This window comes from Phaseolus vulgaris, chromosome 11, assembly GCF_000499845.2.
Source record: "Phaseolus vulgaris cultivar G19833 chromosome 11, P. vulgaris v2.0, whole genome shotgun sequence".
Lineage (NCBI taxonomy): Eukaryota > Viridiplantae > Streptophyta > Magnoliopsida > Fabales > Fabaceae > Phaseolus > Phaseolus vulgaris.
The window spans coordinates 7,132,816-7,204,712 of NC_023749.2; the positions used below are offsets into that span (position 1 = coordinate 7,132,816).

Here is a 71,897-nt window from a genome sequence, read left to right on the forward strand (position 1 = left end):
TGTGAGTAATTATAATAATTCCTGAATGATCATAATTTTTTTTTCAAAGTAAATTCAGTTTTTATTCTAAAGTTTTTCTGTCTTGTCTTTCTATAGTTATATTATTTGAATGTTTTAAAGTTTACATGTTCCATAAACAAGATGAGAAAGTTACTATTTCAACTTATTCAACTTCTGATAAGTGTTTTTGTTGATTAGGTGATATCTTCTTATATTTATGGAGTTTCTTTTATGTACTTTTAACTTTAATTTTATTTATTATTGCTTGATGGACAAACAATCTTTAGATGAGGGCAATTAATCCAAAATTACTTGTTTATTTAAAATTGAGTTGTTGTGATTTAGGTTGTATGAAGATGGTTGTGTATTATTTCTTGAGTATGATTTTAGATTTGTTAAACTAAGAAGTATTAGATAATTATATATATATATATATATATATATCGAGTCATATTAATAAATGTTATCGTGATAAGAATCTATCAAATTTTTTTGACATAAACAAGTTAAATGTAAAATGTAATCTAGTATAAAAAAGATGTGGGGAAGAAAGTGATTAGCAACAGTGAAAAAAACTAGTAATTAACATTAAAATATATTTTATTAAATAAAATAAATTTTAATGAAGCATGATGAAATTATATTAATAAAATAATACATAATATTATTAAATATTTTTTTGATGTAAAGATAAACATATGATTAATATGTTAAAAATAAGACAATATATTATTTTGCCAAAATAGATTTATAATATTATTATACCAGTAATTTAAATGTAATAAAAATATTATAATACCAAAAACATGCTAATCAACATTTAATATTTGTTTATAAATGAATGGCATTTTTTAAAGTGCAATGGATAATAATCCTAAGTAAAATAATGTTTAAAAGCATTGAACATGGTCAACAAGATTGTGATCTTCAATTGGCTAACTGGCCTTAATCGGGTTTTTCTCTGTCTTTGTGCCACACATCAAGCACTTCAGACAAAAAAATAGATTAATATTTTAAAAATTCTGAATATATAGATAACAAAAAACCAAAAAGTGAAATAATTAATATTTAATGGAGGTGAATCTGATTACCCCATTGTAATGACACAATTATCGTAATTTATTGTAAGAAAATAATTTAATTTTGTTAAGTTATGGGAAAAATGCTTAAAAATAAACACTTATTTCACTCAAAATAATACCAACCAATATATAGGAATTAAATTTAGCAAATTACATTGATAAAAAATAATAGCAAATTGCAATTTAATTAGATGCCAAAATCCGACACCAGTACAGCTATTATACAAAAATAAGTGTGGAAAATCAAGATATATTATTATTTATATTAAAGATTCAATAATGACAAAATAAACTCACGAGTCACGAATTTTGGAAATTATTTAATAATAATAATTATATGTTTGAATTATTTTACTTTGTTTTATGCAGACATACTGTTACTTCGATAGTCTAAATTAGAAATGTGATTACCAATGCCATTCATTTTTTAACGCTATTGATTATTATGTGAATTTGTTTTTTTTATTTTTATCATTTATATATATAATTATGTTTAATATTAAAAATTAAATAAAAGGTGTTAATTAAATTAAAATAACGTTTGTGTATTTATATTTTATTATTATTTATATAATTATATTTAATATTAAAAATTAAATAAAAAATATTAATTAAATTAAATAATAAGATAAAAAATTTAATTTTTAAGAGAGATGTGATATGAAAAAAAAAAAAATGTTTTCAAGTTGTAAGAACTGTTTCACGTCTAATAAATAGTCTTAATAAACGGTGTTGTTGTTTCACTTTTGACAACAAACTACTTTACAATTAAAATTTAAAACAGTATATTTGTTTTTTCTAAAAACAGTTTTAATTAATTATAAGAATATTTAGTTATTTAGTAAATATTTAACAAATAAAAAATGACTGAAATATTTAAAAAAATTCTACATCTCTCTTTCAATTCAAAACTATTCTTCCACATATATTAAATATTAAAAAAAAAATAGAAAATGACACAATGTTATGATAATGAAATAAAATCATCAAATATTAATATAAGAATAAAATAAAATAAAAAAATTATTAAAGAAAAAAATTCCCTTTATATATAAATATAAATTATAAAAAATATTAATGTTTATTTTGGATGGACTTTTTTAAGGATTTTTAAGAAAAGAATTTGATTTTTTTCCATAAATTAAAATTAGTTTATATAAAACTAATTGGTTTATATAATTTTATAAAAATTTAAATTTAAATTTATAATAAATTAATTTTAGCTTCTTAATTATTTTTCTCTCTCTTTGGGACTTTCTATAAATAAAATAATAATCCAAATATATTTATAACTAGAAATGTTTCTCTATGTGACAAATTCTCCTATTTTTTAGAGTAGAAAGATGGATTCTCACTTCTATATAGCTTTATTATATAATATTTTATTCTGATTTAAAAATATAGATTGATTTAATTTCATATAAAATAAACTTACTTAAAATAATGAGAAAATAAATTAAATATATAAATATATTTCAATTAACAGTAATGTGCGTATAGCACGTGAGAAAAATAAAATAAAATATATTTAAAATATATTAGTAATATTGATTTTATATCTTTATTAAATATATATAAAAAATAATACATCACCAGCTTAATTGTAAGAAAATAAAAAAAGTAACTTTTTATTAAAATAAAATAATTTAAAAAATGTATTATACTACCTCATAGTTATAAACTAATACATTTCAATATCTAGTCATTCAATATTTTTTAATTGATAAGAGTGTTGTTATATTTACAAATCTACAAGAGATTACGATATATATAAATAAATTTAAAAATATGCATATAATAATAAGTATTATTATATTGCCATATGAATAAAATAAACGGTTGTGATGTGACCGTGTACTACGTTACTGTCGTGCGACATTCCCTTTCATATTTAATCGCAAAATTTATTTTTGAGTTGTTTATGTTATTTTTTGTGAGCCATTTGTTATACATTTATTTTCTATTTGTTTTTACAATTTTTTGTTATACAAATTGTGAGCTTTTTCTTTACCAAAATGTTTTGAGAAAAATAAATTATTCACAACCAAGTCATATTTTCAATGTAAAATTTAAATAAAATCTAAATTTTTATTCTCAGAATCTAGTTAAGGACGTGCAATGGAGATGCCAAAACATGATGTCATCATTACAGTGGCTGACGCAAGATGAAAAATACCACGCGCAACAACTCTCATACTATTTTCATAATAAATAAACGTAAATTTTAACAAAATTTTATTATTAAATTAATTTTAACCACGTCTTGATGAAAAATTAAGTTATACTTTTGCAGTAGAAAATAATTTCGTATTTTCCAATCGATTTGTTTGAAACCATAATTATGTGATAATCTAAGTTTATTTGCTTTTGCTGTCATGATAATCTCTGAGTGATGGTCTTAATTGATTTAATAATTTAAAATCGGTCGTAATGAAAACAAGGTGCTTCAGTTATGGTTCATGATGAAGTTAACACAGTACAAATCCAAACAGAAACGAAGACATGCTAAAACCAAAAGCTGCGGCAGAGTGAGCTCAGAAGCAGAGAACATTACCTGAAGAAGATGATCACGACATTGACAATTAAATACTATAATACTATTTGCATGCGTGTCGTGCCCTTCAATGCCTGCAATAAATACAACCCATTAACAAAGTTGTTCTTCACTTTTTTTCTCCCATGTAACTTGATTCTCTTCCCACCCTCCAAGTTTATCAAATTTCAAAGTCATAACTTCCTCTAACTCTCACTCTTGTCTCTTCACAAAACGGCCAAGCAACAACGTCTTGCACTCACACGCATGCATGTGGAAAAAGGACATAAGAAAGAAACTGTGATACATGAAGTGCTTCAAGAGTGCAAGTTTGATTTGCTTGTCTTAGAAAGCCAACCCCATTTAAGTTTTCTCTCTCTCTTTTTAACTATATCCTAAAGCCAGATTTAGTATTTGCTTCAAGACAAATTTTTTAAGAAAGCCTGTGTCTTTAAATATATAAGAAGTGAAAACAAAGAGGGTATCTTTCCCTTGTTGTTTTGTTGGTTCTTTTCCCAAAAGGCAATGAGAGCGACACGTGTTCTGTTTGTTTTTCTTTGGTTCTTCTGCGTTTATTCCCCTGCTGCGTTTTGCGCAAATGTCACGTATGACCATAGAGCATTGGTCATTGACGGCAAGCGCCGAGTGTTGGTCTCTGGTTCTATTCATTATCCTCGTAGCACTCCAGAGGTTCTGCTCATTACCCTCTTTATGTGTCTGTTCAATGTTACACGTTCGCCTTTTTTTGCATGTGTCCTTGAAGTCTGGACTTAAAAGGGATGATTTTTGCTGTTGCAGATGTGGCCAGACCTCATTCAGAAAGCCAAAGATGGAGGACTTGATGTGATTGAGACTTATGTTTTCTGGAACTTACACGAACCAGTTCGAGGCCAGGTTCTGTTCTGTTAATGTTACTATTACCATTTTTGTGTTGTTTCAGTCCTTCACTGTGTCTTGCATTCTATTGAGTTTGTGGATGTGTTTTCTTATTTTTCAAGCTAGTAAAAAGTGTATAGAGGGTCCAAATCAAAACCAAAAGTAAAATTCTGCAGCTTAGGAAAATAAATTATCATTGTTTGAAAATATTTTTTTACTGTTCATAAAAGCTTGAATTTGGGTGGAGAATTCTTCAGTGTCAATTAAAAACAACTTATAAAGTTGGGGTCTTGTGATCTACTCAATGATGGATTGTATACTTTGGCTTGGCAGTATAATTTTGAAGGTAGGGCAGATTTGGTTAAATTTGTGAAGGCTGTAGCAGCAGCAGGTCTATACGTGCATCTCCGGATTGGTCCATACGCATGTGCTGAATGGAACTACGGGTAAAATATGATCTTTATATGTTTCTTTTTACAAGGGCTTTCTTATCTGATCATGACCAAACTTTTCTGAGCAGTGGTTTCCCTCTTTGGCTACATTTTATTCCGGGAGTTCAGTTCCGAACTGATAACAAACCGTTCGAGGTAATTATTCCTTTTCTTTCTCCGTGTCTCATCTTGCTGCATCTGCTTCCTTCAATCATGAGAAATTGATTTGTGTTCAGGCCGAAATGAAGCGGTTCACCGCTAAGATTGTGGATATGATGAAGCAAGAAAACCTCTATGCATCACAGGGAGGACCTATTATTTTGTCTCAGGTTTTTCTTAAACTTCATTAAATACATGTCTATTTTCTTTTATAAGAAATTGTGGCATCCACTGGTGGAAGAGTAGTATAGACAGAGAGTCTCGAATTCTAAATGGCCTACTGCATATTTTTTTATATGAAAAAGTTATGTAATACTAGTATGTATACTTTCTAATGCCAGGTCGAAAATGAGTATGGAAACATTGATGCGGCCTATGGTCCTGCTGCTAAATCTTACATCAAATGGGCAGCATCAATGGCAACATCTCTTGATACAGGGGTTCCTTGGGTAATGTGCCAACAGGCAGATGCTCCTGACCCAATTGTAAGTTTTCTCCTTTTAGCCATCAACATAAACTGTCATGTAGTTCATTTGCTACATTGTCTATTTCCCTGATTCCTGAATAGAGCAATCTTACTATGCTGCTGTCTACAATTATCCTACTTGATTGTTTATTTCATAATTTGTAATCTTAACTACACTCAGATTAACGCATGCAATGGATTTTACTGCGATCAATTCAATCCAAACTCTAACTCAAAACCAAAAATTTGGACTGAGAACTGGACTGGATGGTTAGTTCCTTTTCTATATAAATCATTTAGTTATTTGAATGTCATACTCAAAATATGATCTGATTGTTTGTGTATCACCTTTCTCATTCAACTGCACTTTTCTTTTTGTTGTAACCTTTTGAATTCTGTGAAACTGCAGGTTTCTTTCATTTGGCGGTGCTGTGCCTTACAGACCAGTGGAAGATATTGCTTTTGCTGTGGCACGCTTTTACCAGCGAGGTGGAACTTTTCAGAATTACTATATGGTAATGCAACTTAATATTGTTTAAGGATTTAAACTATTCAAGATAGGAAAAGAGCTGATGCTACAACTTTTTCTGTTCCTTGCTGGGAAACAGTACCATGGAGGGACTAATTTTGGCCGAAGCTCTGGTGGACCTTTCATTTCTACTAGTTATGATTATGATGCTCCAATTGACGAGTATGGTATGGAGTCTTTCAACCTTTGTATCTCATATTAATTGTTGATTCTGTAGAATTATATAAACTGGTCAAGTTTGATTCTATATGAAGTCAAGAAGATACGCAAACATTATCACAGTGAAAATATATGTTTTCTTTTTTAAACTGTCTGAAGTGCATGATGCAGGAATTGTTAGGCAGCCTAAGTGGGGCCACCTTAAAGATGTGCATAAGGCCATAAAGCTTTGTGAAGAAGCACTGATAGCGACTGATCCAACCATTACAACTCCTGGACCAAATATAGAGGTGATAAGCGGGCAGGATCTCTGGATTATCTTTTGGAACCTTAAATGTTTCATATTTTCAAATTTTAATCTGAAATATCCCTTGAAAAGTGTGAAGATCCATGGATCTTTGTCATTTTGTCATAGATTTCTCTGATTACTGTCGCCTTCCCAACTTTGTGAGTGGTACCTTCTATTGATTGCAGAAAATTGTCTGCTAGTGCTAATCTATTATTTTCTGGGTATAGTTGTTTTATATGCTTTATAAAGGTTTAGTCTCTTTTCTGTATAATGTATGCTGTTTTGTGAACCATCCCATGAGCTTAAATGCTGGAGAAAGGAACATAAATGGTTGGTGCCTTAGCGGCAACAAACTAAGAGTTAAATCTAATTATCCCAAAGGCTTAAGCTGTTGAGTGAGATGAGATGTGATGAATTGTTTAGTTACCTCCTTTAACATTTACTTTTCAAATCCAGGCTGCAGTTTACAAGACAGGATCTGCATGTGCAGCCTTCCTTGCCAACATTGCCACATCTGATGCAACAGTGACCTTTAATGGAAATTCATATCACTTGCCTGCATGGTCTGTGAGCATCTTACCAGACTGCAAGAATGTAGTGCTTAATACTGCAAAGGTTTGCCTCATCAACTTTCCAATAAAAATAGATGGTTAAATTGAATCAACTTACTTTCAATATGCTGTGCTTAATCTATCTACACTTTAGATATTTTCTAGTTCAAGAAATAGTATAACCTACAGTTATATTCCGGTATGGCAGATTAATTCTGCATCTATGATTTCAAGCTTCAGAACTGAGTCCTTAAAAGAAGAGGTTGGTTCTGGCTCAGGATGGAATTGGATTAGTGAACCCGTCGGTATTTCGAAGGCAGATTCATTCTCAAAATTTGGATTACTGGAGCAAATAAATACAACTGCTGATAAAAGTGATTATTTGTGGTACTCGTCAAGGTATATAGTGTGCCTTCAAGGTTGAGGAATCATTCTTCAGACTTGCCTTTCACTACCCCACGTAACACTTCAATATTTTTCTGCAGTATTGATCTTGAAGATGATGCTGATTCTCAAACTGTCCTTCACATTGAGTCCCTTGGTCATGCCCTTCATGCTTTCATAAATGGGAAGCTTGCAGGTAAAATAAAATTAAAAGCAACGACATCTGATGATAATGTTTGGTTTAGTGCCTCCATGCCTTTTTTAAATTACTTGGCTATATTTTAAGGCCTGACACTGGTGGGGAAACACTATGCCACAGTCAGAAGATAAATAACAAAGGTATACCGTGTCTCTATCTTCCAACTATGCTTGGCCACAGGCCACACATGATAGATCCTTAGCCTGATTATCAAGAACACAATATTCTTGGCTGCAGATCCAAAAGCTTTCAAGCTAGTTTGCAATCTTAAATATTTAAACGTATAATATATAGATCATATAACTAACATCAAGCAAAAATCTTAGTACTTACCAGTTTTATCAGGAGCAATGTAAAATATGTTACCAAATCCTAGGTACATTAAATGCATAAAAGAGGAATTATGAACATAATTTTAATTTTGTGCATCCTTGGCAACAAAAATTTAGAGTAATGATGCATATACTTTTTACATTCTATCTCCATTCGTATCTCACACTTCTGTCTTTTTTAGTCCCATGTCATGTCTCTCTTCAAATTGTAAACTTCATTGTATAAATTGATGTATGAGTAACATCATCCCAAAATTTAATCCCTTTAAAGATGTAGTGAAATAAAAACAAGATTAACAGAGTAAGATCAGCTGTTTGTCCTTGTTTCTTCCTAAAATGTTCAACCTTTTCTTTATTTCTACGGAATATTCTGCGATTTATCCAATAATACTTATCTGCGACATTATGTACAACTTTTTCAGGGAGTGGAACGGGAAACAGTAACAAAGCTAAGGTCGAAGTAGACATCCCCATCAAACTAGTGGCTGGGAAGAACATGATTGATCTCCTGAGTTTAACCGTGGGACTTCAGGTTTGTCTTTACTTCTTATGTTGTATATAAGAATGTAAGGCTGAGGCAATTTTGGTTTATATATGCATTGGCTTTCCCTCCTAATATCCTTTCACTTTATCATCAAACCTGTTCTCTTACTACATCAACTAATGCAAACCTTACGTGCTTCAGAACTATGGAGCTTTTTTTGACACATGGGGTGCGGGGATCACTGGTCCAGTGATATTGAAAGGTTTGAAGAATGGAAGCACTGTTGATCTCTCCTCCCAACAGTGGACATATCAGGTTAGTCTCAGCTTAACTAAAGCCAGTTATTTTTTTCCCATTTTGAGTATTGTTTACTCATTTAACTGGACAGATACAACTGAACTAGTAAATTGGATTTCGGTTGTCCTCTTTTTATTGAAGTCATGCACAGACAGAATACACCATCTGTATTTTTGTAAATTCAGGTTGGCCTTAAAGGTGAAGATTTAGGTCCATCAAGTGGAAGCTCTGGACAGTGGAACTCTCAATCTGATTTACCTACAAATCAACCCTTGACTTGGTACAAGGTAATCTTTATACGAATATAGCGTCCATTGAAATTTTCGAGTTTTTCTAAATTATTCTCATTGTTATAACTGCATAATAGAGTATCGTTGAACCTATTTGGTTTCCTTGGTTTATGTACTGTCCAAAGCCATGGTTATTCAACCATGTTTTTGCATCTGATATCTTCACAATCACACATACTTTAAAGAAAACTAAGGGAATGGTACTATTAAGACAGATGATTTTACTGCTAACTAATGGTAATACATGTTGTATTAGACAAACTTTGTTGCTCCCTCGGGAAGTAACCCAGTTGCTATTGACTTCACGGGGATGGGAAAAGGTGAGGCTTGGGTGAATGGACAGAGCATTGGGCGATACTGGCCTACATATGTCTCTCCAAATGGCGGTTGTGCTGACTCCTGCAATTATAGAGGGGCCTATAGTTCATCCAAATGTCTCAAGAACTGTGGGAAACCATCACAGACATTGTAAGTAGTTAAATATTTTGCATTAGAGAAGTTGAAACTTGAAATTAATCCTGAATTGTTTGAAGGAAGTGAAGGCAATCCTGTTAGGTACTAATTGAGTAACTAATCATGCAGATACCACGTACCACGATCATGGTTACAACCAGATAGCAATACACTTGTATTGTTTGAGGAAAGTGGAGGTGACCCTACGCAAATCTCTTTTGCTACAAAACAGATAGGAAGCGTGTGTTCACATGTATCTGAATCTCACCCTCCACCTGTAGACTTGTGGAATTCAGATACAAAAGCAGGGCCTGTACTGTCACTGGAGTGTCCTTATCCTAATCAGGCGATCTCTTCCATTCAATTTGCAAGTTTTGGAACGCCTTATGGAACTTGTGGGAACTTCAAACATGGACGGTGCAGAAGTAATAAGGCTCTATCCATTGTTCAGAAGGTGTTGTCCCGAGTCCTCTTGAAAAGTTCATATATGCCTTTTGTGTAGTCAATTTTACTTTTTTTTCACTTGGATTATACTGACTCGTATTAATTAACAGGCCTGCATTGGATCAAACAGTTGTAGCGTTGGACTATCACTTGATACATTTGGAGATCCATGTAAAGGAGTAGCAAAGAGTTTAGCAGTTGAAGCTTCTTGTGCATAGATATTTCGCTTCAAACCTTCCCACTTCCTAGCTCAGACACAGCAGAAAAGCATTCCGCACTCCAAGTGTCTTGTACTCTTTATTGAAGATGATCTTGGATAAGCCAATGTGTAAAATGCAATTCTGGTAGTAAACCGGGAAAACAGTGTATATTTACTTAATATAGAAGGAAGGCCTTGCTCATGCATGATGTGTGATAGTGGTATATTTTACTTGAAACTTGAAAGGAAGGTTTCTAACAAGCCATACAAGAAATTGATCTCTTGATGAACAGTACGGCTATTTTCTGATAAGATAAGTTAGATTAATAAATCATATACGCAGTACATATAATCACTGTTTCATTACGAACATGTTTGGCCTTTATTTGTCAGTAATTGGTTCGGGAAACTTTATCATGAATATTGAGGATATCAACACTCACCATGTTCTTCGTTAGTAGTAAACCTCTGTATCAAAACTAGAGCATTACTAGACTCTGCCAAAACCCTTTTTTTCAATTAGAAGAGGCAAGCTGGTGCAAAGGAGAGCCCGAAGGGGACCCAACTAGATTTGCATCCCCTACGATACTCTGCAGGGACAGCAAGCCAAGAAATATCATTAAACCAAAATGAGTGACAACAAAAAGGCAAGGGGAGGAGAAACCAAACCCCAACACAAACAAATATCTACTCCTATTAGTAGCTATGAACTGAGGGAGAGAATTCCACCAACAAAACCCATTTACGGAGTGAACTGCACAAGTATTACTCTGGTATATATGACCGACAAGTTTCATGCTCTTGGTTATATCAATACACTTAACACCTACTTCTAAGTCTCCAGGGACCAAGTTTGAGTTCTTGAAAAATGGTTCCATCCTTTCTGCTTTGTTACAATGGCTATAATAAATTCATTAAGCTTTGCAAAAAAGCATGCAGAGACACCCAAGTTAAGCTAGAAGCCCCCAAGATACTCGCCCTGTGATTGCCACGGGATGAACCATTCGTCTTGCACTTAGTTTAACCATGCAAAGGAGGGTTCCAAAAGACCGATAAAGTACAATTAGCCTTCCTTGGGATGTCTCTGATTTTTAAGTTGCTTCCCAATTTAAAAGAAAGTTTTAAAGATGAGTGTTCCCAAACTAATTCGTCATTAGTTAGTTGTATGGGGATGACCATGTTTTTAACATCATGAAGGATAAACGGGAACCAATCTCTTAAAAATTCCGACAGTTAAAATCACCTATGAAACTCCAAGGGCCAGCATGATTCTGTTGAATGAAGAAGCTTTTGTTCTTCCCGGAAGTTGTTGGGGCTAGAATCCTTGCCCCATTGGGACAAACGAAGGAGACCTGGTTGGAGGTTCTGGGTTCCTTTGGCCAAGATTAACCTTCCGTGAAGATTGTTCTTGCAATTGAGAAGCCCTTTTCTGTATTCTTCTTTCGTGATCTTTATGGAGACACAATTGCGTTTGATGCAAGGCTTGAGTAACTGGCTTGAGGGGAAGTCCTATGAAACAGAGAGAACCTGTGCGAAGGATCGTTCTTGTTTGGGAGCGTGAGGGGCTGTTGCTTTTGGGGCCCATGAACATATCGCAGAAGCGGGTTCCATGAGAATTGGTTATGGAAATTGTTTTGCCTGCTCATGATGATGGATAAACTACTCTTTCCTTCACCTATCTTCACTGCAGAAAAAAGATAGTGCTTGGTTAGAATGGTTTCGGCAAAAGACACTACAGTTCACAAAATCAATTGATAGCGATTGGAGATTGGTGTGGCCTTCAATCATAAAAACAACACTGCTCCATGATTTCATCCATTTATCATCATTGATGCAACATCTCAATATCCTTACCAGCTAGCAACTGTGTGTATGTTCAGAAATCACAATTTAATGTTTTAAAACAAAGCCTTTCACCTAACTATCATTGTCTCACATTCCCAGATTTGCTCTATAAAATCCATCTCTGCCATATCATCAATGCATCAAGTGCTCGTTGCTAATACAAATCCTACATTTGATTTGTTTTCCAAAAGCACCTGAGCCTTCATACATCAGAACTAAAATCACGATGCAAAAGCAATATCTCTTTTCCTTCTCACTAGTACAGCTAGTTTCATTTCTGTATTTCACCACCACTTTAGCCCAATTATCACCAGCTACTTCTCCTCTAAAACCACCCCAACCTATTCCTACACCACCAGCTGCAGCCCCTAAACCTTTGGTTCCCTCGTTGCCAGAGTCACCAAGTGATGCCACTCCTGACACCGCAGCTGTTGACATTGTTGGAATCCTGAGGCAGGCCAAGTCATTCAACATCCTTATCCGCCTCATGAAGACCACCCAATTGATCAACCAACTCAATGCACAGCTCCTCACTACTAAATCAGGTGGCATCACCATTCTTGCACCTGATGACAGTTCCTTCTCTGAACTCAAAGCAGGCTTCCTCAACTCTCTTTCTGATGGCCAAAAGCTCGAGCTCTTACAGTTCCATGTTCTTTCAGACTATGTGTCGAGCTCCAACTTTGATACTCTAACCAACCCTGTGAGAACACTTGCAGGAGCTAAACCTGGAAAGGTGGAACTGAATGTGATAAGTTACGGAGGGAGTGTGAACATCTCAACAGGGGAGGTTAACACCACTATCACAGGCATTGTATACACAGATAAGCATCTTGCTATTTATAAGGTAGGAAAGGTGCTTCTTCCTATGGACTTCTTTGCAGTGGCCAAAGCACCTGCAAAATCACCCTCTTTGGCACCAGAACCATCTGCAAAGGCTCCTAAAGCGGATAAAGAGAATTCACTGTCCCCAGACTCCTCAGACTCATCTCAGATTAATTCCACAAAGGATAACTCTGGCACTGTGAAAATCAATGTGTACGGAAAGTGGCTGTCCCTTGTTCTTGGAGTAGTTCTCATGACTGTTTTCTCATCATAAACCAAAATAGATTCTAATCCATTATATACCATGCAGTTAATATTCAAGAGTGCTATGATTGCGTGAGAGGAGTGAGTATTGAGTACTATTGGTGGTGAATTTATCAGAGTGGATTAGGGATCTGAGATTGTTATATCCCTCTGATTTTATTGAGATATGCTATGCTTGTTTCAGTATATTATTTATGTAAACTTAACAAAGGTTGCTTCAATATTTTCTATGTTTCTAATGTCAAGAAAAATAAATCATGACTACTGTCTCAAATTCAATAATTAAAATCTCTAATTTGTTAGGTGTATTTCAGGTCATGCTTCAATGTTTTTTGAGTTTTAACACTCACTAGTTATAAACCTTTTGGGTCATGAAAGGAGGCAGGAAAAAAGTATTAGGCTAATTTAAGCAAAAGAATAGGTTGCATTGCAAAACAAAAAGGTTTCACTTTGCAGAAAGACATTACTTGTTTGTTTCCCTCGGGACAAACCTTAAATATAAACCCCAGTCATTAGTTAGCCATATGCTTGAAGTAGCTTTTAAAGACATGCTTTTAGCAAGCTAATAAGCTTTTACACCAAATTTTGATTGGTTTTGTAAAGAGTTAATAGCTCACGTGGTACTGAATATAATTCTGCTGTCGAGAGTATGATATTTTTATGAATAAGAATATGGTACACCATTAGGAAGCTAAAGAACACAGTGTAGACTACCATTAAATCTATTTTAGAGTTTTTGATTATTAGTTGGTAAGAAAGACCCTACAACTGTCAATTAAAATAAAAACTAACATTTCATCTTTAAAGTTTTTAACCATTTAGGTTTTAAGGTAATTTTGGACCTTCCTAAGCCATCCTAACAGTATATATGTTCCCTCTGTTATCAAAATTGATTTTCCAGGCAGGAAATCATCAAATAATAATAACCATTGTAAATGTTACAAACCAATTAAAGGAGAATAACTTTTCTACCTGTTGCAAAAGTAAAACAAAATGACTTTGACCACACATTTCTTATTCTAGTAAGACTTCTTAGCAACTTGTTGTTCATGTAGTTATTAGTGAACAGGATTTTGGAGGATGTTGGTTTTGGGATACAAAAGTTTGTAATTCTTAGATTTGGTTGGAGGTTCTTTTGTAATAGTATTAGAATATCCTTCAAGTGTTCCATATTAATTTATTTATTATTTGTGGATAAAAAAACATTTTTTATTTTAATGAGACTTCAATCAGTTATAGATCTGCTATAAATATCAGAGTAAGCAGAATGGCCCAAAGAAAAATGTTTAGGCCAAATCATTTCTATTTGATGTGAGTACTCGACCTGTATAATCACCTTGCACCTCTTAAGTAACATTTGCATAGATACATGCATCCAACTATTGTTTGATAATAACATGCGAATTGCTGTGTTAAAGCAAAACAGTTCCACACTTTCACATCTAGAACAACCTAAAAGGTTTTCCTTATCAACTTTATTGTCCGTGTCTTAGTCTAACCTTAAAAGGTGAAGACATAAGCCTATATAATGTTAGGGGATCCCTCCTTAATTTTATTGGGAGATTATGACCAATGAATATTGGTAACACTATTGTGGGGAGTTAAATTATTGATACCCTCAATTAAGTCAACTAAGGAGAGAATTATTGGAAATCCCTCCTTAATTTAATGGGAGATTATGACCAATTAATATTAGTAATCAATCCATTGAATATATTCAATGATAGTCATTAAAAAGATTTTTGGAAATTGTAACTCTCTTAAAAAGTAAAGAGCATTAATTTTTTCACGAAGAAGTCTTTCTCTCATTATCTGTAAAAGGAAACTTCTAAGGAAGAGAAAAATAGAAGCAAGTAAGAAGAGCAACATAGAGAGAAGAGATATCCACCATAGTGTGAGATTAAAAATTCTAGTGAAAGACTTAGAAATTTTGTATTCTTTTCTTGTTGGATAAGATTGAGTGTTATCCTCATATAATAAGAAAAACAAATATTGTAATTCTACTTTTATAGTGAAGGCATTTTTTAAACTAGGTCCGGTGAATTTTTATTTCTCAAGTTGAGAAGGTTTTATTTATCTCGTTATTCTATTTTTGCTCTATTTTCTATTATTTGCTTATTGTTTTCAAAAGTGTTCATCTTGTATCTACATAAAAAAAACAAAAAAAAAACCTGAATTTTCTGAATTTTCCTAATATCTAGGACCATGGAGTTCACTATCTACCTTACCTAAGAATTAAACCTAAACTTGGTACAGGGTAGTCTTAATAATATATTGAAATTTAAGAACATGATCCACGTGTAGTTATGTTAAATAAAACTGCAAAAAAGTTTGCAGAAACATTTTATTACATAGAGGGCTTGCTTATAACTCTAACCCCGCAACTTATCTCAAATACTTGTTTCATTACTAGAAAATTATTATAATTAAAGTAAATATTATTTTAAACACTAAAAATATTATTAATTTTTAAATTAATTTTTAGTATAAATAAATATTTTCTAAATTGATATCTAATTAGCTACTAAAGTTTTAACTATCAATTATTTAAATTCTAAATTTGGTAATTAATTAAATATTAATTTAATTTTTTTAATCTCTAAAATAATATCTAATTTAATAAATATAGTAACTAATCTTTAAAATTAGTTTTTATTTAATATATTTTTAATATTTTATTCCTTTCTTCCTCTCTAAAATGTCTAGTAATACTAGGTACAGAAACATCTGGAAATTTGTGTACTTAATAACTGTCATGTCACACACTTAACAAAAACAAATAAACATTAAACACAAGTTAAATTTTTTTAATCTATCGGGATTTTCCATCTGTTACCATTTTTTTTATACAATTTATTTTCGATTTTACCTTATATCTTATTTTATTAATACAATTAAATATTTTGTTATTTTATATTAATTACTTAAAAAATAAAACTATTTTTTAATTTTTTAAATTAATATTAATATACGTTTTTATATGACTTTCCTACTTTTTCTCTTAATTTTTTATTTTAAGTTAATCACATAAAAAAAAACATACTCTGACATATCAAACAAAATAACATTCATTTTCAATCATTCTTTGTACTCCACTTCATTTTTACTTTTCAACTCATCCAAAATTATTTCCGTATATATATTAAATTTTTATTATTGTAAAAGTCAATTAAAAACCCTAATAATAGTAAGGATTTAATTAAAAATACTCAAAATTTATGAGAAAAAATAAATTTGATTAAGCCAAAAAATAATTGTACCTTCGATCAACTTGTGTCGGACCATATTTGAAGTGTGTGGGAGCCGCAATTTCTTTTTATTAATTTGACACTATAGCAAAGTGTTTGACACACGCCATTGAAAAACCATGTTGGAGTTTTATATGATTCCTTCAAATGTCTAAACAATTTCAATTTGGGGTACGTTATCGAGAAACTGATGCATTGGAAGACTACACTTCTTCATATCTTTAATACTCATCAATCACTATAATTTAATGATGATCATGGGCAACACTTCAGGCCCTTATTTTTTTAATACAATTGAAACAAACCAAATGCAAGATGTTAAATATTTGATTACTAAGAAAATCTTATATGTTTGATGAAGCATGATATCAGTACTGAGCAACAAGTCCTTCTTCAGTGCTTGCTATGGTGGATGGCCTCTGGAACATGCACCGTTTGCATGATGTTGAAAAGAGAGAGAGAGTCTGGTACTTGTTCTCCCCACCCATCATTGGCATAGCAACCCCTCTCTTCACAGGGCTAACATACCCTGGCCTGTAAGTCTGACCCAAAACTCCTTCAAATTTATCTGTGCTTTTCTTGAATCTGAATTGTGTCTCCAAATGAGCAAAAGCATCATTTTGTGGCAGTTGGTAGTTGTGAACCTTGTTTTCTTGCTCTCCAATAGGCTTCACACTTATGTCCATCTCAACCAAACCTGAAACCGTCACTCTCACACTGTTGGTCTCATCGGTTCTCTCCACAACCACTTCTCTTTCATCTCCATTGCCCCTCCATTCAGCCTCCCCATCAGTTGGAACATTGATCACTTCACCATCCCACTTCACTGTGAGAGAATCAACCTTGTCATTCCAATGAGACACTCTATTGGCTGCAATAACAAGAGTGTGTGAGTCAAACATGACACCAAGTGCTTGCACCCATGTGTAGTCACGAGTCCTTCCTTGTGGTCGAGACCCAATAAAGTGAGCATTGATTTGGAACTCCTCATCAGAAACAATGGCAAAATTTCCTCCTTTGGCACCGTGGAAGTAGAACATCACACCATCACCTCCCACAAAGCGAGGATCATAGCACAGAGATCCATACCCATCACAGTTAGCTTTCCTGACTGTCAAACAAGCAAACTCAACATAAGTTCCAATTTCAATTCTTAGGTTTGTTTGGTGATGATTGAGTACATGGACTATTTTACTCTTTTATATATACCAATATAAATTTTTTAAACAAAAGTTCAGGTTCCTTGGAACTTACCCTTGCAGGTGGCTTCACATGTGCTGCTGCTACAGTCAATGAAACATGCCTTCTTCTTCTTGTTCTTCTTGGGCTTCCTTTCTGCGCACTCGGATGGACAAACAATGGTCTTGAACTCACAGGTGGTGTTTGTTCTGCAGAACCCTCGTTCTTGACCTGATGGCAGTGCTGACATCTTGTCATAATCTGAGGCTTCATCACGTTGCTTTTTTGGCTTTTTCTCTTTTGGCTTCTTGTCCTTTCCATCATCCTTTTTATTTTTCTTCCCCTTTCCATCATCACTACCCTCACCCTTCCCCTTTCCATTCTCATTTCCTTTACCTTTGTCATTGCCATTACCTTGACCTTGAGCTATGGCAGCTTCCATGGCAATAAGTAAGATGAAGATGGCCACCAAGATGCTCCACTTTTTTCCACCCATCTTCGTGATCTACAATGCACCTTTCTTTTTGTTTTTTGTCCTCTGCTATGATATGATGATCTTCAAGTACTTCTTGAATGACTCAGAGGATGTTGAAGAGAGCATGCATTGAAAGAGAATATATAGAGAGAGGAATTGGGTTGAAAATTAGCCCTGAAGTACGCCTTAAGCTTTGCTACGATCCTTATTCTAAACTCTTCAAAAGCTTGTAGTTGCTTAGTAGTGTAATACGTATGAATTTTTAAAGTTCAAAAGTTACTTATTGACCACGTAAACGCAACGCATGCATGATTAATAGGGTTGAGTAGCACGTTCTTTTTTGCCAAAGATAAAAAAAAAAGACTTGTGTAGGATCTACAGAAGACCCTTGAAGATGATAGACCTATAGTACTATAGACACAAGAATTGAGAACCTAGGTATGAACGAAAGCATGCATAACGCCATGCATCAACATAACTTTTGTCTTATTTTATTCTATTTTCAAATGATCAGCTTCAATACTAAGCTACACGTAAACGTTATGGTTACGTTTGTGTCATGAAACTAAAGACAGATGGTGACTTAAGAGTAGAGCATTAGCTGTAGTAACATGGGTTTCGATCGAGTTGAGAAGAAGCAGCTTCTATTGATGGCATTGAGTTAGAACAGCATCAGCTGCCACTATTTATATGCAAGTTGCCTTTGCCACCTTAATTCTTCTGTTTAAACATAAGAATTATTGGATCTTGTAGCCGTCATAAATAGATCAAAGTATATGAAACTTAAATTGGACAACTATGAAACTCTTAATTTGACTCAAGAAACAAATAAACTATGACTAAGATTGTGAGTCCACACTAAATTTTCTTTCACACAACTAAATTTTAACCAATACTACAAGCAAGGTAAAAAAATGCAAAACAAATAACATTTGAGAAATCTCAATTGTCAACGCTCTAGTTCTTTAGTCACAACTAGACAATTTATTTCCTTATGTTAAAAGTCTCACTTTATTTAAAATAGTTTTTAAATGTTATTCTTTTAACCATTTAGTTGTCTTTTCAACATGAAATTGTGATGTAATACTATAACCATCTCAAAACTTCTGAAAGTAAATATTTATAAGAAAAATTATTAATTTCTTTTTTAGTTTATATTGTTACTTCATATACATTGCAAGAAAAAATTATTTTAGTGGCCAATAAAAAAGTGGGAGTTATAAAAAAAGAAGTAAGGGTGTGGTCTACTCAAGTTGGACAATGGATGGCAATGCGGAGCGAGCTATGTGGGTCAGTCCGCAGCCCGTTAGTAAAAAGTGTGGGAGGACTCAGTAATTCAACATGTCGACCCGCTTAAGCCCGTCTCACATAACTTGTAATTCGCGCGGGCCAATAATGGGATGGGTCGAGTTGACCCGCTGACCCGTACAAAAAAAAAAGGAACAAAATTGTTTACTTATGTCAATCACCTATGTTTAGAAAGAAAAAAATGACAATAATGTTTCTTCAAATTGGACTAAAGTAGTTTAACCATCATTTTTGTTTCTCTGTCTTTATGTTCTAGGTTTATTGCGGGAGTATAATCATATTTTCTTTTGTATGATGATAATTTATTTTGTACTATAACCATAGTTGAACCATTAATTTTAATTATATGTTTATTCTATATTTTTTGACAAGATCTTAATTTGCAAACACAGGTTCAATTTTTTATTCAATTATAATCAATTTATATTCAATATTTTTTATAATTTTTCAATAGCCATGCAAAAAGTAAAAAATATTTTGATTAAATTCTTTTATATTCAATTTTTCATAAATAAACATTTTTATTGTATTTCTTAAAAAAATATTGTATGCGGGTTGACCCGCAAACCTGTGGGCTGACCCTTATGCGGGGCAGGGTAGAGAAATTAGTCTGCATTCACTACACGGGATGAGTCAACCCATACCGCATTTTGCAGGCCAAATGCGGGGCGGGCCAACTCGCATTGCCGTCAAGTTGGACACAAAAATAAATGTCAAATATTGTGTCCAATATGGAGACCTTTAACTCACACTAAAAATTATTAAAATAATTATAAGTTAGTGTCTGGAATGGGAAAACAAAGTGGATGCAAGTTAAAAATTATAATAAGAATAATAATAAGTTAGCGTTTAGAATGAAGACAAAAATTATATGCAATAAAAAAAATAAGTTGCAAAATGATACATGGAACACAAAGTGAATGCAAGTTAGTATTTTATTACATTTATAGTAGATCTAGACAACACTAAGGTGACGTGGACGTTTATTGTCACCTTAGCCCACACTAAGTTATTTAATGAGAGAAAAAAAACATTAAAACATTTTTGTCTCATTTTCATTTTCTCACATTTTCAATTTCGCTCTTTTGTCTTACTATTAAAACTCATAATCCCAAAATTCCTACGTCTCCTTCGTGGTCATTTCGCTCTCCTTATTGTTTGTTAGGCTTGGTTTATCAAGTCACCCGCTATCGGGTCATTATCAGACCACCCATATTATATAGTCACACACGAGTTGCTAGCCTCGGCGTAAGGGGTGTGTTGGAGATCTCATATCTTATAAACTGGTTTTATGAGGTTGAGTTAGGCATAAAGTTCACTTCTTAATAATTATTTAATTTTATATCTATTTTAGTGTCTCTCAAACCTACGCTGTAGTTAAATAATATATTTTTTATGTAGGCTTAGCCAACAGTACATTGTAAATTTGTGTCCCATTAAAGGCCGTTTCTAATGCATGATTACCAAAAGATTAACTTTCATTTCTATTGGGACACTAAACCCGCACTAGTTCCAAGTAACGTCTTTCTTTTTCTCTTTGTGTTGTTCTTTTAGAGACTCTATCATCCTTATTTCTGGTAGGGAGAAAAAAAAAAGTGTTTAAGATTGTATAAATATGCATAAGATATAAAATGTTGTATTTGTATTTTCATTAATGAAAAGTTGCATCTACATTCACATTTTGAAAAATTTATGTATAACGTGCATTGGTTTATTAATTTGATGATTATTTTTTCAATTACTTAATATTTACATTTGAAACTTTTATGTAAAACATGCTTTGGTATATTAATTTCATGAGTAATTTTTTCAATTACCTAATATTTATAATAGTTAAATGTTAACGCTCTGAAATAATTTTATAATGTATTTATTATTTTTGGTTTAAAGGATAGTCATCTATATATAAATTTGGCCTATAGCTATGATATATTGAATAAAATATTCAAGTTTATTATTTAATGAAAAAACTTCACTAATTTCAAAATACGTCAAATATAAATTATGGAACAATGTACTTGAGAATACATTCTAGATTTGTTGTTTATGGAAGTTTGAAATTATTGTTTTAATGATGGTTTATGAATTAGATATTTTGAAACAACTTTTTTCAAGCTATATTTTAAAATAGACAATCTGAAACTACATCTGAAGGTATATTATAAAATCTAGAATATATTTTATGTAATTTATAACCATGTTTTGAATTCTAAATTTACTTAATTTATAATTATATTAAGAATTTTATAATCCATAATTTTATTATGAATTACTTAATTTAGAATCATATTTTATATTTTGAATTTTAAAAATTAAAATTATATTTTATATTTCGTAATACAATAACATGCCAAAATTTCCATCTTGTTAACATAATAACATTAGTCAAAAACACAAATAGTCCAAGTTTATTTCTGTAATTTATTAGGCCTGAATTTAATTTTTGCATTTCACTTTGATCCTTCGACAATTATTTCACTCGCTCTCATCCACAACTTATTTTTAATACTAATTTTTCAAATTGTCGAAGTTTAGTTTATTTGATTTAGAACTAGGAAAAGATGGATGATTTAATCACAAAATTTAGTTAAACAAAGCCATGCTGAAGAATCCATAAATAACTTTTGATTTAGATGTTAGCTATATTTTTTTCAAATTATTTAATGATTTTTTAAAATTGGGTATCTAATAAATTAAATATTTTAATTTAACTATTTTATGTTTTCTGTCTCAATTAATTTAATACTTATTAGTTTATTTCACGTGTCACACAACTTATAAATTTTGAACCTTGATCATATTATTAGGTTTCATGAGATTAACAAAAATGTATTGGTTGTGTTGATAAAATAAAATCAAAATATAAAAAAAAATCAAAAGCTTAAATCAAAATAAATATTTTATTTAAAACCTTAAATATGTTTGATGTATTAAGCATTCAATTTTTTAAAAATTGGTTATATATTAACAACTTATAAATTTAGATACAATACCCTTATATATTCTTAAAAAGGAAAAGACTTTAAATTTATCCAAAAACAAATTCAATGAAAGTTGGCATAAAATTCTCCCTGGTAGGATACTAATTATGAGATTCTATCATTATTAAATTAATTGCATATAATTGGGTACAATATTATATACAATAATTGCATATAATTTAATTATTATTATTTTCTTAATATTCCGTCAAGTTGGCAGGGGAAGATAATGAACCCCAACTTGTGTCGTAGCGTCAAAAACCATTCCTTGCTCAGTGTCTTCATAAAAATATATGCGAGTTGATACTGTGTCGATACATATGAAGGACTGATTATCACAGCTTGTAATTTTTCTCGCACAATGTGGCAGTATATCTCAATGTATTTTGTGCGTTCATGAAATACTGGATTTGTTGCTATATGTAATGCCGCTTGATTGTCACAAAAAAGTTGAGCTGACAAGTTACATGACACCTTTAAATCCTGCAATAGATATCGCAATCAAACTATCTCCAAACAAGTATTGGCCATCGCGCGCGGTATTCTGCTTTCGCTGATGATCTTGATACGTTTGTCTTCCCCAGTCTGAGTCGCAATAAGTTGTCAATGTCAGATTGTTTTTGGATAGCAATAACCATCCTTATCCTGGTGATCCTTTGATGTACTTTAGGACTCGAATTGCGGCATCCCAATGAGGTTTTCGTGGATCTTGTATATATTGACTTAGGGTCTGAACCGAAAATACTATGTCAGGCCGAGTAACTGTGAGGTATATCAGTCGTCCCACGAGTTGCCTGTATTTGACTGGATCCTTTAATAATTCTCCACAGGTGTGAGTTTTAGGTATTGTTTGGAAATTTGTCTAGACGAGCACCTGTGAGTCTCGTATCCTACAAAATATCAAGCGCATATTTTCTTTGGGACATGTAAATACCAACTTTGGAACGGGAAAATTCAATCCCTAGAAAATATTTTAGGTCTTCAAGATCTTTAATGCGAAATTGTTGTAATAAACAATCTGAATTTCTGTCAAATCATTGTATGTCAAAAGAATATCATCCACATAAATCAAAAGGGCAGTAAATAATGAGTTATTTTGTCTTGTGAATAGAGAGTAATCTGACTCTTGAAATCCTATAGATTTAATCCCATGAGAAAATGTTGAAAACCATGTCCGAGATGCTTGTTTGAGACCATAAAGGATTTGTTGAGTCGACATACAATGTTCTCCCTCTATCGATGATGCCGGGTGGCAAGTCCATGTAAATAATTTCATGCAATGTGCCATGTAAGAAGGCATTTTGCACATCTAGCTGGTGAATAAATTAATTGTTGGCTGCTGCAATGGTGAGGAGACACCTTAAAGTTGTTAATTTTGTTGTTGGTGAAAAAGTTTCAGAATAATTGACACCTTCAATATGAGTGTACCCTTTGCGACAAGGCGCGCCTTATATCTGTCGATGTTACCATCTGAGTTGCACTTTATTTTATAGACCCATTTGCATCCGATGGGTTTCTGCCCAACGGGTAACGGTGTCAAGGTCCGATTTAGCTGCAAGGCAGAAAGCTCTTCGTCCATTGTTTTTTGCCAATTTGGATCAAGGATAGCTTGAGCATAAGTGTGAGGTTCTTTGGTGGCTGTGATGTTAGCAAGATATGCACTATGTGTAGAAGAAAATCGTGAATTAGAAAGAAAATGATGCATAGGATACCTGGTTCCATTCAGTTGATCTTGGGCAGTGGTCAAATGATTGGCTTGGGATCCGTTATGTAGTTTTGAAGCCAGGAAGGTGGGGTTGATGTGCGACTGGATCGTCGAACAGGAAGGTCGGTTTGAGAAGGTTTGGTAATGGGTGTTAGACTTCTTGGCATGGGAGTAAAAGGTTGGTCTACTGGAGGTTCAGGTGTATTATGACGAGTAGGAGAAGAAGGTTGGTTTGATGGAGGTTCAGGTGCATTGTGATGAGTAAGAGAAGAAGGTTGATCGAGTGAATGTTGGACAGAAGTGGGTAAGTCAATGTCAATAGTGGGCAAAATACCTTGTGATGGAGGTGAGGATTGTGTCTGTGACTGTTGGCAGAATGGGAAAACACTTTCATGGAAGATGACATCTCGACTTGTAAAAAAAGTGTTTGCATCTATATCAAATAATTTGTATGCTTTTTTATTGAGAGGATAACCAATGAAGATGCATTGTCAAGCGCGCGGATCAAATTTTTGCTTAGGTGAACCAAAAGTTGCATAACATCTGAAAAGGTGATTTATTTTTTAGTAAAGGTGTTGGCAAGCGATTAATGATATATGTGGCGGTTAAAATGTATTCCCCAAAATTCTAATGGTAAATGGGACTGAAATAAGAGGACTGGTGCTGTGTTAAAAATGTGTCTATGTTTGCGTTCTACTACTCCATTTTGTTGAGGAGTGTAGACATTCAATACCTTTTTTGAGAAAAAAATTACACATAGAAATAAATTTCAATCCGTTGTCAACACGGATGGTTTTAACAGATGCCTGAAATTGATTTTGTGCAAAAGTAATGAATGAATCTGAGAGATGTTGGGTTTCAGACTTGTGATTCATAAGAAATAATCAAGTACATCTAGTATAGTCATCAACATAGTGAGAAAAAAACGTTTTCCCAAAATGAGTTGGGGTTTTATAAGGACCAAGTGTCACCATGCAATAGATTAAATGATGAGATTTTATTGTGCTTAAAGGAAAGGGTAGCCTTGTCTGTTTAGCTTTGGGATAAATAGTACAATTATTTTGAATGGGAATGATGCAAGTTGTAGACACGCCGGAGAAGGATGTCCAAGGCGCTTGTGCCATAAATCAGGGTCGGTCGATATTTGAGATGCGTGGACTTGGTTTGGAAGAGGGACATGTAATATAAGTCTGTGTGTTGTTTACCCGAGTCAATCATCCTCCCCGTAGTCAAGTCCTGCAAAATGCAACCTGTGCACAACAATTTAGTGAACTGGTTATCTTACTAACAGACATGAGATTTAAATTAAAAGAAAGAACACAAAGAACATTTTTTAGAGTGACTTTGCCATTGAATTTAATTGTGTCCATAGATGAAATGGGTGCAGTTGAGCCTGTGGGCAGATTAACATTTGAAATAAATGTTGATGAAGTGTGTGTGAAAAATTGTGAATCAGATGATTGCTCCACTATCCAAAATTGTGATTGGTTGCTCCACTATCCAAAATCCATGGTTTCGTAAAAGCAGACCTGCAGAGCTAACAAACGTGTCACTTTTAAATAGTCTTTGCCAATTGTTGAATTTGCTCGGCACTGAAGCCTTGTACGAGGTTTCTATCAGACTCGTTATTGATGCCTTTTTTGCCAGACGATCTTTTATTTAAGGGATAAAAATGGAGAGGCTGTCAGGGCACCAAGATCGGTGCTCTAATACAATATAAGAAAATGATTAAAAAAAATGGTAAGAAGAAGAGATGTTTCTTATTCTCTTATGTGTATGGTTACATCATGAAATATAAACTAAATTTATAAACAAAAATAATTAGTTGATATAGTGACTAAATTAGAGACCATTTTAGGGACTAAATAAATTTTTGGTTTCTAAATTAATTTCTATTATTGTTAAATGGTTTCTAAATTGGTATCTAATTAACAACTAAAGTTTTTGTTACCAAATTTAGAATCTAAATAATTGGTAGTTAAAACATTGGTAGCTAATTAAATACCAATTTAGAAACTATTTAACAATAATAGAAACTAATTTAAAAACTAATTTTTTTTTAGTTTCTAAAATGATTTCTAATTTAGTTACTATTGCAACTAATTATTTTGGTATTTAAAATTTAGTTTCTATTTGATGATTTTCTTGTAGTGTACTTAAATTGACTTTCTTAAGATTTTTTTAAAAGTTTCTTCTTACCCTGTACAATTATTTTAGCATAATTTTAGAATGTTTTCTCGACCAAAATATAAATAAGCTTAAAATAACTAAATGAGTACTATTATATTATAAATAGAATACCTAGATTACTAAAGTAAAAAAGAAATTATATGGTTTTAACTATAAATTATATAGATCCTAATTTTTTTTTAAAAAACTTTGGTAGCTAATTAGATATCAATTTAGAAACTATTTATCAATAATAGAAACTAATTTAGAAACCAAATTTTTTTTAGGGTCTCTAATTTAGTCACTATAACAACTAATTATATTTTGTCTCTAATATTTTTAGTTGTAGTACAATTTTCACTTCAACAAAAATTTCTTCGCTTGAGTGAAAATTGGGTTGAGACTAAGCTTAGTTGAAATAATATTTTTGCTTGAACAAAAATTTCTCTACTTGAGCGAAAAATCCATCGTTTGAATGAAAATTCCTTCGCTTGAGCGAAAATAAGATTGAGACTAAGATTTTGATTTCTATTCTATTTTAGTTTGACGGAAAAATATAAGAATTTATGTCTCGTTCAATAGACTCACATAATCCTAAAACAAAATTCAAAGTCATTACTCTACATTAATATAAAATTTTGCAACTTTTGGATAATCAAAGGACTTTTATGGTTTTAAAATGATTAAATATAACATGTATTATCATTAAAATCACAATTCATCAAAGACATTAAACTTCAAATTCAACTCACAATCAATCAACTACTTTTCCAATTGGTTAAGCTTCAAATATTTTTTATTAATCAACATCTATTTTACTCAACAAACAAACCTAAAGTTCTATTGAAAAATAAAACTAACTTTCCTTACGAGATTAGAAGTACGAGTACTCACAAAGAACTCCAACTTCTAAAAAAACAAAGATAACCTAACATGCACCACACAATTTTGATCAATGATCTGAACACACCACTAGGTTCCCAAACTAACAAAAACTCATACTAAAGTTATAAACACTACATGCAAATCATGTCTACCCAATTAAACAAACAAACAAACTCAAAATCGACTCAGAAAAAAAAATACAAGAAAGAAACTTATTCTAAATAAAATTATGATTGAACAATTTTATTTGAGTCACTACCAAAAGTCTAAAAGTGACATCTAATCGTCAATCTCACGAAGAATAAAGTCAAATTTCTAGAAGGAAGCAAATATATATATATATATATATATATTTATAGAAATAATGATTATTTTAATTTTGAAAACTAACTAATTTTTTAATTCTGAAACTATTTTCTAAATTCTTACAATAAATATATATTATTAAACATTTATATTGTATTAAATTTATCAGTATTTAAAGATGTAAACATTCATATCACTAAAATCATGAAATAGAAACTAATTTGTAGAAACCAAAATAATTAGTTGCAATAGTAACTAAATTAGAGACCATTTTAGAAACTAAAAAGAAATTTGGTTTCTAAATTAGTTTCTATTATTTTCTATTATTGTTAAATAGTTTCTAAATTGGTATCTAATTAGCAACCAAGGTTTTTGCTACCAAATTTAGAAACTAAATAATTGGTAGTTAAAACCTTAGTTGCTAATTAGATACCAATTTAGAAACTATTTAACAATAATAGAAAATAATAATTTTTTTTTTAGTTTCTAAAATGGTCTCTATTTTAGTTTCTATTGTAACTAATTATTTTGGTATGTAAAAATTGGTTTCTATTTCATGATTTTCTTGTAGTGTATCTATTGATGTAATAGGTTTTTGTGTAGACTTCTCTGACACGTGTTAACAATAGAAAAACATTATATTTAACATGTGCATTATTATTTTTTCATTTTTAATAACTATTAAATTAACATGTAACTAACATGTATTAAATTAAAATATATTTTTATCTTCGTAATAATATGATACAAGATTTAAACAATAACAATTATATATTTCATCTTCATAATAATATCACAACATATAAAATATATATAACTAACTTGTATATTATCTCAAGAGACAAAATATCTTTTTATCTTCAGAATAATATGATAACAGATTTAAACAATAACAATTATATCTTTCATCTTCAGAATAATATCACAATAGATAAAATATATATAACTACTAATTTGCATATTATCACAAGAGATAAAATATCTCTTTATCTTCAGAATAATATGATAATAGATTTAAACAATAACAATTATATCTTTCATCTTCTGAATAATAACACAACAGATAAACTCTTTATCTTTCATCTTAATAATTACTTTTTTCCTTAACCCCTATCTGGACCCTACCTGAATTGAGATCTCGAGTACCATATTATTGAATTTATTATTTATAAAGAAAACTGCTTATAATTATATATAAAAGATTTTTTTTTATATCAGTTTTTTTTATATTTTATGAATGATTTTATTTTTATTAGCACAACTCATTTTATTAATTTTATTATTTATAAATTTTATCTATGACATTTTATTATTTTTAAAATAACTATATATGAAAAATAATAATTAATATCATAAAAAATAAAAAAATATTTAGTTTTATAATATTTTTTATAATTTCAATATAAATTTTAATAATATTTTTTTATGTTAATGATTGTTATAACATGTCTTTTTAATTTTTTTAAATTTTTTTCCATAAATTTAATATAATTTTTTCATTTTTATTTTATTTTATATTATTTTTCATGTGATTATACATTATATTTAATATGTTAAATTCGTTAATATATTTGAACTATCAATAATTTCAATTCTAAATTGTAAACATCACCACTCCTTTTTTTAAAATATAGAAGAAATATTATCCCTTTAAACGATAAAAGATGATAAAGCCAAAATCTAGTCAAATAAATAAATTCAACCAATAATTAGTCAATTTAGGAAAAAAAAAGAAATTTTAGTTTTAGAATAAGTACTTCAAAGTACGATGAAAGGCTTAAATCGAGTATTACTATATTATTGAATTTAAAATGATAAAGACAATATACGCAATTTCTTCCTCTGAGGCGGTTCCAAAATATTCCTTTTTTGTTTCTTTCTGTTTTTCTTCACTTCTCTCCCTCCTTCACTTCCACTTCACTCTCCCTCTTCATCACTTATCTTAATTTTTCCCCTTTTTAATTCAATTAGTTTCTTCCATTTGGGTTTTCCGATTACTATTTTGAATTACGATTCGCTTCTCTTCTTTTTTCCTATTGAATTTACGAATTAGGGTTTAAGGGTCTCTGAGTCCCTCGATTCGCGCTACAAATCTAGGTCTGCTTTGTAGCCGGGGTGACGTTCAGGGCTATTGCACTTTGTTATTCTCGCGCATCGAAAGGAGGTAACTTTATGAACATTGGAATGCATATGTCGTTTTCGTCATTACCCAAGGTTCTAAGTAAGTTTATCAATTTTTGTTTTCTCCAATCGTTACTCATTTGTCTTTTTTTTTTATTGATGGTTGAATTTTATTTATGTTTTTTCTGTTGTTAAAATTTTACCCGTTTGTTTTTCATGCCAAAGGTCAACGAAATCTCCCACGATTGTTATAAACTGGAGTTATCAACATAATGTTGGATGTGAATCGTAGTAGTGAGTTTTATATCGCAACTCGTATTCTCCACCTAGCTGAATGGCACCCATTGGAACCGCAACGTTGAGTAGGGCGTGAGCCTTGAAGCCCTCTTTTCTTCCTTCTTAAATAAGTAAGAACTTCAAGTGTTTCTTTGGTAAAAAGATTGATTTGAAGATGTCATACTTTATTGTTGTTGGCATAGTGAACTTAACTGTTTTGTTGTTGTTGTTGTTGTAGATATTTAATTTTTTAGGCTGATAATCATCTTTTGGGTCCAAGCTCCACATGTTCGAAAAGATTCTTTCTTTTGCCTGTGTGATGGGGTGCTGTAGTTGTTTTGGGTTCATCAGGACACCTAACCGTCAAAGACAAAGGTCTAAGCCTGCCATTAACAATAATCTCTCCCAGGAGCCTCTGTTGGATGTTGATGACGACATTGAAGATGAAGAGGGCGAGGATTTGTATAACGATGAGGTTAGTAACTCTAGTGGAGATGATGCCGACGAAGAAACTCGTCCCAAGCGATCAGAAGATATTTTGAACTTCAGGGTAGAGAATGGCATGGTTTGTAGGCAGTTTCCTGTTAAAGATACTCACAAAGTTGTTCGCATGGAGGTAATTGTTGTGTGGGAGTAGCATTATTATGGTTTTTGCACCAATGGTGATTTTTTTTTGTATAGTCAGATACCAAGACTAGGTGAGCTAGTAGTATTTGATATGTTGGTTGATCTTGATTATATTTGGGTGAAAATTGAACTCACTGTATTAAGTGGTTTATGGTTTTCAGTTACTTCATCTCTTTTATAATGTGGTGTGTTTATTATGAGCTGCAATATAAATTTATTATTATATTTACTTAATTTAACTAGAAAATGAACTATTATAGATTTTTAATGAAATGCTACATGTCAAAGGAAGTTTGAGTTTAATTTTTATATTACACACACACCATTTTCAGTGTTAGACATGAAGTTGTGGCTAATATTTAAATGTCTTGGGTCATTGTTTTGTCTTCTCAGTTATTGTGTTATCTGCTTCTTCACTTGTACCCATAAGTTCCTGGTTCATATTAATCTTGCAATGATCTTTGTATCTTTCACTCACAATCCAGTTAGATGCCTATTGCTATAATGCTATTTGAAGATTTATTATTATTGACAAAACACTTCTCTGTTGTGAATATCTTTTCTCTCAGAACTTGGAAGTCATATTGAACTTTTATTTCCCTTTCAGGATGAAAATGGGAACAAGATGATAAATGAGTATATTCGTGAGTATAAGATTGGTTCTGGTAGCTATGGAAAAGTGGTGAGTGTAGTATTCATGGTACCTAATTACCTGTCCAGTCCCAATGATGACAATTTTCCTGAACCACTTTCTTACATACATTACAGGCTCTTTATCGAAGCTCTGTCGATGGAAAGCATTATGCAATCAAGGTAAGGAAAAATGACCATATGGACATAGTTTTTTAATACTGGGCTTTAACAAGGATTAATTTTTCCAATAATTATCAAGATAATGGTGTTTTATGTCGTTTGTTGAGCCTAAATCTTTTCAATTGAAGGCCTTTCATAAATCTCATTTACTGAAGCTTCGAGTTGCACCCTCAGAAACTGCCATGACTGATGTACTACGAGAGGTATATTTCTTCATATCTTTTGGTTTTCAGTCTGAAATCTGAAGTGGAAATATGTTTAAAACATGAATATGTTAAATTTTGGTAAATACATTATATAATTCCCTCATATCTGCCTCTAAATGGTTACACCTTATGTGCCATCTGTTTTTATTTGTGATTCTGTTTATACTGTGGTGTCCATTTATTTACTTATAGAAAGTACCCACATTCTTTCTTTGACAAAATTTGTACCTCCCATTTTCTGAAAAATTATGTTGCATGTTTTTCAGCTTATTATGCTTCCTGGTTTGGTATTTACGATAGACTATGTTTTCTAAATTTATCTGCTTTAGCTGTTGATGTCCCTATAGTATGTTAAAAGACCAATGTCATTTTGCTTTTTCCAGGTTTTCATTATGAAAATGGTGGAACATCCTAATATAGTCAATCTCATTGAGGTGATTGATGACCCAGAATCGGATAACTTCTACATGGGTACTGATGACTAGTTTCTTCTTGGTTTTCTTATTTAATGATTTACTAAAATTTATGTGTATTTGAGTTGAAGTGAAGAATAATAATACTTTTAAAGTCCTATGCCTGACTGCTGATTTTTCTTATACAGTACTTGAATACGTAGAAGGCAAATGGGTTTGTGAGGGTTCAGGTCCCGCATGTGGCTTAGGTGAAGAGACTGCTAGGAGATACTTGCGTGATATTGTTTCTGGATTAACATATCTTCATGCTCATGTAATATTATTTCTCTCTATCTATCATTTTGTGGTCATACTGATTAAGTCTCTCTTTCTCACAGTTTTTGCATATGAATTTCAATATCTGATGATCTTCATGTTAAACAAAGAAAAGAAATTATAACATGACATCATTTATGTTAGATGTTCATACTTTTATTTACAAATATGTTTAAATAGTTTGATCAATTTAGTGTTTTTTTTTCTGGAAAAGCAGAACATAGTACACGGGGATATTAAACCGGATAATCTGTTGATCACTCATCATGGTACTGTGAAGATAGGGGATTTCAGTGTCAGCCAGGCTGTTGAGGTAATGTTATTCCTGAGCCCAAATGTAAATTTGATTACTTAAAATAATACCAAAGCTGTAGAGTTTACAGGGCATTAATGTTTCTTCAAATGCAACATGGGAAACTTTTCTTTTAGGTGAAACTGAAATATGATTGCACATGTGTGGAGTTTTAAATGTGAATACAGGAAAGTATGAAATTTGATTAATGTACTTATCAATAGTTGTGATTAAAGTAATGACTTCATCAAACAACTTTATCACAAATTGTAACAAAGAAGTTTGTTAGTGTCAAGGCATATGAACTCGTGATTTCCCCTATAGGTGATTAGTCGATCATCAATCATACAGTTGATTCTGGCCTACTGAGTTGAGATGATATAGAACTAGGCGGGAGAGACAGAAAGAGAGAGATCAAAGAGTTGTGCACCACACTGCCCTTGTTATTGTTTCAGTTTGTCTAAAATGTGCAACAGCCATGCTTTTTTTGTAAGACAGAACAGAACCCAACATTTTATAGTAATAAAATCCAAACCAACAATAGCTCCCTAATTAACCAACTGGCTTTTTTTCTCATTCTTTTTACACATCACATGTCAGGCACACACCTTGTTAGAGATGTTGGTAACATTGAACAGGTTAGGATTTGGGAAGTCCTAGAAGCTTATATGGAACTTGTAATGGTTTCTGTAATCTTGGGACATAGTTATCAATCTTCGAATCCAAGGCAAAGGGGCTGATCACATAAACCCTATAGTGGGGATAACCACTATCCCTAAGATTTTAACTGATGACAACAATGGAGATTGAGTTTTGCAGTGCCATGAACCCACCACACAAACACAATAAGGTGGGGGGTCTTGATACAGCCATGTGCAGTAGTTCATTTTGCTATAGAGCCACGGGATCTTCCAGAGTAAGTACAAAACTTCATTTTAGCTGGCACAAGCCATTCTTGAGGACAAGGTAAACCTTTAGGGGAGCAGGAGTGTTAAGATAGCTGTTTGTTGTCAATCTGTCACATTAGTTAGTTGGGGCTTGGATAATTAGAGGAAGGAAACAATTTAAAACGCAAGAGTGCAATTTTCCCGGGAATAAAGATATCTGGGGATATATTTTCATAACCTCCTAACAAACATGAGAATGTTTATTCTAATCTTCACATTCGCAGAAGTTAAAGAAATGACGTGAAGCAAATACCTATGTGCTCTTTTGTGTGTTAAAGGAGGGAATCACAAAAATATCCATATGCATATAACAAATTAAATAAAGCACAGGGTAAAAAAGGGTATTTTCCAGTGTAGAAATACAATTTCTTATCCCATTAAGTGACATTGTCTCTGAAATTTTGCGGTGTAGAATAACAAAAATGATTTTGGCGGCCATGCTTTTCTAACTTCCCATCACATTGAAAAGTGAAGCAAACATCGTTTTGGTTGGAGGCTGCATCCCCTAGTCTGTTGCCATATCCCACTAATGATTAGCATATGTAGAGAAAAAATAATGCCTTTTCCCCTAACTCAAATAGTAATGCTACCCTACAGAGGCAGAGTTGGTTAGGCAAAAACCAGCGAACTGCTATAACTAAGGAAAATACAAAGGAGAAAAAAAAGTAGTATAGAGGACTAAAACTATAAATCTGTTCTCAATTGGATCATTCACATCTCGTCCTAGTTCATTCTATTCTTCCTAACTTTTTTTACAACAAACTGAGTTTCATTTTGCAGGATAATAAGGATGAGCTTCGTCGATCACCTGGCACTCCTGTTTTCACTGCACCAGAGTGTATTTTAGGTTGCTTTTACTTTTCAAGCCTGCAAGATTCTGTTGATATGTAGTAGTTGAAGTACAGGTTCTCACTGCTGTTATGTCTGGTTATGTTTATAGGTCTGACCTATGGTGGTAAAGCTGCAGACACGTGGGCAGTAGGAGTTACTTTATACTGTATGATATTGGGTGAATACCCTTTTCTTGGAGACACACTTCAAGATACATACGACAAAGTAAGAATTACACACAGACATATATGACAAAGCAAGAAAGACACAAGTTTTTATTATAATCACAACAAAAATGACACTTTATTCAACTTCTCACCTTTCCTTTACAAAACTACATAACTTTTACACCTGATATTGCATATGACGTTCATGTTTACTGGTGCCAATATCACGATCTTAACTGGCTGTTCTTTTTAATCCAGATAGTCAATAATCCTTTGGTACTCCCCAATGATTTGAATCCGCCATTGAAGAACTTGATAGAAGGCTTACTTTCCAAAGGTATGCATAACGTTCTGTATTTTTGTCATGTCACGTGACTATATTTTCCTTGTTAATGATCGAGTACATTTGAAATCTGCAGACCCAAGACTAAGGATGACTTTGGGTGATGTTGCGGAAGATAGTTGGATTATTGGAGATGATGGACCAATTCCCGAGTACCTTTGTTGGTGCAAAAGGAAGAGCTTGGGTATTGAAGACCATGATGAGAGCAAAACCAACTAAAATTATTTTTAGCTTGCATTTATGTACAGTTGAAATTGAAAAGCCCTGATTTTTTCCCCTTAGACTCTTGGTATTTTATGATTATATAGAAGCAGTCTTGAAGGAATCTCAAACTTTTAAGAATATGTGGCTTATCTAGGCATGATAAGTAGCAGAGGATAAAAAATGTTTATTTATTTTTTGGTGAAAGAATTTGATGTCCAGAAGTAGAAACTTACTTATGTTTATCTTTGTATACATTGATCATCAACAAGCATATGGCTTTTTAGGTCCATTTTTGCATAATGGCTACCAATTAAGGAAAGTGCCACCCAAATAATTTCCACGGTTTCTAAAGTCCAAGTAATTTTGTGCTTCAAAGATGCATGTAAAATACTTGTTCTGACAACATACTATCAATCATCGTAATGAGCTGGAGCAACTTTATAAATTCTGATTCTAATGTCACGTGGAATAAAGCAGCTATCATGTTCTTATTCTATGTGCTTTTAATGATAAAGGGTGAAAAGCACCAACCCAAAGAAGCATTTGTTGCCATCGTTGTTATTATTATCTAGACTTTTCCTTCCTCTGCATGTGCCTCATTTTTATACCACAGAAACAGACAAATGAGGGATACAATTTGGTTTTATATCATAATCAGTTTGCTGGATCATTGTTTTTTTATACTTGTATTTTGCTTCAGGCTTTCTTATTGGAGATATCTCATACATCTAGGACGCACTCAACCAATTTCATACAATGACTAGCATCAATTTTATTTTATATAATCAATCAATTTTTTTTCTGTCTGGCCCCAGCCTGTGCATGCTAGAAAGTCGTACTATAAGTGGAAAAGGCAGAGAAAATTGTTTCTGAAGTAAAGTTTGATCTTAAATGGAAAGGCAAAAGACTATTTTGGTATTATGATGGAAATTTCCCCAGAATATAATGAGTTTCCTTTCTTTAGCTTCATCATCTATTTTTCATGTATGTTTGTAGGAAAAAACTGGGAATTCTGATTTTATTCTTGCACATTTAAAAGTGTAAACTTGTTACAATAAACTATAATTTATTCAAATAAAAACATTTTTCACCTTTAAAGTAACACTAATATTTACATGTATAAATGGATTATTTTAAATATATTTCTTTGAGGTCGAATATTTTGAAATTATTTTTGCTGAAATATATATTTATTCCAATCTTAATTCTGTTATCCTTATTAAGATTATTACATTAAATATTGTACACTTTAATGTTTAGTAATTTTGTTACAAGAAATGTTTCAAATGAATTAAAGGAGAAAAAGATTAATAAGTTGTCTATAATTTCAATTTTTAAATGACACAAAATGTAACATTCCTATAATATATATATATAAATATATATAATATTAATTCAAATGAAAATTTAGATTACATATTACATATGTTAATATAAATATTTTATTAGTGAAAAGTCTTTAGCTAAATGTTTTCGTAAAACGTATGTCATCACACTTAACATACAAGAAAAAACATTATCATCATTCTCAATATTAATAAATGTATATTTAGCCGCTAATGCAAGATATCTTTCAAAATATTCTAACCATAATAAACAAGTTTCACTAAAGATTAATACTTGATATATTTTGAATTTGCCTTTAGTCGATCTATGCTCCTAATGTCAGGGTGATACAATCATATACTTAAGTCAATTGTATATTTCAGTCTTTCATCTCCTGAAATCCAATTTACATGAAACATAAGTGTCATTTATTATTGTCACCCAAAATAAGCATATATATCATGCATACGTCATGTCATACATCTTATAATTAATTAGATACTTTCATAGCATATACAGAGAGTTATACATTTTATACATCATTATAAAAGCATACAATACCAAATAAAATCATCACTTTTCAACACATCATTGCTTGAGTGAGTTTCTCTTGCTTGAGCAACCTCTCTACTTTGTCATAAGCAAGCATCGACCATTTTGATTGAGCAATACTCTTGTTGTTTGAGTGAAATGCAACTTGATAGCAACATACCCTTCGAGTTCTCCTAATTTAAATGACCATCTTGCCACTTGAGCATTTTCGTTAATGCTTGAGTGTCAACCATTTGTGAAAAATATTTCAATAAGTTCTTTAGTCACCTTCACTGCCATTGGACGCTTCAACATCCAACCAGAGTCCGAGTGTTCAAGAAGTATGTACATTGTCTCTACCACACTTAAACATTTAAAACAACACTTAAGTCTTTAAGTCATATCACTTGAGCGTCTTGTATAATTTTTGACCGGTATGCTTTCAAAGGAGAGAGAATCACTTTGGTTTCTCTCTTATTCAAGCTATAAGTCATCGTTAGAATTATACGCATCTTCGCTTAAACGACTTTGCATCACTTAAACAACGTGGTAAGTACAATTATTGCACATCACTTGAATCTCTTCTGAGCAACAACTTGTTACTTAAACGATATTTGATCCAAGAGTTGTACCAAACAGTCATAACACATCATTCATCAAAAGTTTTCAACATCTACAAGAATTCTATAACTCTTAGGCTCATCATTCCTGATGTTCTTATATATATAATAATAACAACATCAACATAGACCAACAATCCTATTCATGAATTCATATATCTTCAAATTCCATATATTACCTATATCAAATTAATCATCACATTGTAACCCTTATATGCATTCAAACATACTTTATCCAATAATCTCTTCTAGATCATTTCAACCATTCAAACAATTTAGGTAAACCCTAAAAAATCAACCATAGACAATATTTTTCCCTAATCATTCACTTAAAAGAAGAAGAAAAAGAAGAGAAATAAAACTCAAAAAGTATTGCTTATACTTACCAAATCCAAACTTAAAAAATGAAATTATATCTTTCCAGCTATTCATAATCTTAATTTGGTAAAATTTTCACAATCATAACTTCACTTGTTGTGAAAAGAATGTACTGAAAAATTATAAAGAAACTAAAAATTTAAGAAGAAAATAAAAAATAAACTTAAAATTTCTATTTATAAAGTTTCATCTCTATTAATTTAAGATTTATTATTATTAGAAAGTAGACTTTAAACTTAATCAAACCTATAAACTCTAAATGACTTTGATACCATATTAAAAATTAAATTTAAATTTAATTCAATTTTATAAAAACAACTTATAAAATAAAATTTATATATAATTATATACTATAAAATATTTATCTATTTATATATTATAAAATATTTATTTCTAGTGGATGAATCAAACTTAACGAAAATTCAGACTCCATTAGAACAGATTAATTATGTTTTTGAAGTAAAAATGAATTACCAACATACCAATATTTGTGATACAGTAAAAATAAGTAGGAGTGGTATTATTTGTTTTGATGAATGAAAGTTTTGATTATACATAGGTGGCATGGGATGGGTGCGTTAGGTGAAAAGGGACCACGTGAGTGAGTGAAGAAGAAGAAGAAGAAGATTACAGTCTGAAATGTGCATAGACACAGAATGAGAGAGAATTTAGAAAAGAAGGAAGAAAAGAAGAAAGAAATGAAGAAAGAAAAGAAGCACACCTCTCCCAAATATCACCTTCATAAATTATTGTTCATTCAATCACATCAACTACCCAATAAAGATAAAACCTTTCCTTTCATTCACTGCAATGCCACTGCTATTAATTACTTCCATGTGGATCCCTTCACCCACTTCACTGCCAATTTTTTTCTACCTTAACCAACTTTTTTTGTAACTTATTTATAAATAATGTTTAAAAATGTGTATGAGATTTTATTTACACCCAATTTCTTTATGGATTTTTATTTGTAAGTAATATGTAGGTAATATACTGTTTTACTTATGATTTTTTTATTGTTATTTATTGGTAATTGTATTTTTTTTTAGTGTTATCTCATTTTTCTTCAAATAATTCAAAAAGTATTATGAATAATAAAAAATGGCACTCATATTTTTTTTTAGGTTAAGAGGTGCTTATGTTTTTCATTCATAATATTTGAATTTGTCTGGTGACTTTGATTATTTTCAGTTCTTAATCTTATTTAATCTCTCAAATAGTTTGAATGTTAACTCATTACATGTTCTTTTAACTTAATGAAAGGCATTTTTTTCTAAAGGTATTCTTTAGGAAATAAACATTTGTCTATGAAAAAGGTGTAAAGAATTGTTTCTCTTGCTAGATTGTATCGTTGACATTACTTTTGTTTTGATTACCATCTACACTAACATTTGTGGATCTATAATTTTGAAAGTTAAATAATATCAAAATTTATATATATTATTATTGTTATTGATATAGTAAAAAATATTTTAATATAATTATAATTATAAAAAATACACATATTTAAAAGATAATTCTTTTTTTTAAACTTTTTTTGAACTTATCAATAATTAAAATATTATGAAACGTAATTATCAAGAGAAACATGTATGATAAATAACTTATAGTTGTAATCCCCTGAAAACAAAGTTATGTAATCCCAAAGCACAAGTCCTCCTTTCCCACCACAACCTTCATCTCTTTCTTATTTTTTCTTCTTTTTCTTTAACATTTTTTCTTCCAAACTTTATCTATTTCAGAATCTGATCATACCTCGTAATAGGTATGAAACTAGGGATCAATCGTATCCGATCAAAATTTCAAATGGAGTAAGTTCGTTTTTACTATATAGATTTATTGTTATATGCTTTTCTCCATGATTTTGTCATCAATATGGGTGTGGTCAGTTGAGAAAAATATTCCTTTCAACCTGATTAACCTTACACTGAAATTTGGTGATGTTTGGATGAATTGCTTCAGATCCTCAGGTTTTTGTATAACCTTTTTGACTTAGATTTTGGAAGGTTGCTTTGGAGATAAGGAATTTTAGGTAAGGGAAACTAATATTCTCTTTCAATAGAAATTTAGGTTAGAAGATTTCAATGTGAAGGTGACGTGGTCACAAGTTCTAAAATTCTATTGCAAGGTGTGAATTTTTTATTGAAATAAATGTTAAATTATGAAAAGGATTGAAAGTTTTAAACAACTGAACAAGTTATTGATGATTTAAATTGATTATGGTACGAATTATGAATTTTAATCTTGATTTTTACTTGACAAATTGGGTTTTTAAAAGGATGTGTATTTGCTTTCTGTCTCAAATCCGCTCATTAAAACTGCCCTGTGCTAAGCGAATTTGGACATGTAGATTTGGGGTACTCTCAGCCCGAAATCCACTAAGCACTTTTCCCTGCACTTAAGCGAAATTTCTCTGTGCTGAGCGAATTTGAGTTGCAGTTTTGAGGTGCTCTCGGTTTGAAACCCGCTTAGCCAAATTCCATGCGCTGAGCGGATTTGAGATGCAATTTTTTTGTGTGTTTATTGTCTCAAATTCGCTCAGCCAAATTTATGTGCTCATACAATTTTTTCTGGGCTCAAGTCAATCTTAAGTGGCTAAAACCATTTTAACAAGATTTGTTATTTTGCCTATATATCTTTTGTTTTCTTTTCTATAGGTCACAAAATTGAATTAAATATTTTAAAATTTTATCATTTTGTAAATTGGAAGTGAATACAAATTTCCAAGGCCTATACTTGATCAAATTTATATAACATAAGTGTTTAAAACAATTTACTCAATTGATTTGTGAAATTTTTATGTTATGTGAATATTGTTTATATTTTAAATCAGTTTTAAAAGTATAGGTTTTTGTGTGATTGAATCATATGTGGATGAGTTAAATGAAATATGAATCATGTGGAATGTGATCAAGACATAATATTTTTAGGAAAGAAAATATTGTGTTGAGATTTGTTAGAATGTGCATTGGTTAGATATTCGTCTAGAAGAAGAAATCATGACTCTACTAATATATTAGAATCATATGGATAAAGATATTTAGGTGATGAGAGTCGAAGGAGGTTCATATGACTTTGTCTATGGTTTGAAAAATAATCTGGTCTGACATGTCATGTGAATTAACCATGTCATATGATGTGATTTGATACTGATATTCTTATATGCATAACTGTGTGAATTTCATAGCAAGATAATATGACAAATGCATATCTCTAAGTTTGAATTAATGCACGAGTCTTCTAGAAGTAGAGTAAGTGCATGTGTGTAGATGTCAGTGAATTTTTGCATGAGTGATGTGGAACATAATTTTTTTTTTTTAAATAAAAGCTTCCATGTTAGGTATCACTATGCAACTTAAGATCTCAGCTAGGCTGACACCTCAAGTTACAACAATCATTTAGCATCACATGAAAAAAATATTATTGAACAAAAGAAAAAAAAAAGAAAAAAAATACAAAAATACGGGGGGACTAGACCAAAACCCATATGTTAACAAAAATGATACATAGGTAGACTATACCTATTCATAAAGAATTCTAAGAATAGACAAGGTGGAAGCCTATTATACCAAAGAAAAGGCTCTCTATGAAAAAATCCTAAATTAGCCAACTTATCAGCACACGCATTTCCTTCACGAAAAATATGAGTAACCATAAACCTAATTTTCCCACAGTAATTAAGATAAGCATTCCATCGATTACGAAGCATCCAAGGAACAGTTGTCCTAGCAGTAAACGCAGCACAAACCAAAGCAGAATCACATTCCAACCAGACATTAGTAAGCCCCATCTTTTGAGTTTCCTCCATAGCATGTATAACCCCATAAAACTCAGCAACTAGAGCAGTCTGAACTTCAAGAAATGCAGAAAAAGCTCCAATAAATTCCCCCATACTCCCACGAAAAATACCTCCGCAAGTAGCAAGACCAGAATACCCCCTAGCAGCCCCATCAGTGTTAATTTTAACCCAGCCTGGTGAAGGAAACTCCCATCTAAAAGGAAGAGGACGTAAAACTTTACCAGTACGAGTGTTAATACCAAAAAACTTGAGCACATTGAAATCGAACATATCATTCTTCATTGAAGCTTTAGACGAATTACCCACTAGACAAGTTAAATCTTTAATAACCAAAATAGCCCTAGAAACCTCAATCTTATCCTGAAAACGAGTATAATTCCTCATACGCCATATCATCCAAATAGAAAAAGTTATCACAGCTAGCTTAATCAATTTAACCAACGGACTACCATCACTCTTAATAAAAGAAAGAAGATCATCCTTATTAGAGAAATGATAAGTAGGAAAAATGTGTTGAACCCATCTCCAAATACGCAAAGCATTAGCACATTCAAAAAATAAATGTTGAATAGATTCCTCGTGTTTTTCACAAAGCGTACACATAGAACAAATATGCAAACCTTTATTTTGAATATGATGATCTGTAGGAAGCCGTCCATGAAAAACTTTTCAAAGGACAAGAGTTTTGGAAGGCGGAATATATGAAGACCAAATAAATTTACCCCAACCACAGGAAACCCCTGGATCCAAGAAAAAAGTCCTAGCTGATTTAAGAGTGAGACGACCAGACTCATCTAGAATCCAATTAGGAATATCCTGTACTGCCCTAACCATGATATGACTAAAAAGATGAGGCATATGCTGTAAAGACAATGGAATATTCCAATCACCACCTGTCCAAAACTGAGAGACTGTATTCGAACTACTAGCACCATTAGATAATCCTGCAATATTTGCTAAAGAAATAGTAGCACACCATTTATCATTCCAGAAATTAATAAGAGAACCTGTACCAACAGTCCAAGAAGTATAATCAAGTATAGTAGAATAAAACTGCTTAATTCCATGCCAAAGAGATGACGATCTATAAACCATTCGAAACTCGTATTTTGATTTAAGGACCCTGGCTTTCAAGAGTAAAGACCAAGGCTTGTTGCTATAAGCAAAGTTCCAAGCAAGCTTAAGAAGATATGCATTATTTTCATGGTGAAGGTTAATAATTTTCAAACCTCCATTCTCAAGGGGAGAACAAATCGTATCCCAATTAACAGTAGTTATACCTTTTTTCAAAATATCACCAGTCCAAATAAAATTTTGACATCACTGCTCAACTTGCTTAAGAAGAGAAACAGACCATTTATACAAATTAAAACTATAAACTAGAAGACCCGTAATCACCGTATATCAAAAATTTACAAACATTTAATTTTTTTATTGTACTTGAAATAAATAAAGTACGATGATTCATATGATTGGGATTGAATGATTAAATCTAAATTTGTATCGAATGTAATCACTAGCTTACAATGTTTTTATTTATTGGTGGTGTTCTTTTTAAAAATATGTGATGTGTTGCAAATGACTTGGAGGTTATGATACATCAAAATAAAGATGATAAAGTTTTTTTTTTTTTTTTAAGCTTTTGATGTTTTATGTAATGATGTATTTTATTATAAAAAAAAGAATGAACTAAATATATGAGGAAACCGAATACAAAAATATCTTAACTTTCTTCTCCTATAAATGTAATCAGCCTTTTTCTTTTATTTTTATCATATTTAATTTTCTATGTTAATATTTATTAAAATTAAATGTATTATAAAAATAAATTAAAAATCCTTATAATTTAATTCCCACTATACGCAGAGAATTTTAGAAAACTTGGAGACGCCAGTAGAACTGAAAATCAGAAGCAGTTTATTTCTCAGTTATTCACAGCTTCCCACTACAAACAATGAGATAAATATATATTTATATATATATATATATATATATATATATTATGCATATTAATAAAAAAAATTGGAAGTAAAATGGTTGCAGACAATAGGTACTGTGACGTAGTATGGCTTATCCTGGTGTCTTGGAATGAGTGCAGATAATCATTTGACATGGATGAGAGGGAAAATCAGAAACAAAAAAATAACCTAATTCATATTCTTTGTTATTTTTTTTTGTTGGAGATCCATATTAGAGATAAACTCTGTATAAAATATAAAATAATGTAAATTTAATGAGTAAATTTTATAAAATTGAGTAAGATTTAAAATTGGTGTGTATTAAAGATTTTATATAAATTAAAAATATTGATTAAAAATAAAAATACTTTATTAAAAGTTTTTTATATTATTTTATAAATTAATTTTATAAGATTAGTTAACTTTAATCTATTTATTATAGTATTGATTGATGCAAATAATTTTTTATTTTAATTCTTTGTTTATATGCGTAAATCTTAAACAACACCTACAATAATAAATCTTTCACAATACCTAAACTATTCTTCCATTGTTATAAATATTCTATTACTATTAATTTTATTTTTATTTTTATTATCAATTAGTATATTATTTATTTTACTATTATTGTTATTATTATTATTAAATGCACAACATCATCAAAGTCTAAAATAAGATAAATAAGAAAAAGAAAAGGTAACACAAAACAAAGTGTAAAATGATTTTGTTTTAATTACAAGATATAAAAATCTTAATTTAGAGGATTCAGTATTACACATCATGTCCTCTCTATCATAATTATGTGACTTCATCCTTATTTCTAAAAAAATACTTATTTAGAAAATGATGAATAAAAAAAGTAAATTTATGTTTTTTTAAGGAAGAGAAATTAAAAAAAAACATATAAATGATTTATAGTATTTGTCGGTCAAAATTATTTCCGAACCATTTCTCTATTTACATAAAAAAAACAAATATATATTAAATTTTATTTATTTAAGAATTATTTAACTAAAATATATTTTAATAATATTTCCTTTTCAAAATAGGAAACCAGACCTACTATCATAGTTGTTTTTGGATTCAAGAGTAATTTTCTTTTTTGAGATATAATTTTTTTTTTATAATCTTCTTTTTGCATTGTTTCTTAGTATTTGGAAGTAATTCTCTAAGAGGTTATGTGATGATCGTGTTATGTATTAGAGTGAGTAATTTATTGATAAAAAAATGTATCTTATTATTGTATAATCATGTTTATTTATAATGTTTGTAATATGCTATCTCATTTATGAATTATATTTATTTTAATGTATATATTTGCTAAAATGACATTACTTGATTTGTCGCGTATCTTCTTATTTTACCTTGCACATCAATTTTATACGGTTAGGCGGCCTCATACCGGATGATATGGTTCATTCATGTCCAACCGTTACATTATCATTTAGATATTTGAAAATATTAAAATTAAAAAAAAAAACCTGAATACACATATTCTCCCTAACATTATTATTTTTATTTACACTAATTTTGGTTCCATTTGTCTAGATGTTTAGAGAAATACAAGTTTCATTTGATAAACTAATTTGAATAGATGTAAAGATAAGATGATATATACTTATATTACAATGCATTTATCTTGTTGTCCTTGTTTTTTCGCACAGTTGAACACACTTCATTTTATTTAAGACAAAAGTAAATTTGTAAATTTATAATTTTAACATTTAAAAAAAATTGTTTACAACCATGACATTACTCACAAATCTCAATAAATTTTCCTCACAAATCCATTTTATATAAATTTATACAAAATATTCAATTATATATTTTCCTAAAGAAATAAATAGTTATTATCATAAAAGAACTCTTTTACTACTCACACACAAATCCACTACAAATTGTGCTTCAAACTAGTTATTTATTTTAGGTTTAAATAAATGTTTGGTAATTCCAAAATTGAATTGATATCTCGAAATATCTTTCAGTGTTTATTAATAAATCCATTATTTTGATTCTCAAAACTGGTACGCTGTACAATAACTAATTTAATAAGAAAAATGCATTTCAGTGAGACTATAAACTGACCCCAACCCAACAGAAGAGAGAAAATACAACATACACTGAAATATAGGAAAAGTTATTATTGCTATATAGTAATTCGGGTCCAACTTATTTTCGTTTTCACTTTTTTTATAAATATCTAAAAAATATAAATTATATGTCATATTAAAATTGACCAAAAAGAACAAATATGAAAAAAATGTAATAATGATTTATGGGTAAATGCAGCAAAGAAAACAGCAATTGAGGAGATTTGATTGGTAACAGGGTCCCATATTATATGGTTAGTGTTAGTAGCACTCTCTGTTCGTGTCCCAACTTGTAAGTTATCTAAAAACACCGCTTTCACCCTTTCTTCCTGTCGCCGGTTTCCGGCAAAACATGTTTTGACGGGCATGAATTCCGTCGAATCATGCGGCGTACTCGAGATCCGGTCCTTCTCCGCACTTGCAGGTACACCCCCTTTATGTTTTCTCTTTCATTCCCACTTTAGAATTCATCCTTTTTTTTTTCTTTCTTCTTTTGTTTTGGATCCGAATGCGGTTCCTGCTTGAATTGGATCAGAGCATACCTTTTATCTCAAAAATTGATTTTTCTCTATGGGGGTTGGTGTTTTGCCTCTGCATGCAAGTTTGTTCCATTTTTCATTTGTTCATTGTGAATTTGCAGATGATTCTGTCTATGAAGCCGGAAAACAGATAACGAGAATTGCTGATTGTCTGGTATTGCGAGAATTTCAAATATTTGTTGCCATAACTCTATTTACTGTTTTCTCTCTTTTTACATGAGGTTATGGTTTTCCAGTTAATGTACCAAATGGGTTTAAGACCCGTAAAGGGATGATTATTTATTATAAGGTGGTTACAGATTTTAATTGAAGTTCATAGAGTTGATGGAAAGACTACAGAGATGGAGTTTGGTGGCATGTACTTGTTGGGATGTACTTTGTGGGTGTGGGTTGGCTATGAAGGGACTGTGAAGATTTTTGTTGGGGTTCGCTGAAGGTTTGTTGACATGACAAAGAAAATACGTTTGGCTTGTTCCTTGCAGGAGGATGAAGGGAAAGGGAATAATAGCTTTGTGGATTTAGATACAAGGGAGGGAGTGAATGATGGTTTTCCTAGAATTGGACCAAATGATTCGCTTCTCCCTGGTCTTTTTGATGATGTTGCGCTAAATTGTCTTGCTTGGGTTAGTAGATCTGATTATGCTTCACTCGCATGTATAAATAGACGGTACAACTTGTTGATTAGGAGTGGGTATCTGTCCGGGTTGAGGAAGAAGTTGGGGATTGTGGAGCTAGAGCATTTGGTTTATTTGGTTTGTGATCCAAGAGGGTGGGAGGCATTTGACCCCAAGAGAAATAGATGGATAACATTACCTAAAATACCTTGTGATGAGTGTTTTAATCATGCAGACAAGGAGTCCTTGGCTGTGGGGAGTGAATTGTTGGTTTTTGGTCGGGAATTGATGGATTTTGCCATTTGGAAGTACAGCTTGATTTGCCGTGGTTGGGTGAAGTGTCAGGAGATGAATCGACCCCGGTGCTTGTTCGGATCTGGCAGTCTTGGTTCAATTGCTATTGTTGCTGGTGGAAGTGATAAATTTGGAAATGTTCTTGAATCGGCTGAGTTGTATGACTCTTCTTCAGGTATATGGGCACTGTTGCCGAACATGCACACACCACGTAGATTGTGCTCTGGTTTTTTCATGGATGGAAAATTCTATGTGATTGGTGGCATGTCAAGTCCTACTGTTTCATTGACTTGTGGGGAGGAGTATGATCTTAAGACAAGAAATTGGCGGAAAATAGAGGGTATGTATCCATATGTTAATGGGGCTGCTCAGGCTCCTCCGCTTGTGGCAGTTGTGGATAATGAGTTGTATGCAGTTGAGCATCTTACCAACATGGTAAAGAAATATGACAAGGAAGATAACACCTGGAGCGAATTGGGAAGGCTTCCAGTACGGGCGGATTCTTCAAATGGATGGGGCCTGGCTTTCAAGGCTTGTGGAGAGAAACTTCTGGTTGTGGGTGGACAAAGGGGTCCAGAAGGTGAAGCTGTTGTACTGAATTCATGGTGTCCTAGGACGGGGGTCAGGAGTGGAACCATAGACTGGCAAGTACTTGGTGTGAAGGAGCACGTTGGGGTGTTTGTTTACAATTGTGCTGTTATGGGATGGTCTGGTGAGATGCTTCTAGATTGACTCAGCAGAAGATTTGCTGGTATCTACAATCTGACTTAGCTTTGAGGAGTGTTTCCTAGTTGATTCATCTCATTTACTAAGTTAATTGTCTGGGATAACTTCTGGTTGATGAGAATTCGAGTTTCTACTTTTGACATCATATTTGGATGCGTTTCTCACTTTCACGATCCACAATTTTTATTTGCTTTCAACATTACTTAGTAGGCTTACACAGATATGTTCTGGTATCCTTATCTTATCCAAGTTCCAACTATGTAAACCAATAAAGCAATAGTTTTATTTTTTAATGCTTCAATGCTTATTCTTTGTATGGTGTATTGCTATATCTGTCAAAATTTATGTCCTGTGAGTGGAATAGTGTTTGAAGAAGGTACTCTAGAGTGTGAAACCAAGTTTCCATGGGTTGTGGACCGTAACCAATGCACTAAGTTGAACGATGAAGACTGCATCTCATATTAGGCCAATAATATTAGATAGCCGCCAAAAGAAAAAGAGGTCCCCTCAGTTCTATGATGTCATTTTACACATTGTCGACAGTTCCAGCTGTACTTGCTCCATTGAGATACTGTTTTCTTCTTCCTTTATTTGTTTAGTTATACAACTTGAACTACAAATGATTCTCCTCATTAATAAGACGGTTTAAGTGGGAGACTGGGACCACCACCCTTTATTACCTTGATTGACTAAATTAAAATTCAAGGGAGAAGGCTCAGTGAAATGTTGGGACTATTCATTGAATAATAATTTATAGTTTACTCATACCTGGGCCATGCAGTCAAAGATATACCCCCCTTGTTCCCTCACGAAAGGGAAAAGTTTTTATAAATACCTCCTAATTATATTATATTCACTATTTCTGATCACAGTAAGTGATTATCGGTTAGATGTATGCCTGCTTTGTGCTCATACTTTTCCAATTTTTATTTCCTTGAACTTAGCGAATTGTGTTAGCCATGTTGTTGGGAATACATTGGTGTCTGTTCCCAACAAGTGATTTCGGAATCGTTTTGTACTACATGTCGGTGCATATATTCCTTGGAAACTACAATTATATTTCTACCAATTAGGTGAAAGGGGATTGGACAACAATCTTTCAATTTTCTCGGACTTCAAATCAAAAACAATTGTGAAGGAGAATAAATCATTTTTACAATTTTAGTTTAACTATTTTAAATGGTTAATTCTTGTTTTTACATGGTTCTTTAACCTGCTGTATGTCTGTAAAACGTCTTGAAATTCTGATTCATTTCCTTTTGCTTGAAATTCCGATAAAACGGTGACAAGAAAATGTAGAACGTTACTAGTTTCAAAGAAAACACCAACGTGAAGAAAATTCATAGTAGCATGTTTAAAATATAATCCTTTTTTTGCTTGAAGATGGAGTAGAACCACTGCTACTTTGTAATGACCATTTCTTTTGTTGTTTGTTTCTTTTCCAGTGGAGATTTTTCCCATAAAAGTCACGTGAGTATCAGAGTCAACCGATATTTTTCATCACCATCACTTTAGTTAAAAAATACATGTTGGCAGTTGAAAACTAGATTTCATTCACAGTTCAACTTTTCCAAAAGAAAATAGTATCTTGTACAACTCTGGCAGCACAGAGGAGGGGATTTCAATAAAAATGAAATTATCAACCATGTAACATATCTATATGATGCACCGCAACCAAAACAAATTTAAGTTCCAAACATACTCAGAAAGAAGGAAATATCAGTTTCTGCAGATATTTCAAAATATAGAAGAACAAATATGGAATGGGGTCAAATTATTCAATCAAATTAAATTTGAAGAGTAAAAAACACGAAAAGTATCACTCTTTGTTCATGCAAAAATGTTTTGACCAGAGCAGCAACTAAAAGGTCTGCTGAAAATTTTAAACTGACATAGCATCATAAACCCCCAAAGAAGCCTCCATTCCATAGGTAACTGCTCTTGGAATTAGAGCACAGTCAACTGAGTTGAAGGAGAAACATGTGGTTTGAGAGCATCAACATACCATATGGTCATATCACGTTGCCTTTCTCTAATGCTGGCCTTAACATCAGCTGACCTTTGCACATGCATTGAAGCCAAGGGATCCACAACAATCCTGTTGAGATTAGGTGCCTTTTTAAATATGCTGATCAGCAACTCAATTTGACAGGAGTCTCTTCTGTACCCGGACACTTCCAGCTCCCTCAGGTTTGCATACTCGTGCTTCAGATTGGCCTTCCACTCCTCATCCACTTCCCAGATAGTGGTCCTCATGAACTGCCAAATCACAGATACAAACACATGTCTAACTGTGATTGAGATCAACATATAATATGCTGAGATAAGCATACAAATAGATGCTACAGCAACAAGATGGATGAACCTGTTGTAGATCTTGCAAGTTTGGTTAATATACGCACTTTGGTTTAAATTTGGAATTGTTTAGTTGATGTTGTGAAAGTGCTGCGTTTGTAAGTTTGTTTCTCTAAATTTCATGTTAGAGCTGATCGAAATAAACTTGTCGATCAAGCACTTATGACAAGCTTTTATTGAATAAGTTCTTAACTATCATTAACCCGAACACACTTAATTAAAACCTTAGAATGTGCTTGTGTGAGTTGTAATTTTGTGACAGGGACAATAGCACACAAACAAGATGTATTTGTTCCAAGGTCTAACAAAATTGTTTTCTTTGTCTGGTACAGGAACCGTAGACAATTAAAATTGTTTGAACATGTTAGGAGAAGGTCTTAAGAAACGCAAGAGAAAAATGTAAATGGTACTTATTGAGAGAGAGATTTTGTCATTCTTTACCTTAATCTTAAGCACAGATATTGAAGGGAAAGAACTTAGTAATGAAACAGTACGATCAAGCTGCCCTCCACACCTGTGACGAATTCGCAGTTCCAGCTGCCTCACATTACCTAACACAGGCAGGTCTTCAAGAATTTCCTGAAAGTGGATCATGTCATGAAACATATTCACTAGAAGAAAAAGCATCAAAAGAAAGAAAGTAAAAAATGCAATCTACTTAATCTCACTGACCCCATAAAGTATAAACAGTTCCAATTTCAGAACATGAACCTGCGAAAGTACTCCATAAAGTTCAACATCGTTCATGTTCGATAGCAGGTAATTACAATATTTTCCTCCAAAGGAGGCTTCCACCAGGCTTGGAACAGCTTCAAAGTTCAACTTTCCATAATCTCCAGTGTACGTGAATGTCATAAGATTTTCAGCACAGATATCAAGACACAAAATATGACATTCAACCAACTCCAAATGCTTCAACCTCAGTCCTTCACCCTGAACTTTCAAGCTCTCAAGGCTTTTTGATCCTCTGATACATAATGTTTCAAGCACTGGACAAGATGCTAGAAAACTCTCAATGATCTCACCACTCACATCAACAGAAGCCAAACGCAGGACTTTCAGTGCCCTCATCTCAAAACTCCTTGATAACACATTACGAATGTTCTCACTCATTTCAAAGAATGGTTCCATGAAATTGTATGAAAAATCCAGGTCCAACGTTTCAACATTCTTCTGAGCAGCAAACTTCACCCATTCAGCCACCTTCCAAGGGTTACCCATATCCATGCAGATTCTGAGTCCTTGCATGGAGTGACATTTCAGCGATTTCAGCACGTGTTGCAAACGGCTCATGAACCTCTCCCAATCACGAACAAAAACATTGCACTTGGTCAAAACTCCAACATTCTCATGACGCAAGAGAAGAGTCCTAAGTGAATGATCAAAGTCCACGTCCCCAGAGAAATAGGTCCATTGATATCTCCATGTAGTTGACAACACGCTAGTCCTAGCAGCTTCTTTCAATGTCAACCGTGATAAAACATTTGCAATGATCTCATTTGGCATGGTGCTTATGATGTCCCTCTTCTCAATTCTGTTCCATGTCACGATTCTTCTTGATACTTCTTGTGCAATTATCTTCCCCTGTGCCATTTTCTCCCTGACAAAAGTGAAAATAGTGGCCCAAGATTTTCTTAGTACTTATAAGAAACTTGCCAAAAAATAACAGTATGAGATTTCTATAATCAAACTATAATAAACATGTAATTAGTTTTGAAATACAAAAGTGATTTTTTTATGTATATTACAAAGTAGACTTTAAGTCTAACTCAACTCTATAAAACCGGCGGTTTGTCCCCACTTATATACAATGAAATGTCTTAATCTCTAGTTGATGTGAGATCTCCAACACACCCCTCAAATTCTATTCAATACTCAATACCTAGTGAGAGACACAAAAACGAAAGAATATTGGAATGTTTTAAAAATTGATGTTCTTCCGTAGTGAAATGGATTAAAAACTTAACTGAATTTTGAGGTTTATTTTATCAAGGGTAATTTTATGGGTTAATTACTAAAATTGGTAAAATTTAAAAAAAATTTAAATGAGGCTTAGAAAGAGATTTTGTAGGTAATATGATGTGATAGAAAGGAAGAGATACAAATAATTTATAAATAATTTATAATGCTCATTAGGTGTTTAAAATTAAAAGTGTCTTTGCATCATTAGTCAATAAAAAAATATAGTAATTGTGTAGAGGCATAGATTTTATAAAATGTTAACATATGTATGCAAGATGGAGGTAACTTCCCTTGTGATAGGGTTGGATGATTCCTAAAATACTTTATATTTATTTATTTATTTCTCATAAAAAATACTATACATAAACTAAACAATAGCTCACAAAACACATAAATAAATAATAAACTAAATATTATGTTTTTAGATTGTTTTATAGAGTAAAATATTTATTAATTTTACTAATAGTTAATCTCTATCATACAAATTTAGTTTAACAACACTTTTAACAAGGTTTCCTTTTTCATCTAAATCATAAAATTCAAATTCAAGATTTTACTTAATAAAATGTGAGTTAAATTTTACTTGAATTACCTTGATGGAATAAATGATCAAGCAATAGTTTTAGTGTGCTAAAATCATGTTCATCTTCCAAATTGAAGAAAAAAAGAGATGTTTTTTCCTCACCCTTCTCCCCCACATGTTTTCTAGCTACTTAAAAATATGTGAAAAAACAAGAAAAAAATAACATTTATGAAAATTCTCAATTCATCTCATATAAAAAAAATAATTAATGTTAACTTTACACTTGTTACATTTTTTGGCAGGTTAATCGATAGGTGGCTTATGAACTCCATTTTAAGAAAATTGTTTTGCTAGAATAAAGTTGTATTTTCCTTTTTCTTTTTTTCTCTCCATTAATTATGTTCCACGCGGCCGAAAACATTATAGTCGGCCGATATGTTCTAAGATATTTATTCAAGAGGTCTTTCAACAACTACATCCGAATGCATATCAAATCGGTAATCTCGAGCAAGAATCTCGTAAACAGGTTTTTCAGAAAATTGTACAAAATATCATATTAATGTAGGAATGAACTGTTCGTACTAATATAGGTACATAACCACAAAGTTCCAGTACATCTCTATAAAGACCAACATCAATCTAATGTAGGTATTTAATATCCTCAATCACCAAATACTGAACACAAATTTGAGTAATGAATAACCTTATCACTCTAATAAAAAACCGACGATCGAACTCTATTAGAAGTCGATACGTGAAGATCGAGGAGGACACAGAAAAAAAAGACACATTCATCCAGATCCATACAATAACAAATTATTTTAAAGAAAAATCAGTGATAAGTTTTATAAAAACTAAGGAATGCATTAGAGAAAACATACCTGCGAAGAAGAAAATTTGACTAATGATTGAAGTTCTTTGACTCTTAACAAAAATGTAGGAGAAAATTGAATTGTACAAGAATAAAGAAGCTCTGTCTTTTTTATTACAGAACAGGTTGATAACAAGACACAGATCCAACTGTTTATATTTGACCTGCTAATTAATTATTTTTGCATAATTATTTAATTTAAAATTTAATTATTGTATTGCAAATTTGTAAATTTCTCGCTGAGAGGAAATAATTCAATGAATTGAAAATATATTTAACTGCAATTTTGAACAAAAAATAGCGTTATTTTGTATAAACCTTCCAAATTGGTGTTTAATTTAATGTTTTTAATATAATATATATACATTTTTATCTGTTTTTTTCTCATGTGTTTTTCTTCAAAGACATTCTTGTTTTAAACACAGTCAAATACTAAAGTGAATTTCTCTTTTAATGAGAAGTTGAACCTTAGTTTTCAACCTTCAATGATGTATATTGTTGAAAATTTGTTGGTTAGTCATTTTTTTTAATTCAACCATTAAAAATGTTAGGATATATTATTATTTGTAAAATTATATATTTTTTTAAAAGTTGTAGTCTTAACTATACTTATTACAAATATTATTTATTATATGTTTTTAATCATTTCAAAAATAAATTAATTTTTGTCTGGATATTAATATTTATTGAAATTTAACCTCTTTGTACTTCTTAAAAAGAGTGTTAATTACTTTTCTGTTTTTTTTTTAATTTTATTAAAATTCATCCAAATCAAATCAAACATAATTTTATTTTATTTTATATAAAATTTGAACAAAATTAAACTAAAATTAAGTTTTGTAATTAAATTTATATTCATTTTATGGTTTTTATTAGAGATATTCTCGGTCAACTTAATGACTCAACCTCGCATAATTCTAGTTGTTGTTGATGAAACATTTACTAATGACTCAAACTCACATAATTATAATTGTTATTAATGAAACATTTACGTTGAAAGAGAAAAAGAGTTAAATAAATTAAATTATTTTACTTGTTAAGAAACAGATAATTGATGATGTTTTTGGGATTGAGATATGATCAAATGTGTTCTTATGTCAATCGATAAGTATAAGTATAACCGAGACTTACTTGGTATAGATACATTCGGCTGATATCATAAGAAACTTTAGATTTATTAGGGTCAACCAGTTACAAGATTTTTAAAAAGTTTTACTAAAAAATAATTATTAAGTAAAAACTAATTTTAAAATCATAAAATAATTAGTTACTATATTAACTAAATTACATACTATTTTAGAAACTAAAAATATTATTGGTATCTTAGATATCAATTATAAACTATATATTAATATAGAAACTACTTTATATACCAATAATTTTTTTATTATCTAAAATAGTATCTAATTTAGTCAATATAGTAACTAATTATTTTTGTTTCTAAAATTGGTTTCTATTTAATAATTTTTTTTAGTGTTTTAAAACGATTAAATGTGGTTCTTGCGATTAGATTGTTCTTGTTAAAACGTATTCATCTTAATGATTCAGCCACTGTGCATTGAATTATATGTGTTATTACCACATTGAATCTTTTTAAACAAAGTTGAGACTACATTGAACTTGTTTAAAAAAGTTGAAACCAAATTGAATTTTTTAAAAAGAGCTGGGGTGATATTAAACTTTTTAATATCTGGGGGATGAAATTGATATTTAGTCCTTAATATAAGGACTAAAAGGGCAATTAATCATAAAATTCAAGAACCTTATTAGTAGATTTAATCAAATTATTATCGATAATTAATCTAAAAAGATGAGATAATTCAGGTACAGCATGATCGATGCTCTCAATGGTTTTTATAAATAAGTAGTCATCATCTGGTCAAAGGCACATTTTTCATTTCTCAATAATTATTACTCTAAATATTGAACACTTACTTAAGCGTTGTAGAACCTTTTGTAGGTTCATTTCTCATTTTCTATCGAAGACATGTACAAATACCAAGAACTTGAAAGGTGTCAGAATAGAAGTTGGAGAATACCTAAGAGCAAAAGAAGACCCTACCGATTCTATACGTTAACAATATGATTTATATATATATATATATATATATATATATATATTGACTGTGTTAGATATAAAATTATTGAAGAAAAAAATTACTAAATGAAGTAATTTTATGGTAAGAGTGATTGTTGTGAAACTAATGTAAATATAATGTATCAAAATAATCATAATACACTAAGAAAGAGATTATTTGTTGAAAGTTTGATGTATTGAATATGGTTTCTTATACTGGATGAAAGAAAACCAACAAGAAAGATCAAGAAAATATCGCCTATAAATGTTGAATTGTAAACTAATACTTTATTTCAGGAAAACAGGGTACAAAAGAGTATTCTCTAAAACATTCTAAAGGTGAACAATTTGGTCATATATATATATAGACGATCATTGTTTAGCATAGACGGTCAATGTCTAACTTAGTTCGAAGCATTAGATAGTTATCGGAACACTAGACGATGATCGTCTATACTAGAAAACTAGTTCAACATCTTCCCCTCAAGCTAGATAGTGTATACTCATTATTCCCAACTTGGATACAATATTCTGGAACGAGGAATTGTGAAGAACTTTGGTGAAAATATTTGCAAGATGATTGTTAGTTTATATGGGGAGAAGGTGGAGAAGATTCTCTAGAATATTTTCACGAACCACATGACAATCAATATCTAAATGTCAATGGAAAGTAGATTTGTGAGTAATATGGTGAGGCGAATTGATTGTCATAATATAAAATTGTAGTAGCATTTGGTCTGATATGAAGATAATTAAGGAGGTAACTTAGCCACAACAACTCACGTTTTGTGGTGGCTAGGGCACTATATTTCGCTTGTGTAAAAGAGCGAGAGACAATACATTGTTTTATTTTATTTTATTTCCACAAGATTAGAGAAGTCCCTAAAAAGATGCAATATCCATTTGTCGATCGTTTAATGCTATACCCTTTGAATTTTGTATTTGAAGAGAAGAAAAAACCTTGTGCAAGTTTGGATTTGATATATCAGAGGACATTCTAAGCGGGTTGATGATGACACACAATAGAATTTTGAACAAACTGACTTAGCAAATGAACAAGAAAACTAACTCTAGGACGCGTGTTGCTTAAATACAAAAGTTGTTCTATAGGGCGTCTGTAAGATTCATCATTATGAAAGAAGCATCAGAGGTGAAGACAAGTTTGATATTTTTGGATAAAGGAGATGGATAAGGCTTGCTAACCATCATTCTCGAATCTGCTAAGATATCCAACGCTTGTTTTCTTTGACAAAGATGTATACCCTTCTTGGATCTAGCAACTTTAAACTTGAGAAAATATTTAAGCTCTCCTTAGTTCTTAATTTTGAAGGTGTTATTGAGAGTTTAATTTATTTCTTCAATGGTTGCTAAGGAATTTCCAACAAGAATGATATTGTATACATAAATAAGTAAAACAATGAAAGCAACATGTGTGTTTTTTATAAAGAGAGAATGATCAGACTTTGACTGAATAAAACCAGTTGATATAAGGAAGTAAGATAATTTGGCAAAAATTGTTTGTTGGCTTGCTTAAGACCGTACAAAGACTTTGTTAAAAGACAAACCTGATTTGGTTGAGATAGTTTGAGTCCAGGAGGTGAAACTATATAAACTTCTTTTATAAGGTCTCCATGTAAAAATAAATTATCAATGTCTAACTGGTGCAGAATGCCATGCTAGCGCTAAAAGTAATCTCACAATAGTTAATTTTGCAACATATGAAAAAGAATCTAGATATAGTTTATACCTTCAACCTGAGTAATAACCCTTTGCTACTAGATGAGCCTTATACCTTTTAATGGTTCCATCATATTTGTATTTGATCTTATACACCCACTTGGATCCAACGAGAATCTTGTTATATGACAACGTTGTTAGTTTCTAGGTGTTATTGGCTTGAAGCGCTTCTATCTCTCTTTGCATTGTAGTAATCCATTTAGGATGTTTGCATGCTTCCTCATATGTTTGGGGTTCAGTATTCATGGATATAACCATAATGAGTTGTAATTGTTTATCAAATAATGAATCATAAGATAAAATCGATGAGATAGGATATTTAATATTACCTTAAGATTTAACTAAATTGTTAATGTTGTAATGATAATCTTCCAGAAATCTCGGAATCCTTTTAACTCTTTTAGAGCGTCTAATATCATCTTTGTTAGATCATCTAATAGCGTCTTTGTTAGATCGTCTAATATCATTTGTATCTTTTTAGTGTAAAATTTATCTATTAGACCATCTAATATCATCTCTATCGTCCCTTTGAAGAACCTTTGTATTACCGTTACAATATGACTCTTCTCTAGGTCTTTGTAAATCATTATTACTCCTAAAAATATCATCTCTTAGTTGCCTTTGATCATTACTGTTGTTTCGGACAAGTTCTAGCAAAAAATCAAAACTTTGTTGAATGGAGTCTATTTTTCAATAGATTATAACTAGATGATTCCTCGTTGTCTCTGTAAGAGAAAATATATTCATAGAAAACAACATTTCTATTGAAAAAAATTTCCCAATTGGTGATATAAAAAAGAATGTATCCCTTTATCACATTCTTGTAACCAAGAAAGACACATTTTCTAGCTCGAGGATCAAGTTTGCTTCTATTATTTCCAAGAGTATAAGCATAACAAAGAGATCCACAAACCTTAAGATTCAAATATGTAGGGGGTTCATCATATAACACTTCGTAAAGTAATTTACCACTTAGAGTATGAGAAGGTAGATAATTAATGATATGCATAGCATGACCAACTGCATAAGACCAATATAATCTAGAAAAATCATACGTGAATAACAAGCTACAAGTAACATTTAATATATGTTGATGTTTTCTATCCACAACAAAATAACAAGCTACGATTAACAAACTTATATATAAGAGATATGGTTTCAGCCTTAGATTTCATTAAATAAATCCAAGTATGTTTAGTAAAGCCATCTACTATATGAGGAAATATTTACAACCATGTACAGAAGTAACAAAAAGAGACCCCATATATCAACATGTATAAGACTAAAGGCATTAGCAGTAAAAGAATTGTTAAAATAAAAATGAAGCTTATGTTGTTTTGAAAAATGACGAGCATCACAAACTATTTTAGAAGATATTTTGATATAAGGAAAATATTTGCACAATTGTTCAATAATTCTATCACAGGGGTGTTCGAGCCTACAATGCCAAATATCTAGTTTAGAATCTTTACATTTGTTAACGTTCTTTATATATGACTGGTTGAAAGTAAAACATGTTAAGTAATATAGCCCTTTATCCATTACAAAAAAAAAATCATTTTAGCTACCAACAAAAAGCGGGGGCTATAAAAAAAAGCCACTATCATGGGTGAAGTCTACTCAAGTTGGACACAAAAATAAATGTCAAATATTGTGTCCACAATGGAAACCTTTAACTCACACTAAAAATTATTAAAATAATAATAATAAGTTAGTGTCTAGAATGAGGACAAAGTAGATGCAATGAATAAAATTAAGTGACAGAATAATATCGAGTATAGAATGGGGACACAAAGTGAATGCAAGTTAAAAATTAATAATAATAATAATAAGTTAGTGTCCAAAATGGAGACACAAAGTAGATGCAATCAAAAAATAAGTTGCAAAATGATATTGAGTCAGAGAATAGGGATAAGTTAATATTTTATTACATTTAGAGTAGGTCTAGGCGACACTAAGTGATGTGGACGTTTATTATCACCTTAGCCCACGCTAAGTTATTTTTCGTTTTTGTCTTCGTGGCCATTTCGCTCTCCTTAAGGGCATTTTACTTATATTTATTTCCCAAGTAGTATTCCCAATGACGACAATTTACTCACATTTGTTTTCTCACGTAGTGTCCCCAACGACGACGCTAAGTTTAATTATTGTTGAAAATCCCACATCAACTAGAGATTAGGACATTTCGTAGTATATAAGTGGGTGCAAACCTCACCTTATAAGCCGGTTTTATGAGGTTGAGTTAGGCTTAAAGTCCAAATCTTAATAAGGTATCAGAGCCATTTCGAGCCTATCCTAGCGATTGTTTTTTGGGTTTATCAAGTCACTCGCTATCGGGCCGTTACTCATAATATATAGTTTCACGCACGAGTTGGTAACCTCGGTGTGAGGGGGGTGTGTTGGAGATCCTACATCGATTATAGATTAAGACATTTTATAGTAGGTGCAAACCTCACCTTATAAGTCGGTTTTATGAAGTTGAGTTAGGCTTAAAGTCCACTTCTTAATAATTATTTAATTTTATATATATTTTAGTGTCCCCTAAACATGCATTATAGTTAAATAATATATTTTTCTTTATATAGGCTTAGGCAACACTACCTTGTAAATTTGTGTCCCATTGGAGATCGTCTCTAATGCATAGCGACCAAAGATTAGCTTTCATTTCTATTGGGGCCAAGTCCACACTAGCCCCATGTAACGTCGCTCTTTTGATTTTGGGTACTCTACCATCATTATTTCTTGTAGTGATCTTGTAGAAGACTCAATATCTTCTGAACTTGCTTGGGAGTAAAAGGATTACTACTTTGTCTTAAGTTTAAATCATTGTCATTTCCAAGATCTTCCTTATTATTTTGTATAGAAATATTGCACAATTGTTCATTTCTTTTATGAGTATCACTAGTAGATAAATATTGTTTCTTATACTAAGGGGGATAACCATGTTTGACGTAGCATTAATCAACAATATGATTAGTTTTATTACAAAAGGTACATTATTTAACTTATGTGGTGAATCATCCTCTTCCTCTACTATGATTTTTCCAACCACATCCTCTTCCTTGAGGCTTCCATATATGTTGTTTTTCACTATTCCAACTATTATACTTGTCTAACACATTGATCATAGGCTTAACATCATGAAGTATACTCATGTTGCTAGTCAAATGTCGTTCTTGTTGCACCACTAAATAAAAAATGTGATTTATAGACGGTCAAATGTTGTTTAGCATAGATGGTCAACGTCTGACTTAGTTCAAAACATCATACAATTACCAAAACACTAGACAATGATTGTATAAACTAAAACAACTAGTTCAATACGATGTGATAATTACATTTCTAATGTGATTTAAGAAAGTATATAAAGAAAAATAAGTATTGAGAAAATATTTATCTATAATATATTAAAAAAGAAATTATTTATTTATTATTAACGGATAAAAATAGGAAAGACATCTTGAATCACCTTCTAATATTAGAATGTAACTCAACAAAATGTGACAAGCGAGATTTAAAGCATAATCTTATTTAAAGTTTAAATTTTTTATAAATAAATAAATAAATGTAAAATTGTTCGAAATTATAATCAAAAATACATGTATTTTTATTTGTAATAGAATGTGACAAAAGTTATTTAGGTAAGAAACATGCTTAACAAAAATAAGAATTAGATTGTATTTTTTTTTTATTATAAAAAGCTTTCATGTTAGGAATCACTATGCTACTTGACATCTCAGCTAAATTGACACCTCAAGTAACAACAATCATTTGTCATCACATGAAAAAAATATTATTAAAAAAAGAAAAAGAAAGAAAATACAAAAATATGGGGGGATTAGACCAAAACTCATATGTTAACAAAAACGATACATAGGTAGACTATATCTATTAATAAAGAATTCTAAGAACAGACTAGATGGAAGTCTATTATACCAATGAAATGATTCTCTATGAATAAATCCTAAATTAGCCAACTTATCAGCACATGCATTCCCTTCACGAAAAATATGAGTAACCCTAAACCTGATTTTTTCACAGTAATTAAGACACAAGCATTCCATCGATTACGAAGCATCGAAGGAACATTTGTCCTAACAGTAAACGCAGCACAAATCAAGGCAGAGTCACATTTCAGCCAGACATTTAGTAAAACCCAACTTTTGAGCTTCTTCCAAAACATATATAACTCCATAAAATTCAGCAACCAAAACAGTTTGAACGTTAAGGAACGCAAAGAAAGTTATTAGATTGTATTCTTAATAACTATTCTTATACCGCTATTAGTAAGGTTACAATAAACTTGATAAAAATATATTAGAACTTGTTAAAAAAATTGAAATGAAATATTTTATTTGTTTGTTCGATCTTGGACACCAATATATTTTAGTTAATAATTTTTTATTATTACTAAAATTACTAACAATATTATTATAATTATTACTACTATTATCATCATTAATATTACTATTAATTTTACTTGATTGTGATTATTGCTATAATTAGAACTGTCAGTTATCATTATTATTCTGGTTAAGTTTATTATCATTCATCTTATCATTACTATATATATTTTTAAAAAATTTAACATGCCAGAATTTTTTTAAACAAATGATCCTGAACTAAAACGAATTTTGGAAACAGTTTAAAACTATCTGTAGTTTTAAATTTTGTAAAGTTAATCTTGGAGGGTTACCTGACACAGTAGTGTAGGGGTGCAGGAAAAAACTGTAGGGGATGAAGGAAGAAACACCCAACCTCTGATTGCGGTTGAAAGTTGATGGGCCAGAGGATATACTTTGGGCCAATATACGAACCGGCCCAATAGATACGTGTTACGAAAACGCAGGTAGTTGTAATTCGAGAACAAGCAGTTATCGCAGCAAAGACAGTGCAGTGTGTTATGGCGGAACCTGTCACCAACATCCAACTCTCTCCCTCTAAAACCCTAGGTTCAATCAACGGTCATGATTCTATTGTTGAACCGAATCAAACGCTTTCACAAGATGCTCAACTCAATCAAGAAAACGACGTCGTCGTTCCGACCGGGAAACGGAATAGGGAAGACAACGACGGCGAGGAAAGTTCGCTTCATCCCATGTGGAAGACCAGCCTCTGCTCCTTCTACAGGAGCCACAACAACACATGCAACCACGGCGACACGTGCCGCTACGCGCATGGCGAGGAGGAACTCCGCCCTCGCCCCGATAACACGTGGGACCCGACCTCCGAGCGCGCGAAGAAGGCATTGAAGACCGAGACGGGCGAAAAGTGCGCCGTATCGGAGGACGTGATGATGACGGAGGCTGTTGTCGACGATGACGATTACGGTTCCAATCACGCGCTTAGCAAATGCTTGGTGCATTTGCCGCGGAAGTGGAGTTCCGAGAATTTGAGGAATTTTCTCAACGAACAGGCAAGCCTGTTTGGTTATTTTGTTTTGGAGTTTTTCATCTCCAGTTCACTTAAGTTGACATTCTTAATTCACTTCAGTTGACATTTTCAATTTAATACTTGTGTTTTCCCCCCTTTTGCAGGGTATAGCTTTTAAGCATGCTAAGAAAAAGAAAGGTATGATGATTGGTTTTGTTACTTTTGAAGATGAAGAACAATTGAAGAGTTCATCAAAGGTATTTTCTATGACTGTGATCCATTTACTTCGTGTTTTCACTGGAAATTGGCAATTGATGGTTTATAGTTTCCAATTTATAGGATTTAGAGGGAAAAACAATTGGCAACAAAACGGTAAAGGTTGCTGATGTCATTCCTCGGTCATTTGAAAAGAAAAGTAACCCCAGTGTTGCTTCCCATCAAGAATTGGATGAGGGGGTTGATGTTCCTTCGAGTGGAGCTTTGGATGCTGAAAATAATGATAAGTTGGCTGTTGATGGTTCTGTGTCTAAGTCAAGAAGTTTGCGTGATGTAGTGACTCCTCTGGCTCACATTCCCTATGCTGATCAGTTGGAGCAGAAAAAAACCTCTCTCATGCAGATTCTCAAAAAGCTTGTCAGTCATGATTGTTTCTAAATAGTCATTGTAGTTTTGTCTATTATACACGTTCCTTTTATAAAGAAAATTGATTTTTTTTTCTGGCAGACTAGAAATGCTCGCAAAGCTTGTCCAAATGGCGTTTCTCTTCCTGACTGGATTCTCAAGTCCAGGGAAATAGGTAGTGTGTTGTTTTATATCTGCAAACTCCTTCAAATCTTCAAGAATGGTTTTATTTGTAGTTCTGAGTTTTAGCACTGGTTGAAGGTGTTATCTTGGAAATAACTCATTCAGTTGTCTTCATGATTTAGTGTACCCCGTATGTTCTCTTATCGAGAGCTTGTTTACGTGGAAACATAATAAGATTTTTAATGGCCTATGCAGTTCTTTTACTATTTCTTTCTCATACTTCTGCAGGTGGTCTTCCGTGCAAATTAGAAGGTATTATTGCATCTCCTATTGTAAATGGATACCGTAACAAGTGCGAATTCTCTGTTGGATATTCTCTGGAAGGCAAAGTGACTGTAGGTTTCATGATGGGAAACTTCAGGTAGTCTGCATCTTCTCGGTTTCTAGAATGCATTTCTTGTAAGTTTTAGTTGTATACTAAAACATTATTGCAGGGAAGGTGTAACAGCAGTTGGGGAACCAATCGAATGCCCAAATGTTTCAAATATTGCTTGCAAATATGCTACAATCTTTCAGGAATTTCTGCAGGACAGTGACTTACCAGTTTGGAACCGATTTAAAAATACTGGATTTTGGCGTCAATTGACGGTATAATTTTTGCTGGACTTGGTGTTGAAAATCTAGATTACATTTGAGTATGTTAGCTGATTATTTTCATTTTATTGTATACTTCTTACCCTTTTTGAAGAAATTTATATTTCTCTTGTAAGGTCCGAGAAGGGAGAACAAGTGGGAATACTGATCCTGCTGTAACTTTTGGTGGCATTGCAGAGGTCATGCTTATTGTGCAGGTAATTTTTATAAAAAGAAATACTTGCTAAATGTACAGGTTAAAAAATGGTGTTGGTAACATCCTTCAGGGTGGTGAAAGCTTTGATGGTTTCTTTGTCTGTAATCTTTAAGGCTCACTGTGACTGTGAACATTTAGAGTGAATTCTCTGACAAGCCAAATTAATTTGTATTTGTATTATCGTTCAAACATTGTAAACTTGTATGATTTATAGAGGGAGACAAGACAAGATTCATGATTACTTGAAGCATATGATTTGTATAACTTCTTTGATTAATGTTGTTTATAATGCCTTGCCTTTGGTCTTGATTGTAGGTTTCTACTGCAAACTTTGATGATGCATTAGTAGCTGCTGAATTTAAGAGGCTTGCTCAGGCATTTGTTGCTGGTGGAGCTACTTCGCAGTGTCCAACATTACCCCTAACGGCTCTGATTGTTCAGGTAGCAGCAGCTGTTATACTTAAGCATATCTGTTTAAATATAAATTGGAAGGATAATGATGTTTCAGTTCCATTGTTTGCTAGATAGTAGCTATGTTATTATCTCTCTCCCTCTCCCAGCATCAATAGGTTAGGTTCCTTTAAGAAAAATCTGTAACATTCCCATGTATATAAAATATCTTCATTTTGCTTAACGTATATCAAATTTAATAGAGTGATATGATTTTATTTAATTTTCTAAAAACAATTTCTGATTTGGTAGCTGGTTTTAATTTAGGATCACCAAGGAATATCCAATGTGGCACCCGCTGATGCACCACTGCATTTGCTTACACTTCCTAAAGCAGGTGGGGATCCTGAGATCGGTGAAAACAATAATGCCATGGATGTAAGAATCCATGATTATATCAACAATCTCCAGTTCTCTATATCTCCAACCGCATTTTTCCAGGTTCACAATCATTTTTTTAACTATTCCCAAGGGCATTCTTTCCCTTGTATATGGGAGTTTTGAATCTACTTCTGCTGTAGGTTAACACTCTTGCTGCTGAGAAGTTATACTCACTTGCTGGAGATTGGGCATGCTTAGGTCCTGATACACTACTTTTTGATATATGCTGTGGGACAGGAACAATTGGCCTGACATTAGCACATCGAGTTGGTATGGTAATAATCATCATTTACGATCCATCTTTTTTCTGGTTTGCAGTTTAGGAATTGTCTCTGGGGCATTGACTCTTTAATGTGTCCATTTGGAAAATAATAATATATGATGTGATGATTACTTTTGCAGAGGTTAAATGGACTTTTCAGACTGCACTTTATTTCCTCTGCCAATGAAGAGTTTATTTTTTAAAATTCCTGTGAATTTTAAAAAAGTTGGTTAAGACATGTTTGTTTTGTTTTCTCCAGGTGATTGGAATTGAAATGAATGCTTCTGCAGTATCTGATGCCCATAAGAATGCTGAGATTAATGGCATAAAAAACATTAGGTTTATATGTTCAAAGGTGAGATAATTTTATATTCTGGTTGAATTATTTAATGGCTGCTTCCTAGAAAGACTGGATTACTGGAATTTTAGTTGATGTCACATGTTTGAAACTGAATTTTATCTCGTGAAAATATTTCCCTTTCAATTTAATTGTTGACTTGTAACATTGCACTTTTGGATGCTCTTACGTGAAGTAACAGGCAGAGGACGTGATGGGATCTCTGTTAAGGGAATACCTCAATATGACTAAGAAAGAAGATGATTCTAACACCCCTAAAAGTGGCAATGACATTCCTGAGGATAATGCCTGCCCAGAGGCTGAAAATGGTGAAATGGCATCTCATTGTCCAGAAAATAACAATGCAGAAGTTGGAAGTGAGGTTCAGAAGGATAGCACTTCCGAACAAGTTGATGGGATATCTGAACAGGCAGAGAACGTGACAGGATCTCAGTTAAGGGATGATGTAAATGTGCCTAAGGAACAAAGTGATGATCCAAATGTCTGTGGAAGTGGCAATGACATTCCTGGGGATAGTACCTGCCCAGGGCCTGAAACCAGTGAAATGACATCTCGTTCAGAAAATAACAATGCAGAAGTTGGAAGTGAGGTTCAGAAGGGTAATTCTTCTGAAAATGGGAACACATCCATGCAACAGTTCAAAAATATTGTTGCCATTGTTGATCCTCCACGTGCTGGACTTCATCCAACTGTAAGAACTGAAAACCATATACTTTATGCAAGCGATTCCAACTGTAACTAATATAACATAGGGTCCAAAACATGGCATTAATTCCCAGGAAATTTTCGTTTTGTTCTCTTGTGTAGATACATATCCCATTTTGAAAAACTATGTAGAGAACAATGTCATTTGTCTTTGTTTGAAGTACTTTCTAAGGTGTTGGAGTAATAGAAGATTCTAAGATCAGGTCATGTTTAAATAGGTTTCTCCATAAGAAAATAAAAAAAGAAAAGTGAATTAACTTACTCCATAAACAAAAGTAGTTTATGCACAAGTTAAAGATTATTTTTATTGGAGAAGCTAAATTATTTTTTTTTCTTTCTAAGTGTAAGTGGTCATAAATAAGTTTATCCACATAGGTCAAGTTCAATTTGAGCACAGCTGAAATTACGGTTATGTGATGATGGTTCCCGTCATGCCCATTCCCCCGATTCGGTGCTAAAAGACCTTCCTCTCTAGGACCAAAAATAAAAAAAATAAAATAAATCAGGTTCACGTTTGACCATGTATTATTGTGATTCCACCCGTCATTCACTATCTGGTTTTGTATGGTCCTGTTCCACAGTTCTGTAGATGATCATTATATAGGAACTTTCTTTACTTGCCACTGGTCCAACATGTCTTTTTATTGCAATATTTTTCTTATTCTATGTGAATTTTCTTATTCTATGTGATTGCAGAATACAGTAGAATATATGTTGGTCTTCTTGGTGTTGAATTTTAAGTAAGACTTATTTAATGTTTTTTTCTCTTAAATTTAAATATCTGATTTTTGAATTATGAAATCACAGGTGATCAAGGCTTTGAGAACTCATCCACGCTTGCGGAGGCTTGTGTTAGTTGTTCTGAACTATTATAATATAACTCTTCAATTTTTATTTTCTATGCACTCTATCTAATTTTGCGCGGTTAAATGCAGTTACATATCCTGCAATCCTGAAAGTCTGGTGGCAAATGCTATTGAGCTTTGTACGCCATCTCCCCTAAAAATTGAGAAAGGCAATAAAGACAATAGAGGATGGAGAAACATGAGCAGTGCTGGCTTAGCACGGCACAGGGCCAAGTCTATGCCCATCTCAGAGGCCTTCCATCCCGTAAAGGCTATGGCTGTTGATCTTTTTCCACATACTCCACACTGTGAATTGGTTATGCTTCTTGAGAGGTAGACCATAGGTGTGGACCTGACACCAGAGTCTCGTTTAATTTTCACTTTCTAGGCTCACAAATTCATTTTATATACCTTTTTTTTGGCGGTGCTGGAAGTGGCGGTGGAATTAGTGCTGATTCTGACTTGAAAATAGTAAATTCTGTTCAGGCATGACCTTGGATATTCAGCTGTTACGTTATGTTTTTTCGTTGCATTTATCATGAAGCATTATGTGTCTTGTCTTTTTCATTTGGCCATTCTTTTGATTTCATTGTGGTACCTGGTGGTCACAAATTATCGCATGCTCTTAGAGCATCACTGAACGGCAACACTCCAAGATCTCCAATTCTTTAGCAGTCATGTTGGACTCACTTTGTTTACGCGTGAGTATTATTGGAGACAGTTCTTTTCGTAAAAAGAAAAGCGCTGAAAATTCAGTTTTTAGGGTGTTGTTTTTAAGGAAGACTCGCTGAGTTATCCATTTCGCATAAAAAAGGGGCCTTTTCCTTGGATAAACACGGACTGGTTCGTAGACACCAACTCTGTTTATAAGATTGCTCTGTGAATGAATATGCTATCTCTGGTGGTGTAATTGTTAAGCATAATTTATGATAATTAAAACTGCATAGGTTTTTGGGAGTAAAAAAGTCTTACCTATAATCAAATTTTGACGCGTAACGTGTGATATGTGGAAAGCTAAACTGTGCGACCATTGACACTACTATAAAATTTAGGATGTGTACTTTCACTCATATTGAATTTCGTTTGTTGAGGAAAGGTTCATTAGGCTACAACACATAACTAAGAATTGTTTAATAACTCCATAAAGTTTGTGTGTTGGGCATGGGTAGTTCACGCAGGAAAGAGTTAGGACTAAAGCTAGTGGTTAAGAAAGAAGCAGGGAAAACATGAAACATGAATAATAGTTTGTGAAGACAAATGAGGCCATGTAGTTGCTTAACCCAACTTCAATTAGTGGGAAACATTTATTTAATGTGTTAAAAGATGATAAAAAGAGTGGTTGAGGGTCCTCCCCCTTTGAGAGTGTCCTAGAACTGTTGGACAAATGCTGATAATATTAATTGAGATGTTTGGTTTCCACGTTGCATACCAAATGCTTACATTAATTATTTCCTTCTTTATCTGTTTAGTGGTGTCACTATCAATTTTGTCTCATCATCATAACACAATACCTATTCACTCACTAATTTTACAAGAGGCCACTTTCAATAATTAAACGTTTCAGTGCGTATTTGGTTTCCTTATAATATTTGTAATTATGTTAAAATATCAATTTAATTTTCACTTCATTTTTTATTTTGTTTTATTTTATACTGAGAAATTAATTTTGGGTACACTATTGATTTTGAATTGAGTTAACGTAGTTTTTTTGCATTGCATAAACAATCATACCGATTTTTATTACTAATTTATTTTGGAATAAATCAATGCAAATCAATTTTACGAAGGTTTACCCTAACATTGCACGTGCATTGTATGAGTAGGTTTTTCACTATCTTTGGAAATGAATTTTTTTAAGCTATCTTACAAAGTTATAAAAAACATTATTTTTAAAAGACTAATTTAATCTCTTTAAAATAAAAAAGAAAGATAAATCAATACTTTTCATAAAAATGTGAAGAAAGATTATTCTTTTTAAGAAATCTTTTTGAAAGAAGAATAAGACAAAGAGAAATTGACATCCTATACTACTAGTTTCACAGGACTTTATAAAAAAAATCATTTATTGTGTATATTTTAGTTAATAAAAATAAAATAAATAAAATACTCAATGAAATAAATTAAAAAATCTTATACATTTATTATAAGAAAGTAATTTAAAAAATTGTGAGAAATATTTAATAAATTATAAGCAAATATACTCTGTATAATGGGCAATATTTAATAATTTAATAAAATATTATTATAAATTTCATTTTTATATGCCAAGATACAATTATTTTTTTATGTTGCTTAATATTATTAAAAACATAGAAGAATAACTATTAAAATATGTATATATAATAGTTTGTCTTATATTTTAAAGAAATAGATGTATAAATATAGTACATATTTTTTAGATATAATGAGGACGTATAAGATTCAACATTTTTTTTCTATTAATTGGTGTATCACTTGTCAAATGTTAATTTCTATATTAAAAATATCTTTGTCAAGATCTAATCTTAGGTTTAGATATGATAATGCACTAAAATAAATAAATAAAATTCTTTAATAAATTGAAATTTTACTTTCAAATATTTATAAATAACATTAAAAAGTATTTAAACATAACATACAAAATTATTAAACCTAAAATAATAAACAAATAAACATATTCTTTATTCATCATTTAAACACAAATCATAACTAAATAATATTGTAAAAAAGATGTATAAGTCACAATTGAAAATATTAAAAATATAATTCTTTAATATAATATTTTAAAAAATTATATAAAATATTTATTTACATAAGTAAGTTATTATATGCATGGGTTGGATACTATAGTATCGTGCCTACATTCATTCTCATTAAAAATATTAAAATATATTCAAGTTTCTGTGATTTAATTATTTTCTTATTTTATTAGAAATATTTTCCCTTCTTTGGCGTTTCTTTTTGACTGGTCTGAATTGGTATGCAATTTGATAATGGAGATAATGTCTCCTTCTCCACTACAATTGTTGACTTTACTTAATTGAATTGAATATATAGAATATACTTATATTTTATAGCAGTGCCCTAAAAGTATTAGTAAATAATGCAATAAATAATATTTTTATTTAAATCACTCTAATAAAGCAAAGGAAATCGTAACAAGAGTAAAACTATTAATATCATTTTCTAATAGAAACTTTTTGCTAATATCTTATACATATTTAGCTTCCATTAATGAGACTTCTGATTTACAGCATTAGTGCCATCGTCTAATTTTTTGTTTGATATTGAAATTTAAATGTCATCAAAAGGATTTGGCAAAAATGTTATTAGGTGAAATCTTATCACTTCAACAGGTGTTTGCCATGTAGTTTGGTTTATTTTTGGAAATTACTTTTTTATTAACACAAAGTAAAATTTAATAACTATTTAAATAATTATTAGTACAAATGTTCTTGGATGCTTTGGAATCGACGAAATATTTATTATGTGAAAAAATAAGTTTAGGATTACTCGTATTTTTCGTAAAGAGAATGTGTGTGTCAATAAGTTGACTAATTTAGAATTTATTCATAAAGAATCTTTTCATTGGTATAATAGACTTTTATCTAGTCTGTTCTTATAATTCTTTATTAATATGTATAGTCTACCTATGTATTTTTTTTGTTAACATATAAGTTTTGGTCTAGTTTCTATATTTTTTTTAATAATATTTTTTTATGTAATGACAAATGATTGTTGTTACTTGATGATTAAGTAACATAATAATGTATAACTAAAATGTGAAGTAGCATAATAATGTTTAAAATAAAAAAAAATTATAAAAAAAATGTTAATTATCCATTAAATACAATAGATACAAGTACACAACCAAATCAGACTTAAAAAGATGCAGTTTTTTTTGTACCTAATTATTATTATTATTATTATTATTTTACTTCATATCTCTTTGACGATTTAAAGATAGTTTGATTCGATTTGGAACACATCATGGTGACTTGACAAGACAATGCCCTAGCTAGTGCTACCCCAAACCCTTTCAAACTAAACAAATTATTGACCATGTAAGACTTTGGACTAAGGAAATTCAAAAATGCACAATTCAAAAATGCCTTCATGATTAGATAAACTCATTTTTATCACAAAGTAGCTCATGCAAACATATTTTCCAACAAGATATTATAAATCTTGTTAAAATAACTTTTGATACTCACACAATCAATTTACAAAAAAGAAATTATATATTTATATATTATAATTTAGTTGATACAGATCTCCCATATTTTTTAAATAATTTAATTACTTTCTAACATATTTATAAACTAACTTTTTATTATTCAAATTAAAAATCTTAGATAAAATTAATTCATAATATATAAGTAAATATAAATTTTATTTGTATTAGAATTATATTCACCTTAATGTAATAAAATGTGTTAAAAATCCTAAATGGATTAATAATATTAATTCATATAATATATAAGTGGATCTAATCGTGATAATTATGATATAAACTTTTTTTTGAGCAATCATCTAACTATCTTATCCATGATGCATGATACACAAACCCTAATATTACTACTACCTGTCAATTTTAAGCAATTAATTTCATTGTCTTATCTCATTTAGCCGTCAATCTTTATCTAGT

At 31.6% G+C, this 71,897-nt stretch overlaps 7 protein-coding genes across 9 annotated transcripts; 5 read left to right on the forward strand and 2 right to left on the reverse strand.

Annotated features, from left to right (window-relative positions):
* The first annotated feature begins 3,552 nt into the window (after positions 1–3,552).
* Positions 3,553–13,314, forward strand: LOC137824313 (beta-galactosidase 8). The gene is made up of 19 exons (XM_068629933.1): positions 3,553–4,305; positions 4,414–4,509; positions 4,825–4,937; positions 5,012–5,078; positions 5,159–5,251; positions 5,423–5,566; positions 5,729–5,817; positions 5,957–6,062; positions 6,156–6,243; positions 6,407–6,525; positions 6,981–7,139; positions 7,284–7,474; positions 7,561–7,655; positions 8,413–8,522; positions 8,676–8,789; positions 8,957–9,058; positions 9,318–9,529; positions 9,644–9,968; positions 10,069–13,314. Exons 1-19 carry the CDS (start codon positions 4,141–4,143, stop codon positions 10,174–10,176), a joined length of 2,496 nt encoding a protein of 831 aa, XP_068486034.1. The 5' UTR covers positions 3,553–4,140; the 3' UTR covers positions 10,177–13,314.
* Positions 12,229–13,314, forward strand: LOC137824380 (fasciclin-like arabinogalactan protein 12). The gene has a single exon (XM_068630052.1). The coding sequence runs from the start codon at positions 12,229–12,231 to the stop codon at positions 13,099–13,101; it is 873 nt and encodes a 290-aa protein (XP_068486153.1). The 3' UTR covers positions 13,102–13,314.
* Positions 13,315–16,530: 3,216 nt separating this feature from the next.
* On the reverse strand, positions 16,531–18,164 carry LOC137832463 (uncharacterized). The gene is made up of 2 exons (XM_068640640.1): positions 17,594–18,164; positions 16,531–17,450 (listed from the first exon to the last, which is right to left on the reverse strand). Exons 1-2 carry the CDS (start codon positions 18,012–18,014, stop codon positions 16,708–16,710), a joined length of 1,164 nt encoding a protein of 387 aa, XP_068496741.1. The 5' UTR covers positions 18,015–18,164; the 3' UTR covers positions 16,531–16,707.
* A 10,962-nt stretch (positions 18,165–29,126) lies between these two features.
* On the forward strand, positions 29,127–35,191 carry LOC137818835 (serine/threonine-protein kinase GRIK1-like). Of its 2 annotated transcripts, none has more exons than XM_068622465.1 (13): positions 29,127–29,568; positions 29,694–29,875; positions 29,983–30,360; positions 30,979–31,053; positions 31,140–31,184; positions 31,313–31,387; positions 31,774–31,861; positions 31,992–32,116; positions 32,336–32,431; positions 34,138–34,204; positions 34,298–34,413; positions 34,614–34,692; positions 34,775–35,191. In XM_068622465.1, the coding sequence occupies exons 3-13, from the start codon at positions 30,031–30,033 to the stop codon at positions 34,915–34,917; spliced, it is 1,239 nt and encodes a 412-aa protein (XP_068478566.1). In that variant the 5' UTR covers positions 29,127–29,568; positions 29,694–29,875; positions 29,983–30,030; the 3' UTR covers positions 34,918–35,191. The 2 variants fall into 2 exon arrangements, with proteins under 2 accessions (XP_068478566.1, XP_068478573.1); XM_068622472.1 differs by having other exon boundaries at positions 29,164–29,511.
* Positions 35,192–45,618: 10,427 nt separating this feature from the next.
* Positions 45,619–48,093, forward strand: LOC137808821 (F-box/kelch-repeat protein At5g60570-like). 2 transcript variants are annotated; one of them, XM_068610118.1, is made up of 3 exons: positions 45,619–46,028; positions 46,245–46,297; positions 46,380–48,093. In XM_068610118.1, the coding sequence occupies exon 3, from the start codon at positions 46,590–46,592 to the stop codon at positions 47,781–47,783; it is 1,194 nt and encodes a 397-aa protein (XP_068466219.1). In that variant the 5' UTR covers positions 45,619–46,028; positions 46,245–46,297; positions 46,380–46,589; the 3' UTR covers positions 47,784–48,093. The 2 variants fall into 2 exon arrangements, with proteins under 2 accessions (XP_068466219.1, XP_068466222.1); XM_068610121.1 differs by having other exon boundaries at positions 45,819–46,028; positions 46,443–48,093.
* Positions 48,094–49,385: 1,292 nt separating this feature from the next.
* On the reverse strand, positions 49,386–51,725 carry LOC137809006 (putative F-box protein At1g57690). The gene is made up of 3 exons (XM_068610165.1): positions 50,805–51,725; positions 50,574–50,711; positions 49,386–50,036 (listed from the first exon to the last, which is right to left on the reverse strand). Exons 1-3 carry the CDS (start codon positions 51,723–51,725, stop codon positions 49,725–49,727), a joined length of 1,371 nt encoding a protein of 456 aa, XP_068466266.1. The 3' UTR covers positions 49,386–49,724.
* A 10,275-nt stretch (positions 51,726–62,000) lies between these two features.
* Positions 62,001–67,837, forward strand: LOC137819208 (zinc finger CCCH domain-containing protein 24). The gene is made up of 14 exons (XM_068622988.1): positions 62,001–62,718; positions 62,840–62,932; positions 63,015–63,308; positions 63,399–63,471; positions 63,708–63,840; positions 63,914–64,067; positions 64,190–64,270; positions 64,585–64,710; positions 64,987–65,160; positions 65,241–65,375; positions 65,622–65,717; positions 65,902–66,411; positions 67,233–67,276; positions 67,361–67,837. The coding sequence occupies exons 1-14, from the start codon at positions 62,206–62,208 to the stop codon at positions 67,605–67,607; spliced, it is 2,673 nt and encodes an 890-aa protein (XP_068479089.1). The 5' UTR covers positions 62,001–62,205; the 3' UTR covers positions 67,608–67,837.
* The last annotated feature ends 4,060 nt before the right edge of the window (positions 67,838–71,897 follow it).

Bases quoted from the DNA above. Each gene is read 5' to 3' on its own strand.
- LOC137819208 (XM_068622988.1), top strand. From the start codon at position 62,206: ATGGCGGAACCTGTCACCAACATCCAACTCTCTCCCTCTAAAACCCTA. The intron at 63,841-63,913 runs GTAGTCTGCATC...ACATTATTGCAG, and splicing joins TTCATGATGGGAAACTTCAG to GGAAGGTGTAACAGCAGTTG. The intron at 64,068-64,189 runs GTATAATTTTTG...TTCTCTTGTAAG, and splicing joins GATTTTGGCGTCAATTGACG to GTCCGAGAAGGGAGAACAAG.
- LOC137809006 (XM_068610165.1), bottom strand. From the start codon at position 51,725: ATGGCACAGGGGAAGATAATTGCACAAGAAGTATCAAGAAGAATCGTG. The intron at 50,712-50,804 runs GTCAGTGAGATT...ATCCACTTTCAG, and splicing joins AACTGTTTATACTTTATGGG to GAAATTCTTGAAGACCTGCC. The intron at 50,037-50,573 runs GTAAAGAATGAC...GTGATTTGGCAG, and splicing joins TATCTGTGCTTAAGATTAAG to TTCATGAGGACCACTATCTG.
- LOC137832463 (XM_068640640.1), bottom strand. From the start codon at position 18,014: ATGGGTGGAAAAAAGTGGAGCATCTTGGTGGCCATCTTCATCTTACTT. The intron at 17,451-17,593 runs GTAAGTTCCAAG...CTTGTTTGACAG, and splicing joins ATGTGAAGCCACCTGCAAGG to TCAGGAAAGCTAACTGTGAT.
- LOC137824380 (XM_068630052.1), top strand. From the start codon at position 12,229: ATGCAAAAGCAATATCTCTTTTCCTTCTCACTAGTACAGCTAGTTTCA.
- LOC137824313 (XM_068629933.1), top strand. From the start codon at position 4,141: ATGAGAGCGACACGTGTTCTGTTTGTTTTTCTTTGGTTCTTCTGCGTT. The intron at 5,567-5,728 runs GTAAGTTTTCTC...AACTACACTCAG, and splicing joins CAGATGCTCCTGACCCAATT to ATTAACGCATGCAATGGATT. The intron at 6,063-6,155 runs GTAATGCAACTT...GCTGGGAAACAG, and splicing joins CTTTTCAGAATTACTATATG to TACCATGGAGGGACTAATTT.
- LOC137818835 (XM_068622465.1), top strand. From the start codon at position 30,031: ATGTTCGAAAAGATTCTTTCTTTTGCCTGTGTGATGGGGTGCTGTAGT. The intron at 31,185-31,312 runs GTAAGGAAAAAT...TTTCAATTGAAG, and splicing joins GAAAGCATTATGCAATCAAG to GCCTTTCATAAATCTCATTT. The intron at 34,205-34,297 runs GTTGCTTTTACT...TTATGTTTATAG, and splicing joins TGCACCAGAGTGTATTTTAG to GTCTGACCTATGGTGGTAAA.
- LOC137808821 (XM_068610118.1), top strand. From the start codon at position 46,590: ATGACAAAGAAAATACGTTTGGCTTGTTCCTTGCAGGAGGATGAAGGG.